This window comes from Astatotilapia calliptera, chromosome 18 (genome assembly GCF_900246225.1).
Source record: "Astatotilapia calliptera chromosome 18, fAstCal1.2, whole genome shotgun sequence".
Classification (NCBI taxonomy): domain Eukaryota; kingdom Metazoa; phylum Chordata; class Actinopteri; order Cichliformes; family Cichlidae; genus Astatotilapia; species Astatotilapia calliptera.
The window spans coordinates 6397960-6470048 of NC_039319.1; the positions used below are offsets into that span (position 1 = coordinate 6397960).

At 39.3% G+C, this 72089-nt stretch overlaps 2 protein-coding genes, 1 long non-coding RNA gene and 3 other non-coding genes across 7 annotated transcripts in view; 3 read left to right on the forward strand and 3 right to left on the reverse strand.

The window, feature by feature from the left end:
* Positions 1-13762: 13762 nt before the first annotated feature.
* On the reverse strand, positions 13763-13849 carry trnay-gua (transfer RNA tyrosine (anticodon GUA)). The gene is given in 2 exon segments: positions 13763-13798; positions 13813-13849. It is a non-coding gene; the product is annotated as a tRNA-Tyr (tRNA).
* An 11039-nt stretch (positions 13850-24888) lies between these two features.
* Positions 24889-24976, reverse strand: trnay-gua (transfer RNA tyrosine (anticodon GUA)). The gene is given in 2 exon segments: positions 24889-24924; positions 24940-24976. It is a non-coding gene; the product is annotated as a tRNA-Tyr (tRNA).
* A 5777-nt stretch (positions 24977-30753) lies between these two features.
* trnar-ucu (transfer RNA arginine (anticodon UCU)) lies at positions 30754-30846 on the forward strand. Its single transcript has 2 exons — positions 30754-30790; positions 30811-30846. It is a non-coding gene; the product is annotated as a tRNA-Arg (tRNA).
* Positions 30847-43268: 12422 nt separating this feature from the next.
* LOC113011399 (uncharacterized) lies at positions 43269-47266 on the forward strand. 2 transcript variants are annotated; one of them, XR_003270536.1, is made up of 4 exons: positions 43269-43414; positions 43786-43948; positions 44055-44178; positions 46880-47266. It is a non-coding gene; the product is annotated as an uncharacterized LOC113011399 (long non-coding RNA). The 2 variants fall into 2 exon arrangements; XR_003270535.1 differs by having other exon boundaries at positions 43272-43414; positions 44072-44178.
* Positions 47267-50309: 3043 nt separating this feature from the next.
* LOC113011338 (frizzled-8-like) lies at positions 50310-53251 on the forward strand. The gene has a single exon (XM_026150825.1). The coding sequence runs from the start codon at positions 50675-50677 to the stop codon at positions 52418-52420; it is 1746 nt and encodes a 581-aa protein (XP_026006610.1). The 5' UTR covers positions 50310-50674; the 3' UTR covers positions 52421-53251.
* Positions 53252-62441: 9190 nt separating this feature from the next.
* The window catches only part of LOC113010775 (cyclin-Y-like), a 25518-nt gene continuing 15870 nt past the window's right edge, over positions 62442-72089 (reverse strand). Inside the window, exons 2-11 of the mRNA XM_026149980.1 lie at positions 71259-71333; positions 68010-68027; positions 67693-67727; positions 67456-67550; positions 67331-67366; positions 66417-66474; positions 65949-66068; positions 65356-65522; positions 64806-64968; positions 62442-64053 (exon numbers count right to left, since the gene is read on the reverse strand). Coding sequence (XP_026005765.1) covers positions 63937-64053; positions 64806-64968; positions 65356-65522; positions 65949-66068; positions 66417-66474; positions 67331-67366; positions 67456-67550; positions 67693-67727; positions 68010-68027; positions 71259-71333 — 884 coding nt within the window. The 3' untranslated portion in view covers positions 62442-63936. The remainder of the gene's footprint in view (positions 64054-64805; positions 64969-65355; positions 65523-65948; positions 66069-66416; positions 66475-67330; positions 67367-67455; positions 67551-67692; positions 67728-68009; positions 68028-71258; positions 71334-72089) is intronic.

Sequence of the window (72089 nt, forward strand, 5' to 3'; positions counted from 1 at the left end):
AAAAAAAATTTAATTATCAGAACTAATATCAGAACTCCAACTTCCTATGATGACCAGCTTTTCACCTGTCACCAGCAATTTGGCTGCCGACACTGCAGGAGTTTGGGGTTTTAGATACTGCTGGCCTGTCAACTAACTAGCTACTGTTACAAAAGCTAGTTTAAAAGCACACTTGCGAAAATTCTAAAATATGACAGAACACAATAAATATTCTCGTTTGGCCTTTTGAATGTCTTCAAAATCCAACTTTCTGAGATGTTACCTAGATGAAAAAAATGATCATATATTTAATTTTTACTTATGCTTTTGCGATGTGACACTGTAAATCAAAAAGGCAGTGTTCATGTACAATCTTGGTGAGATTAACTAATTTATACTGACTGATTTTTATTTCAGTATTTTATTTAACTAATCCAACTGTTCGCGGCAGATAGGCGCCCCTTCCTGGTCCTGCTGGAGGTTTCTTCCTGTTAACAGGGAGTTTTTCCTTCCTACTGTCGCCAAAGCACTTGCTCCAAAGGTGTCATGATTGCTGGGGTTTTCTCTGTTTTCTTTGTATAATTGTAGGGTCTTTACCATACAGTATAAAGCATCTTCAGGCAACTGCTGTTTTGATTTGGTGCTGTATAAATCAAATTGAATTAAAAAATTGAAAATTTAATTTAACTAAATATCAGTCTAAAAAGGTTCAGTCTGAATTTCTCAAAGATACCAACAGTGCTGGCTTTGTCTCCAGCTAACACAACTTCACACAACGCTATTGCAGACAGGCAGGCAGGCAGGCACACACTTCCCTCACTAGGATTCAAACACATGAACAGTTACTGACGTTGAACACTGCCATTTTATGGGGAATTTCAAGAGATCAATAAAGATCCTGTTTCAACAACACTGATCTGTTAAACAGTTATGATACATGTTCAGCTGGCCAGTGCAGATATAACTTTAGCTGTTTAGCTATTAGCAATTACCCAATGGTCACATTAGCCACTTGTTAAATTATCATTATTGTAGCAGGCAGCGGCTGTGGCTAATAATAAAACAATGCACTGATATTGGAACCAAGACAGCAAGCGTTATCAGTCCTGCCGGCATTAATAGACAGTGTTAATTTAATAGCATAACACAATGAGCAAAGTCTATCAGCAACTAGACAGACACCTACCTGAACAACTCTATTTGATCAGCAATGAAAATATGGTACAACAGACGCACAGCACACCGCAGACAACCTAGAAAAAAATTGTCTTTTATGTACTACTTAGGGTAATGTTTCACATATATTTTGCATGTTATGTAAATTTGTTGGGTTTTTTTCTTTTTGTCACTGCATCTGACAACTTAAAAATAGTGAAACATTAACACAGCCATCACGACCAGTCAGGACTACTGACACTCTGATATCACGGGTCAAAACGTCTATTTCCAGGTTGCAAAAACATTTTCCAAAAGCTATGTGTGCAGTGACCTAACATTGCCTTCTTGTGCACAAAAGGCAAAAATGCCAAATGTACAGGAAAAAGTTTTATTTTAAAAACATTTCCATGTGCATGTCTATGAGCCTTCTGTAAATACGGTATTGCATGTGATAACAGAACAAAGGTGTGTGTAGGAGTACATCATGAAGAGCTGTGCTGTAGCAATGCTGTCGCTTCTTCTATCGCTCACAGACACACACATACACAGTCACATTTGTGCGATGAGCCCTTTGGTGGACTTTCCTCTCAGCGGGGTTTCGCTCTCCCTCAGCACTGAGCCGACACACGCTGCAGAGCGCTGACAGCAACACACTGATGTCTGTGTCACGGCTTCCCTCTCGCCTTTTGCTTCATTTTGACTGCTGCAGCAGACTTCCTGCACACTCCAGGTCTTTATCAGCATGCATTCTTGTGATTGTATTTTACATTTTTCATTTGGTATATGTTTCAGTGTACGATTCTGCAAGGCTGACAATGGATGGACAACCTACCCTTCAGGTAGGGTGCAGAAAATGAAGAATATATTAGGACATTGTCTAGTTATCACTTACTGAATACACCATTTTAAAACAGTACAATATGTTCAATATGCAGATGAACTTGACCAACTAATGAAAACACTGATTTTATTAATGCAGTTCCAAAAACTGTACTGTTTTGCAAGATCTCTAACAAGCAGCTTGTTGTTTTCAGTCCATCAAAATGAACTGAATATAACCAAATCCACAATACAGGTCACTTCTTGTAAGGTCTGTTTATCTTATGAACACTGCATCCCTCAGTAGTGACTAAAAGTAATGGAAGCTACAATCGACCGGCTTCAGACAGACTGAAAGGAAATTAATCGGTCAGGATAAAAATCACAAGTTTTGCTTCTGTTAAGGCAATAAATGAGATTAGATCAGTTTATTTAAAGGGTATGGTTATCTGTGGGTATGTAGTATTCTTGAACTGCTGGGTTTTGATTTCACTTGAATAAAAAAAGCAAGGCAAAGGGATTTGTTGCCAAGATTTTTTTTTAAATCAATCTCCTTGAAATAAGTGTTTGAAATTTCTTTCTCTTCTAATTGATTTTTGAAGAGTTGTTTTCATCTTAAAAAGTGCAGGGGTTTGTGTGAGAGTACAAGAGACCTGAGGTTATATTTATTTTGGAAATCTTTAGGAAATATGACATGGCACTGATACACATGGCATACATTTAGGAATCCATGGAAAGACGCATTGTGTGTCTCTTTAGGCTACATATGACTTTTCAGTCAGAGTAAGCAAACATAAGCAGACAGAAAGATAGGCCCTCAGGTGTTCATACATCCAGACTTCCAGGTGGATGTGATTTTAACATCTGTTTAAATAAGGATATCCACCACTAGAGACTGGGATTTCACGCTCAGCTGCTTTAAATCCTTTTAAAGATGCTGCAGCTCCTGCTAGCCTCCCCACAGAGATAGCATGGCTTTAGCGGCAGCAGCGAGGTCGTTTCTCTGTTCTGACAGGACAAACGCAAAGCAGTCAGTGGCTCATTAGAGAGCAGTGCCCCGAGGGCTCAGCTCCACTTCTCCAACATGATGAGGAAAAAAGAGGGACACTTAACCACATGTGGACTCGCTCGCTGAAGTGTGTATGAGAGAGAGAAATTATGGTACAGTGAAGAAGACAGTGAGAGGCTGACAGAAACAGATGTGGTTTAGCAGGGATGAAAAACATCAGCTCTCTCTGAGGAGAATGTGTCCCCAACCAAACCCTCCTAATAATCTTCTTGAACAGGCCAGAACAAGACTGTGTACCTTACTAATAAAATGTGAATATTGCCTGTGAATGATATCAGTGATGCAAAAGCTATCAGTGATAGAATGTGAACGCATTATGTTTATGTTTCTACTCTACATGAGTGAATGTAAGGCATACAGGTCTCTACATTATGTATGTTATGTTACTGTATTTCTTTTTTCTATTGGTTTTACATATTTATTCCAAACATGCTTATATGTAACTTAACGGTGGTCAACAGCAGGTATTCTGGGGTGTGTGGGCAAGTGCTATTACACCTTCCAAAAGGATTATAGATTTTTTTTACGATTATTTTTTGTCATTGTTGCCTTTGATAGTGGAGATTTGACAGGAAAGCAGGGAAAGATGCACAGCCAAAAGGTACAGGTCAGACTTGAACCCAGGCAATGACATTTCAACCACATGAGCTAAACTAGCATGCAGCAGAATACGGATTTAAATAAAAGCTTAGCAAAAGCTGTAAAATTGACAAACCTATGATACAGGCACAATCACAATATTAGTCTTGCACACTGAAAAAATGGTTACCCAGTGTAAATGTGATCTTTAAGTCTTTGCAACCATCCATATGTAAAAATGGCAGCTTGTGTATCTGTGAGACATGAGCAGCTTTTACACAACAGAGGTACAAACTGAGGTTAAAATGTGTTCACTTGGAAATATTTATTGATGTGGTGATGAGGCTGGTCACATCTGACAAGTGCTGATTGCTCCAGCTTCACCACATGAAATCACCTTATCTGTCTTCTTTAAAATGTACTTTTCTGCCCTAATCAACAGTGGACTAATAATCCCTCTAAGCTGCATTTGTTGCAGCTGTTTTCAGCACAAAGAGCACAATTAGTCAGGCAGCACAATATATACACACACACACACACACACACACACACACACACACACACACACACACACACACACACAGAGTCTGTGTGAGGTAAAGGTTGTCACAAACATATACTTGTGTTTCTGAGACTCATTAGATTATGTATGTTTGAGGTGGTAGAAAACTGATTACTTCATGAAATTTGTAACAAAAAGCTGTAAAAACATTTTTTTTATGTTGTGCTTGCTCCAATTCTGAGGCAGTCTGAATTATTCATATTCAGACAAAGACATTGAATTAACCACGCCAGAGCCAGCGTAGCCTTAAGATGGAAAACTTCACAATTCAATTTAGCATCCGTCTCATGAAAGAAGCTATTCAGCCCTGGGCCAAACATATTTACAAGTTCACAAAAGAAGCAAGGAAACGTGAAGTTGTAAAACCTGTTTTGCTGATGCACATTTTAAACTTGCATTTGTTTAGTTTAGTAAACTATTTAATGTGTATGGTGACCAAAGGGTATGTGCAGAAGAAATAGATGGCATACGGTTAGGAAAAGGGTGTCCAGAAATATTATGTAAGATGCTTTTTTTTAAGAATTTATTATGTGAATGTAAATTCAGATTATATATTTAGGAATATTTATGAGTTTAAATGTGCACAGGTTGCACCATTGCAAAAACACAAAAAGAGTTTGCTGAATCAACAACAATCAGCTGCTTGGAGCAGACACATCCATCCATACTGTCCGGTAGTTAAGTCAGACGTCATTAGCTGTGTCTGGGTCCAAACTGTGCTGCAGGTCCCTAAGTCACTGCGGCATCACTGAGAGTTTAAAACACTGTCTAAATTCTTTCATCTGTAATAAAATGATCCGTGTGGCTGCTCTACCAGGTGTAACTATTAAGTTTAACATCCAGGCATCCATGAAAACCGAATTTTTGAAATTTAACGGAGTTAGAAGTTAGCAGGGAGTTAGCTTGCTAGCTTCCATCTAAATATGATATACCATGTTCTGACTGAGAGATTTATGAAACAAATTAAGACATACAGCTAGACATTAATATACTGCTGCATGGGCTGGGCTGTAGTTACATCTAAGGTTTAAAATGATTGGCGACAATAAAAGCCGAGAGAGGCCGACAGTGATCACTGACTGTTTTTAGGGGCAAAGCATTAAAACGTGTTTAAAAAAAAACAAAAACCTTTATTAAACGCAGAGTAGTTTAGCAGGATTCATCATGTCATCATTTAAAGACCAGGTGACAGCTGACAGGTCTGGCCCGGATCTGGTGTCAAGCCGGCACTCCTGGCTGACTTCTGGCATGGTAAGTGGTATGTCATCCAGATATGGGCCAGGCCTGGCGTAGATGGCACTGTTTATGTGATGGTATGCCACATCTGGCCCATTTGTAGTTTGGTTTATGTGGCCCAGGCTCATATAAAACAGGTCTGGCCCGGATCCAGCAACAAACTGGCACTTCTGACTGACTGGTGTCATGGCAGAGTGTACGTCAACCAGATGTGGGCCAGGTCTGGCAATGATGGCACTATTTATGTTCATATTTTCCTATTTTAGTTGGAAGACCCAATGAACCAAAATATAAACAGCACTTGGTGACAACTTTGCTTTTAGCCTTTAACCCTCTGGTGTCCAGGGTATAATTGACTGTTTTTGACTACTTTTGATTTGGCCTCTATATTTCACCTTTAAAAACTGTTTATCTTGCCAATCTGTTATTTTCTCATTTTGACATACTGTATCAGCACCATTTATCTAAATTCAGACAAAATTTAATATGGTACTATTTACCTAAAAATGCAGCCAAGGCTCAGATGCTTTTTATATAACCATTTAAAACTATTTACAGAACAATCAAGTGTTCTGCATCAAATAAGAAGGCACACAAATTATTTATGCAACTCCAAAAATAGTTTGTGTCCACTATAAGACAGAGGAGAACAGCACAGGGATAAATCCTGCAGGTCTGACAGCAGGTGTGTCACTCCTGTTTTCCATGTGGAGACAGCATTTACATCTGCCTTTGGTGGCTTTTTTACAGCAACTGTGACATTCACTAGTGGAACTGACACACAAAACAAAATGATGACTACACTACACACTAACTACACTAGACAACACACTAACTTGAGACTCCAAACACGGTAAACATCACAAATCTCTCACGTATCAAAACTCTCTCTCTCTCTCTTTCTCTCTCTTTCGCTGTTCACTCCTAAAACTTCCCCCTCATCCCAAACAACCAAATGCCACATGTTGCCATATCATTTTTTGATTGGTCGACATGGTACATTTTTCCAGCAATAGGGAAGGAGTGTTTTTTCTTTTTTGAAATGGAGACTCTGGGTCTGTCGACCCCAGAGGGTTAATCAGAAAGCCTTAAGATGGCTAGTTATGTATCAGGCTAATGTTTAAAGCTTTCACTTGAGTAAATTAACTCATATTACTGCTAAGGAATGTTAGCTAAGTTCACAGCATATTCCATAATAGCGCTGCCATACTGCATCACACTCAGTGCATTTCAATCATTTCTCCAGCGAGTTTGATAGCTAGCAAAAAAAAACCTTGAAAAGACAACATTAAAATTCAAGCATTTTCAAGGTTTTCAAGCACCCGTATGAACCCTGCCAGCAATGTGTCTATAGCTGGCCCATGGCTGCACACAACTTACACATGGCCCACGTACCGCAAAGAATAACGGCCCTTTGGTGGCCCAAAGGGCCGTTATTCTTTGCCGTATGTGGGCCATGTGAAAGCGCATTGTGTGGGCCAGATCTGGGCCATACCAATTTTGCAATGTGGGTTTTAACACTTTGTCTTTGTCAGTCATATCGCTGTGCAACCCTGTTCTCCCTTAGGTCGTGTGAGTAAAACTAAACAGTGAACAACTCATTAATTTATTCATCATAAATAAATCCGAAATTTTTCCATGGGACTCGATAAATTATGTAATGTGAGTGCATGTTTTCCAACCATGCTCAGAAGTTACCATTATTAGTGCTGATTATTCAAACACATTTTGCCACATAAATTACTAAATATCAAGAAATGACTAGAACTGAGAATATTTTTTTAGTGTTTTTATTTGCAACTTAATGCGTTGATCTTTCTCATGCGTGATTCTGAAATATCAGCTTTTAATGCTGTAAAGAAAAAATAATATAATGAATTATGATGGTAGATTTGAATCTTTTATAGTGGCATCAAAATGATTCTCTTTTAGTAACATTTTAGTGCATTTTGTAAGGAATGAATTAAATTAAATTTGAATTAATTTGACTTGATATATTCATGTTAGTCAGTCGTTCATCGTATCAGATCCCACACAAACACACACTCCTTGCATACTTGGCCACTGTCACTGGGGTCACATGAGCAAGAGTCTTCAGTGATTAGCACTGTCGCCTCACAGCAAGAGGGCACTGAGTTTTACTCTAATGGCTGGAGTTGGAGTTTTCCCTGTACCCTGGCCAGATATTCCACCTTCCTCACATGGTTCATGTGAGCGTGAATGGTTCTGTGTGTTGACATCTCTGATGGACTCGGGGTGCACCTCACCTAGTGCCCTCTGACAGCTGGGAGAGGCTCCAAACACCCACCCACTCTCTCTCCCTCGTGATGAGCAATTGCCTGTCATTTGGTGGGCTTGTTTTTTTTGTTTTTTTTCGTCATGCAACCCTTTCTGACTGTTGCTTCTTTGTAGGCTGAGAAAACATTAAGAAATAAATGTTTATTGGCTTAAAGTGTGAGTTAATTTTTCCTTTACTTTTTTTCCCTCCAGGTATGAGAAACCACAGTTTCCTGAAATTATATTAAATTGTGCTGTAACTACTGTGGTGGACGTGCAACAAAAACCATAACTGAATTTTCAGGTGTTGACTTTGCAAAGTATTATTTTCACCTTACAAAAACAACTACAAGCTGAAGACAGCTTCAGGATCTTTTTATTGTTCTCTGCATCTTGATATCTGCGCTGAGGTTAGCTTGAATTATACACTATATTACATTAATTATACAGAAGTCATATTTCCATGACAAGTGCATTAATTCAATTTTAATGCACTTTAAATTTTATTTATTTAGCGCCAAACCACAACAGCAGTCGCCTCAAGGCACTTTGTATTGTAAGGTAGAGCCTACAATAATACATACAGAGAAAAAAACCCAACAATCATATGACCCCCTATGAGCAAGCACTTTGGCGACAGTGGGGGAAAAAAACTCCCTTTTAACAGGAAGAAACCTCCAGCAGAACCAGGCTCAGGGAGGGGCGGGGCAATCTGCCGTGACCAGTTGGTGTGGGAAAAGGAAGACAGTGTAAAAGACATGCTGTGGAAGAGAGCCAGAGATTAATGACCAATGTGATTCAATGCAGAGAGGTCTAGTAACACATAGTGAGTGAGAAAAGGAAATACTCAATGCATGATGGGAATCCACCAGCAGTCTACACCTATTGCAGCATAACTAAGGGAGGATTCAAGGTCACCTGGTCCAGCCCTAACTGTAAGATTTAGCAAAAAGGAAAGTTTTAAGCCTAATCTTAAAAGCAGAAAAAGTGTCTGTCTCCCGAATGCAAACTGGAAGCTGGTTCCACAGAAGAGGGGCCTGGAAACTGTAGGCTCTGCCTCACATTCTACTTTTAAATACTCTAGGAACAACAAGTAAGCCTGCAGTGCTCATGAAGTGCTCGCACATTAACAATATATGTATGTCCCATAACATGCATTGTGTTGAATATCTTTGGATTAAGTTCACTTCTGTCTTCATCTGATCCCCTTCCTTCTCCTACTTCACCCATTTCTACATTATCTCCCTCTTCTTGTTGTTTCACTGTCAGCAAATTTGATATAATCAGTTTTTATTCTGTTTTTTTTATTAACGCTATCAAAGTTATGATTCATGACTTTTCCATCTTACCTTCACCAATCCCTATCTATACTTTTTTGTCTCATATTATTCCTCTCCCCTGGTAGTTCAAGGTCAGTAGCTTATCAGTGGGATTTCCCATCAACCCCATGGAGCAAGGCTCAAAGCAGGGGGCTAGCTGTCCTGATTAGCTCTCCCTGACCTTTGGTTTTACCTTTTCAGCAGCGTATTACCCCTTCTCTTCAATTCAATTCAATTTTATTTATATAGCGCCAAATCACAACAGCAGTCGCCTGAAGGTGCTTTATATTGTACAGTAGATCGTACAATAATAGATACAGAGGAAAAACCCAACAATCATATGACCCCCTATGAGCAAGCACTTTTGACTTTCTCCACTTTCTTGTTTCCAGTTTTCATAATTTTTCTTTTTCCTCTTCAGTTGTTCTTCTTTCTTCACCCCACTGTCACTTTTCTATTATTGATGCCTCCCTTCTTGCTATTCATCCATTTGATTGCAGGGGGTAGAACCAATTCCAGCTAACACAGGGCAATTGGCGAGGTACCCCGTGGACAGTCCATCGCAGAGTAACACAGAGGGACAAATATAGAAGCTCAAATCTACAATTGGCTGCGTCTCTCTTTTTTTATCTCTTTCTCTCTTTGCCATTGCAGCCCAGATTTCATCCCTTCTTCTTATTTTCATTTTCACATCCCATTCTGTTTTTCTTTGCCATCTACTCTCTTTGTGTTTCCATCTTTTCTTGCCAGAGCCGTTTACTGTAATTGAATTTGATTTACACACACACACTCACACAGTACCTTTCTCAAAACGATTTATTAATGCTGCTTCAGTAAAAGATGCGGTTGGTTTTTGACATGTAAATGGCATTCTGTGACTGGCGTGGTTTTGTAATGTGGTGGATTTTGTTTCTGTAGCTGGGTGGTCATGAAGTGAGTTTTGGCTGGAAGCATGTTTAAGGTTTTCCAGAGTTACGTCTGGTTTTAGAATAATTTATAAATTAAAATATTTTTTTTAAAAATGAGACACTATAAGTGCACTCAGAATTGTCTGGTATGAGACAAAATGGTTTTCTTCCATTACAAATGTGCTTGAGATAGCACATCTCTCCTAGGAATATATGAGACACGAAACTGTCTTTACACCCACAAGTCAAGTTTTATTCTGCCTCAGGTGCTTTAACTCACCAGGTGACCCCAAAGGAAGACCACACAACATCACAGCTGAGAAGGGAAAAAATCTCTTCCATGGGCATAGTTTGTCTCAGGATCCACAGGAAATTATGATTCGATCAACCTTGAACTATTTAAATGCTCATCATTGTTACATTGTCACATATGCACCATAGGTCCAGCTTCAAAGAGATTTAGATTCCGATTTTTAAAATCTTAAAAATAAAATTCATAGCTAAATAAAACATATTACAAGAATTACAGCAGAAGACAGGCTGCACAGTCAGTTCTGAACCATAATTTGCACAAATAGAACCTGTTCAGGTAGGGAAATTACATCACTGTTTATCTTTAAAGTGTTGGCAAAAAGACATGTAATTATTCAGACCTGCCACACACATAGAAGTTGTTATTCTGAACTGTAGTAATTTGGCAAATAGGTTTGAGTTCAAGCACGTGATTTTCTTTAAGCAAAACATAAGGCAGCAAATGTAACAGCAGTGAAAGATTTCAGTGTTTAAAAACCTCCAAAACTGACATTTCACTGACTTTTATTTGAATAAAGTGCAAAGGATTGCATAACCTTTCAAAGAAAAAACTCTTGCTGACAGAAGGTGGAGGTTGCCATGAGAGATTTATAAACATGGGAAAATTGAAGTGTTTGAAACCTCTCTTCCCATGTCACACAGACAGCTACAACAAAATTTTCCTGTGTTGCTTTGAAAAATTTGTTAACTGTATATCTAACTAGCAGACTCATAATTAAGATACAGATTTTATATTGTAGTCTCTTGTGTTTACTAAGATGAGAATTACCAACTTCCACGAAAGTCAAACCACATCTATGTGTCTGATATTTTTAGAGCTTGCGTCTGTGTGCGTCTGTTGGGATCTGTCAGTCCCTTTCATACCCTTAAATTTATCCAAATTCCCTTAAATCTCTGGTGCCTGTACGCAGTCTGTCTCCAGCTGTGCAGAGTGACTTTTCATCACATATGATTAATAGGTTCCACGGGCAATTTAATCGTTTACCAACAACTTATAATATTTGAAATTATATGGTGTTTTCAGTATTCTTATTTATATAGGACAAAACTTCATGAGAAGACAGGAATTTCCGTTTTTGATAACCGTCTGGTTCTGTGCATCTACATTTGTTTGAGTTACGGAATTTGCATTATGTGCATATGTGGGTTCTTGCAATAAATTGTTAGCAAGATTAATATTATCTGTGAATTTGGTTGATGACTGGGGATACTGTTGAATATTTGTTATTGGCTACTTTAATTTTAAATGATCGCCAGGTTTTTTAACTGAGGCTATAAATGTATAAAAAGATGCATTTTGAATAAACGTTCTGCAGATTTTTAAACCAGATGCCCTTTCAGACACAACCCAAAGAGATTTGTGCCTCCTCCTGCTCTCAAACCAGGGATTTTGTGAGGTGAATGTGCAAACCAGCACATTTTGTTAGGCCAAAATGAGTCTTTAAAATTGTAAAATGGTTAAAAAGAATGCTACATTTGTTGCTCTAATAACCAGGGGGCGTATCCAGTGAGGGCATTGATTGACAGCTTGCATATCAGTCCACGTGGGCTGCACTAATTAGACTGGAGACCAAACATCTACTGAGGATTTAGATTAGTTTGCTGTGGAAGAGAACTCTTTTTCAAAAACTATTTGACATTACGCACACATGGCAACTTCTGCCCTTTAATGGACATGTGCAAAAACAAAACAGCATGTTGGCAGGACAGAAGGATGAAGGCATGGGAGGAAGGTAATTGGTTTAAACCCACTTACCACAAAAGGTGGCTCTGTCAGCAGACTGAAACAGTCGAGGCAGTGTAGTCATCATAAGCTTTGGTGACAGTGTATCACTGCACACAAAAATCCGGATATGTAATGATGACAATTTATGTTTGGGATCAGTAACAAATGTCTGTATTTCCTTTTGCACAGACTAATTCTTGAATCAGACAGTTCATCACCAAGCTGACACTGTAATGGAAAAGTGAGTCATTTGGTGTTTATTCTGCATTTTCAGAACAGCGTTCACATAGCATGTTAGCATGTGGACTCTGTGTGGAGTGTTTTGAGACAGATTTTTTCTTGCCAGGTTGCTAGATGCCAGGGCTAGAGAGTCATATTTTTGGCAGCATGATAGCAGCAGACAGCTGGCTGACACTGGCGCTCAGAGATGTTAACCTGCCCAGACACTCCTTTTTACCTCAGGCTTAATGCAACCACTGAGCCTCCCCATGGGCGAAGGCCCACTCATACACATGCAGTATAATGAACATGTAATGAACAGCTAAACGCTGTAACAAAAAGCAGATTAGAAATTGTGCCGTTTCTTTTCTCTCAGATGTAGAGCACATGTGTTGAACTGAATGCCTGTTTAAACATTTGATGACTGGCTCTTTGTGACATTGCTGTAAATACATGCATTTTAGACCTATTTAATCATCTTTCTATCGTCACAGAAATGAAAATGCCTCGATGTGTTTTACTATTTGTATTTATTCTACAAACAGGGGTGGATTTTACTCACTGTATCATATATTATCACACACTCGTATCCAGCAAACATCACTCAGCATAAGTGTCAGCTAACTAGCTTTAAATGTAATGTAAAACATTTCCAACACTGACAGGTATCTATTGTGAAAGTTTAAGCCTTCAATTCCAGACTTGAAAACATTTATTTCTCATTAATTATGACAACATAACTGACAGACAGGCATGCTGACAGATACAAGTAGGCAGGCAGTCATCCAGGTAGGCAAGCAGAAACTCAGACAGACATGTACCTTCTCTTCTGCACTGTGAAACACCTCACAAGAATTTAGTGGATACAACTAATATTTAGCATAAAATTCATAATAATAAAGGCAGGGCTAACAGGAAAGTTTAGTAAAACGTTTAGCTGAAGGAATCCTGAATGCAACACTTACTCAACATTTACAAAATCAAAGGAACAACAGAAAGTAAGAAACAACTCAACTACTCTGTTATAACACATGTATTACCCCTCAAGGCCTCAGTGGCAAAAATGAATATGAATATTATCACCCAAACAAAATAACATATGCCTATCAGATGAAATTGAACCAGCAACCTAACAAATTCTGCTACAGTCTTCTGCTCAAAGGGTTGTGTTGTGTAGCCAATGCGGACAGATTATACACTTGCTCATTGTTTACCTCTTTTTGCTCTACGATGCAAATAACTTACTGGATTGTATTCACATGCTGTAGCTTTGTCTCACTTAAAATAATAATAAATTTGGAAAATGTTTGTATTTAATAAATTAAAGGAGTTTTTTCAAAAGGTCTATTTTCAGTGATCTAAAACAAAACCTATGTGTGTTCAAAAGGCCAAAACACACAAATTAAAGTAAAAATAATTAAATGACACAAAAAGCCTACTATTTAGCAAAGTATCTGTTTAAGTGTGGAAAGGCACAGAGTGTCACAGCAATCCTGTGTTAAGGAAGTATACATCACCTGGACCCAAGAAAGTTCACACATGTATCTATTACTACTAATGCTGCACATTTAGTACATTCACCCAAACAACATAATACACTCCTTCGAGCCGGAATTGAACCAGCGACCTAAGGATTTCTGTTCATGTCACTACAGTCCTCCGCTCTACCAACTGAGCTATCGAAGGGTTGTGTCTGCATGGCTCACTGTGCTTTATAGTCAATGTGCTGACAGAACATGCCCTCACTTATCGGTTGTGGGTGTACCTGCTAAAACATTGTGTTGATCCAGAGGCATTATTTCAACTGACCACTCACATTGTGATCACATGGAATAGCTGCGTCTCATTTAAAAAAAACAAATTAAAAAAATAAGAAATACTGACATAAAGGGAGCAGAAACATTGTTAGCATTACTGTGTACCACGCACCAACTACACACTCAGTACTGTGTAAAGTTGGAGAACTTCAGCACTAGACATTTACCGCCAAAGTGATTGAATGGACAAAAGCACCAGACACTAATAGAAAGACATCAAAGGTTTTGAAAAGTTTGGTTAGTGTCAATGAGTACCCTACAGCTACTACAAGAAGTACCCTGTGCTGGTACATTTTGATTCTCGTAAGTTCTTAACTATGACTTAAAGAATGTACGATTTCTCACTTATTGCCAAAGTTAAATTGTTTCTAAGCCAAAATGTTAGACACAGTGCTTCCCTAATAAACATGACAATGCTTTAAGGCTTTCAAAGGACAAAACATCTCATCTTCATGTCACTTTTCTTAATCTTACTGTGTACCATACGCCACCTGCACGCTACCCTGTACAGGCTAAAGTTGGACGGTTTCAGCACTGGACATTTTGAACTCTGGTAACTTCTAAACTTTGGATGAAAGAAAACTTTGAGTTCTTACTCACACAGTGTTTTTACTAAGATTCTGGAAATGCTAACATCTACACAAGGGTATTCTGAGGATTTTTCCACAATGATTTTGAAAAATATCTACATCCACATGAAAATGCAAAAAACAACAACAAGCACTTGCACACACAGCCAGCCTTACATCAAAAAAGAAGACAAAGGCAAACACCTCTGAAGGCGTGAGACAAAATCTGTTTTCTTTGTCTCCATAAATGCAGAAATTGAGTTTCTGAAAATCTTGACCTTGAGGTTTTTCAAAAGCTCTACTTTCATTGATCTAAAACAACATTTATGTGTGCTCAAAAGGCCAAAACACACAACAAAACAAGCTTATTTTGCAAAGTATCTGTATGCAGACAGGGGCTGAGTCTCAGAGTGATCCTGTGATAATTTGTGAGCACCGTTCTGCCAATGTTGACCATGAAGTTCACATTCTTGTGACCAACTTTACATGACTTAGACCCAAGCACAATCACAGATGTTGAAACTATAACGTGCATATAAGACCCAAGAATAAGCATCATGTTAAGCTTTTCATCCAAGCATAAGAAAATCCTCCTTTGAACCAGCAACCTAAGGATTTCAGCATCACCCACTAGAGTCCTCAACTCTACCAAGTGAGCTGTCAAATGGGCTTTTCTCTCTGTCTTTCTGTATTATATGTAAGGGACCAGTTACACTGTGATTAGAAGTCATCGTTTTGTCTCATTAACAAAGCCCCAAACACTGATAAGAAGATTACAAATCAAATGGACCTTCTGGTAAAGCAATGTCTATATTTTGCATTTCAAACATCATCTGTGTGCAAAACTAAAGGAAAAATGTCAGAATTTGGATATTTTATCTATCTTACGTAAAGCAGACTGTGACCAGTCCTGCTACCATAACAAAACAATGATCAGTTCCCTGTGCCCCTTAGACAATGTTTCCATTAGCAACAGTCTGTCATGTATCCTTCAGCAAAAATAACAAATCTGTACCTGCTGTTCTCATTAAGTTACATCTGACAGTATCAGCTAAACGTGTAAAATTTTCTCTCTAATGTTCATGACCCTGAGGTTATGGTACGTCACCTTCTTTGTAGTGCAATGCTGGCTCATACTACAGATTATATTGGCTTCCTTAGGTTACGTACCCAAAACATAAATACTCTGTAGAATAAAAAAGTTCTTGAACACAAGCATTTTCACTCTAAAATTAAGAAAAAATGGACTGTTAGCAGTGATGGGTGTAATCTCATTACAGAACCCAGAATGAGGTTAAAGCTAAGTGCATGCCGACCCTGGACAAGCAGCCACAACATGTGCTTCAACAGGTAACTGTGCCGGTCTGCCTGTTGAACAATCAATCACTTCGAAGTCTCTTTGTCATGGTTTGCATCTGATTTGTTTTACTGGTTTACTGGTTTGCTTTGTCTTTACACCTTTACGTTAGTGTGTAGAATTGCAGCCAACAGGATTATATTGTTAACTGGTAGTTATGTGACAATGCATTTCAGGTCATTTTACATAGTATCAAGAAAGTAATGTACTGAGCTGTGCAACAAATGACTTTCTCCAGTGAGCAATTAAGTAACATATTGCATTACTTTTAAGAAAATGATAAGTTACGTGTAATACATTACTTTTTTGAGTAGAAATCCCAACACCGACTGTGTCATTTCTGCATAGTCAGTTTTGATGCACTGCAACTGGAGGTTGTTCTCGACTATTTATAGGATAGAAAATGTGAGACAACTGCTACTTTAAGATTATGTAGTTAAAAGGTACATGTGTAGTGGTGAAACTACTTATTACTCATAAAAACAGTAAAATTGCACACATTTATTATTGCATCCACCTGTAAAATGCAAATTAAACCAGAGCGTCTGAAGAAAAACAACAAAACACTGATGCCTAGCTTATCCATGCACTAAAGCTGTGATTTGAGTGAAGGAGTCAAATGTCTACTTTAGGCTTCAAGTCCAGAACCTTAAACTCTTGTTGATCACAGCTACAGATACAGAGTTCATGTCTCCATCCTGTCTCCAAACAATAAGCAGGGAGGATTTGTTTGTGCGGGAGTCAAGAACACTTTGTGAGGTCAGATGGCTGATAATGCTTCATCTCAGAGCCTTCAGTTCCAGAAATGCTAGATTAATGTAGCATTTCCCAAATTCTTGAGAATGTTTCAAAGATATAGTTTTGTAGAGTGAATGGCAGCAGTTCAGTTATATGTTTATGTTCTCAAACACTTGCATTCCAGATCACACAGTTTTACATCTCCCTCGAAAGCTGATACATGATTGGAAACTTGCTTAATGCCGCAAAAAAAAAAATTTAACATCTGTTTTACAGCTGATCTCACCATTTGACAGCCTCTGAGCTCCGTCTTTAATAGTTAGTCACTGGAAAATTCATAAATTTATATTTTTGCAGCAGAGATCAAGTTTGTTCTGTTTTGCAGCAGACGGAAGTGTAACGTCTCTTGAAATATGGTCCACGTCAAACCTGAGCCTTGGAATTCTGGGAAATACATTTAGCACTCCTCTCAGTGTAACAGAATGAGTTTCACTGTATTAGAAACCATCCCTGCAGTCAGTCACCAGCTCCGGTCTGTGCATGGGAGACTGTCATTTCCCCTGTAATTACATTAAGCATAGAATCTCCCAGAATATTAGTTTGAATCAGGAGGAATGCACAGCATTCTCACCCGGCCACCCTAGCATTGTCTATACTTCTGAATGCCATGTTTGTTTTTGATTGTTTTTCGTAAACACTAAAGTTTCTCAGGGAAAGAGAAGATCGGCCGCATCGGGCTGTGGGATCTCTGCTGCTGCAGATACAGATGTTTATCCGATCAAGCAAACACAGATATAAGATTTCATGAAAGGAAGGAAGACACGTCACCAGCAGTGAAGTGAACTGCAAGGTTGTTGTTGTTTTTTCTAAGCTCCCTCTAGAAATGGATTTCTTAAAATGCAAAAGAACACATGAGCATAAAACCACCTGCACCTACAATGATTTAGCAGTCAATAAAGAAGTGGCCTCTGCACTGGGGAAATGTAGCCTTCACCAAAAATGCTTAAAAATATTGAAGTATATAGAAATGTCAAATTAACATGACAAAGTTGAACATGTTTAAATTTCAAATCTAAAGATTAACATTATTTAATGAAAGTCTCCTACACTATCTATCTCACTGAAACACAGGTCCACAATGAGAAAAATCATATTTTGCTTGATTTATGATTGATTGATGACTCAAGCACGCAAACAGATATAGATGTCCAAGTGCTCTTTATACTCTGTTTATTTATTAGACTCTCTTTTTTCTTTTTTTGTAGTTAGATCGCTTTCTTTGCACCGAATGGGACAGCATATAATTTCATTCCGCTTTTTGCCAAATGACAGTAAAAAGATTTGGATTCTGAATACAAACATTTTCCGAATTACCATATAATTGCACACCTTCTGTTAGCATGAAAATTAGAAAAGCATTTTACAGAATGACTCTCATGTTTATATGTCAGTGAATACAGAAGTAGTATCTTTTAAAGTTTTATTTCTGAGGTGTGAATCTAACAAAACCTGAAAATTAAATGTGATTTGTTGGAGAGAAATGCACGTGATTAAGTAGAAGAGGATGCGAGACTGAGAAAGGTATTCACTGGAATACCATAAACTACTAAGCTTATATAATGATAGTGATTTAATGCTACTTTAATATTGTTGTCCATTCTTTTGCAAAGTGGCATTCCTAAAGAAGAACCAGCAACTTAGTTCCAAGTAGACTGCAACACTTTATCCTCTATACTTTATGTAACTTCAGGTGATGATTAAAGGAAAGTAAGACGTGGTGTTTTGGAAGTGCTTGCTGTCTGGGATTTAATCCATATTTGCACAGAGAGTGTTTTTCACATCACTCCCATTTAATTGCACTGCTAAGTGTTTCAGAAGGAGACATGGGAGGAGATCTGGGTGGTCTCCCAACTTCCTCTCTCCCTCATGCACATCAAGCGGAGACGTGTGATTCACCATCATTAGCATTCCACTACACTAAACTACCAATGAAAAGCAGCCACAGTGTCTCCATGGCTGACCCCCAAAATTTACTTTGGGATTATAGCAATGTCATAATTTTTCCTTTTTTGTTGTTATTTTCTTGAGATTGGATTAATTACATGTTACCCATCTATGTTATTTAGGAAAAAATTTGGATTAAAGATGGATACATTAAGGCACAATTCACAATTTTATTCTCTAATCCTTTCATAGTTGTCACCAGTAATCATACTGTTAATATATCCAATTTCTACTCATGTGTTGCAGTAAATTAGTGATCTAAATTGGTAACAATGTAAATAGATGTGTTCTGGGTTGAAATTCACAACATGTTTTAGTCCTTGCGTAATACATTCAATTTGCTATTTTAAAAGCCTAACACCTTTCAAATTTTTCATAAATGTTTCCATGTTTATCTAACAAGGTTGGTCACAGTCATGGTGGAAATACAGTATCAGGCTCTCCTTGATCTGATCAGAGAACTGACACACTGTTTCTGACCTCCTCATGGCGTTCATCAGCAGACGTTCACTGTTAAATAATAATATGCCAGAATATTGTTAGCTTTCTCAAAAAGAATATATGTAAAATTAATATTCGTTGCACAGTCGCTGTGCATGCCAGGCCACTGACAGAACAATCATTCCCTTGGTGATTTTGTGAAGTATGTGAGGCCAGGTGCAGTCATACAAAATTAATGCTGGCTTCATGCAAATCTCTCCACCTCAGCCCTTGTTTCCCGTTGTACCATTTGTCTGTCATGTATGCTCACTTATGGCTTGGTGTTTGGATTGTGTTCTTGGGATGTTTTTGCTGAAAATCCGGTGAACGATCTGGGGGTTTAAACTCGGTGCCACTCATTACCAAGTTGCTGGAAAAGAGCATCCTCCTCATTCTTAACATGTAATGCAGAATGTAGACTTGGCTACCTAGAAAGCTGTCTGCCCAGATGCTTTAGCCTGAAGCCACATTGACTCCTGCCTGACTACCGGTCAGCATTGCCAGAGGCACTATCCACACTGGCTCATGCCTGGGCCTGCACAGAGACATCAGTTAACAAAGTCAGTCTCACTTCTGATTCTATGAGTCCAGGGCCAAAAACTCAGATATGACCCCCAGGGACCCACAACACTGTGTTGTGCTAGCTTGCTGATGATCTCAATAACCCTATCTGCTGCCTCTTTTGAGCACTGATTGATTATTTCGCATCCACAGCTGCAGCCCAAGATGACAGACAGTTTGGTTTAGTTCTGTTTTAAAACCAAGTAGACATGTTTTAAGGAAATATATGATGACATATTTGGTGTCTTAGCATTTAAAATGTTAAATGAAAAAAGGCTTTCATTAAAACAGCTTAGGAGAACGACGCCTTGTGTCTCTCTCAGTTATCAAAGTGTTAACATAATAACATTATATCAAACATATCACAATATTGACAGTGTACCTGGAGTCCTCTAACCTACTGGCTAGTTTTGACAGATTACTTAGGCACTGCGGCTGTGTGTACAAGCAAGCCCATTGCTGAGAGAAAAAAACTGCAAAGACAGTAAAGATTTTCTTTAGCAAACTGTTTGCTGTTCCGGCACGTTATAGTCCATGTCTGTGTGGTGTGAGCTTTTGTCCACATGCCTGCAAGTGTTTTTGTGACACCATGGAGTCATCTGCAGAGCTTTACATTATCATGTGCCAACTATGCTTGCAACCTACGCAAGGACACTTCAAAGAAGTATGACAGGAATGACTATTCAGCCATGGTGTCTTCAGCTGTACATGCCCCCAACAGAGTACATTCATAGGGGTTATTATGCACTTTTTCATCACTACTTGTTAAAGTGATGCATACCAGTGCAAGACCAATGCTTACAAGAATACACGTTTATTGTCACCCACGTACAGACACCTACTCCTTAACTGAACTGAACCACAGACTCAAGGATTTCAACAAAGCTCTCATGCAGCTCTTTATGCCACCAACTGAGCTATCTAACGAGGTCACACTTAGCTTGTGTTAGTTTTAGTCTCTATACACAGTGCACTGTAAAGTGAGGCAGCTGTTGCCCTGAGGATTGTAAATATTCAAAACTTTATCCACCCAACGATCCATTTTCTTACTTATGCAACTCAGGGTCACAGCTCTCATAGGGCAAGAGATGGGTTTCATCCTGGACAGGTCACCATGAGTCATAGGACTAACAGAGAGACCACAACCACACACTTTTATATCCACATCTACCCATTGAATCTCCACACTGAAAGACCTCTCTGTGCTGCGAAGCATAATTTTTGCCTTGTCCAGTTAACTTCAGGGTTAACCCAGGGATTCTCCTGCTAAGGTAGTTCACTTCTCCCATGGTTATATCACCATGGTAACTTGTGTTCCTGATTAGAGATCAACAAATATCAAATCACTACCTACTGACTAGTCAGTTGTCCAAAAAACCGCATCACCTCGAAGATACCTCACACATGCATGTGGTAAGGATTTTTTAATAACATCCCATGTTTTTTGCATTTTACTGGTGAGCAGTAAGAAATATAAATTCTTAGAGGGTTGTCACACCTGCAGTGTTTAGTTCATTTAAACTGAACTCTGGTTCCCTCTTGGTGCCGTTCATTTGTGCAGAACAGTAATCACACTTAGTTGCAGACCAAAAAAACTGAGGCAAGACATTTGGAGGATGTGGTATCACTGCAGCTCTGAATAACTACAGAGTGGTTAGTTTATGCTGTGAATATGATTTGACCTCAATCCAAGCCAACCGTTAGGTGTATGTTGCAAGTTTGAGCTAAAGAAATCTCCCATAGTGATGCTTAGTATTCAGGGATGAAGGAATGGGGTATAGATGTGCAAATGTCTGTACGGCCATAAATTTTCCATGTTCTTCAGTAGTACAGAACACAGCACCTTCATCCTGTATTTACCATTGTTGCTCCCTCCCAAGGCCATTAAGTGTTCTAAAGATTCTTGAGAGGTTGCAAATGACACATTTTGGTTTTCTTGAAGTTCACTTGGATTTTTCCCTTTTTATGAAAAGAAAGTGTCCATGTATTCATGCAATGCTTTTAATAGTAAACTAATGTACAGAATGTTTTCTCTCATACCACTGCTCTGTCTGTAGTAGCTGTGTCATAATAAGTGTTTAACCACTTCATTTGTCCCATAGTACAGTTAAGCCCCTTTTCCATTAGTACTTACTCAGATTGACTTGGTACAGTTCGCCACAGTTTTCAGGGTTTTTCATTAGGTCATAGTACCTGGTACCAGGTACTTTTTAAGTACCTGCTCGCTCGGGGTTCCAAGCAATCCGAGCAGGTACAAAATGTGATGTCATCAGACTGAGGACTCCACCAACTGGCTCGTCAGTAGTGTCAGTGAAAATTAAAACCGCCATTTTTGAAACCTGGCAACAAGGAAAATGGCTACAAGAAACAACGCTGTGGTCCCAGAGTCCAGCAGAAAGCCACAGACCGAGCAGCAGGTATATTCTTGCTTTGAAGTCCACTTTTTCTATGCGTGTTTCTATGACGACAACCACGCATGTTAAGTAGTACTGGATTGCAGTGGAAAACCAGTCAATCCGCGTCGGGTCATGGCATCTGTGGCGAGTCAATCCAAGTAGGTACCAATGGAAAAGGGGTTTTATATCTTTCTTTGTAAAATTAGCCGCTCTGCTGCCAGTACATTTATCCATAATTGTGCATGGTCAGTTGCTGGCAACGCCCTTTCATGTAAACCTGGGGAAATCCTTGGTGTGATAACAAAAAGACACAGGTGTGTTGAACTTTCCATATAAAACTGTGCGTATGGACCAAAAAGGTTTTATTTTAGAAACAGTCATATCACATTAGGACTCCCATATATAGAATATTTATTATACAAAAAAGTTTCAACCACAAAAATGTGGATTCTTGTGATTTTGTTGTTTTCACATTTTTTGAGATGCACAGCCCTGTAACTGTAGATATGACAAGATTTTTCAAACAATTTAACAGGTAAGAGATAAAACTTGATTTTAAAGGCTAAAATTACCTGTAAAAACTTTGCATTATACGACACATAAAAAATGCTGCTGCTGCTTGTTCACATTAGAAGTGCTGCACTTACTTCTCTGGCTAAAAAAAAAAGTTTACATTTTTAGGATAAAATATCTCAGCATGGCTTTTGTGTTCATAAACGGCCATGCTGTTGCAGTTTACTCGAACAAAGCTATCTGGTCTTGACTTGACTTTCTAGGCCAAATGAATTGCGCCCAGCTGTTGACTAATGGTGCACATTCACCACTAAAGAAACATCATGTCACCACTACTTGTGTCCAGAGTGTGGGTGGTGGGGGAAGGGAGGGGGTGGTTGAGTAAATAGGATGGGGGTTGGGGGCAAAGTGGGAGTAGCACCACTGCATTGTTTGACTGACAGTGGGACAGCAAGGGGGAACGGGTGGTCCAGGCCCAGAGACAATGCCTGAGAACATGCTGCCTCTCTGCTAAGCCCCTTTTGTGTGGAAGGGAGGGAAACCCCTTACAAATAGCCATCACCAGCGCAATTCATGCCTTTATCATGTTTTGGAAATGTGCTCAGTGGAAACATGGCCTGGTCTGAGATCTCATATTGTTGTACACTTTCAGGGCTACTAATAGGGTATTATGAGATTAGCTCAGGGGGATGTTGAAGCATCTGGCAGTGTTGCAGAGAAAACTGGGGTTTGTGTTACAGATGTAAAACAATATACTGAAAAAAAATCCCCCTTCGAGAAGTCTAAATACCAAAAATTTACCCAAACGGATGTTTAAAAAATCTTTCATTTCTTTTTCTTTTTTTTTTTAGATTAGCATTTTTTCCCATTTCCACATTTTGAAATGTGTATTCATGTCTTGCAACTGACAGTTTTTTATGTATAGAATGCTATGTAAAAAATGAGATTAAAAACTTTAACTCTAAAGAATATCACTGCAATTCTCTGAGATTTCCACATGCAGTGAAGCTCAGCGTTTCAGCCAACATTTAAATGTTCTTGGTTGTTTCACAATTTATTTATCCATTAACAATTAAGCTGTACAAAAACTCAACATTGGATTGTTGGCTTTGCCGCAAAGGCTCCAATAAACGAACTTTTCAGCTATAATGTGTTCACTTAACTGCGCTAATAATGTGAAACTCTATATTGAGGCTTTAAGAAGAACACCTCCTAAAGTTGAGGCTGTTTATTCTAGAGCTTAAGACTGTATGCAGCAAGGACCTGTTTGGGGGGTGGAAAACATGTCAGAGTCTCCACTTACATTCAACCCAATTAACAATACAATGGTGCAGGGATTTGCAAAGAATCAAGTCAGCCAGTTTGTCAGTATACATTTGTTAATTATTTGTTTAAATTTGGCCACAAACAATAATTATCACCTGCAATTAGGTCAGGGAAAAGGAGAAGGAATTTTCATTAATTGTGTTTAAAATCCTGACAACCCCAATTAGCCAACAGGTCCATCCCGGCTGACACCCGAAGACTGCTTTGCCTGTTGTTGAGATAAAACTCATTATGCTTTCTCCGGTACACTGAATGCCCCACAATACTGGTTAAGCCGGTCAACCCTTCAACTTTAAGATGTAATTTGGATGTAAAGTAATCTGGTGTGAGGTCATGAAATTTGTGGGCAGATCGCACTCATTGTGGAAAATGATCCAGTGAGACTGGTGCTGATAGTGAGCGTGTGAGAAAGGACATGACCAGTGAGAGTGCAAATAAAATAGCTTTTGGAATGTCAGTATGTTTTGATGTAGCCAAATATCCTACTGAAGTGTCCTTGACAGCAAACATTTTGCTGCTTAGTCAGACTTTTTAGTCTGTTTTTAGTCAGACCAAAACAAAACACATACAGCACATACAAAACTTAAATAAGAGCCGTAACTATAATGCCAACAACTATAACACATTTTATGATAGGTTGTCTTCAAGAGATCTGATTAGATTAGATTAGATTAGATAAAACTTTATTAATCCCTCGGGTGGGTTCCTCTGGGAAATTCAGTAATGAGAGTTTAATAGTTCAATAAGAGTAAATAGTATACATTACACAGAAATAAATTAACTCTTGCTTAGTTTATTACTATGAGACGTTCTACCACATTGATTTGATTCAGGAGTTTGTAGTGGTTGAGAAGTTGGCACACTTATCAGGGAGTTTACAGTTTACAAGTAACATATGTGACATTCCCAACTGCCAACACTGACGATGTCTGTTCGCCACTCTTACCAAAACACAAAAGCCTGCTCCTTCGAGCCGGAATCGAACCAGCGACCTAAGGATTTCAGCACAACTCTCCTACAGTGCTCCGCTCTACCAGCTGAGCTATCGAAGGGGTGAACTCTGTGTTTGTTAGGTTGTATATTCTACACACAGCTGTGTTGTGTATATATGCACAGTACTGTAGGTGTACTGATTACTGCTGTTTACTGCTGTAGACTTTTATCAGTTGCAGGTTGCTGGAAGCACTTGACTGCTTACAAAAACAAAGTTGGTAAACCAAAAGAGTAAGACTGTTGGTCAAAACATCAAATAAAAGATAAAAGAGCTGAAACCAAACACGGGTCTCATATTAGCTGGTGTGTTCAGTGTCATGGATTAAAATTCTTGTAGAGGAGAATTTTTGTTAATTGACCAAAATTGACTTTTTTTTTGTTTGTTTGTGAACTCACTGTAAAAATCATACATTTCTGTAGTAGAGAGTTAAAAAAAAAAAAAACAGGAACATACTGTGATTTAATTATTTATCTACTACTTATTTACATTAGTGTTGTATGATTGCGAATGGAAGACGTCTTTTTCAATAGAAAGTCTGTAAAATGTATGAAAATACAGATAAAAGTTTAAAATTTATGTCCTCCTTCACATTTTCCAAGTGGGCTGATTCTAGCCCCCGGGCCTCATGTTTGACATTATTACCTTTTCTTACAAACATAGCAGCTTTTGGCTCAAAAATGGACGGTGTCAGTAACACTAAAAGGGATGTTTCCAAAGGCAGTTCACATGCCATTGGTTCTTGATAGTCCATCTTTTATATGCATTCATAATATAAAAACAATATAACAGCATTTTATATACAGTATGGCTGAAACTACACAGCGACAGGAGAAACTCCAGATTCTTTCTCTCATTATAGCAACAGAGTAACACTAAATATCCATACTGTCATTTGATCTATTTTTAAAACAGGAATATCGTTTCAATTGCTTCCTGCTTCTATGCAAAGTTAGTCAGCTTCAGCGTTTTGCTTGGTTCACAACCGAACGGCTCAGCGAAGGTCATTGTAGCACGTGAAGGCTGAATGTTTCCTGCTGACTTTCCGCACCCAGATGTTCCCATCCCGTGAGCAGGTTTGAACTTGTGCCTTTATCCAGTCACATTTATCTCCAGGGATGTCAGATCTGTTATGAACTGATTTGCTACCCAAACATAGATAACCTAATGTGAAATGTAACTACTGAGTATCCTGTAAAGTCTACAGAGGTATACTGAAACTGTTTTACCTCTGCCCCTTAGATCCAGAAACATTTTTCTTAAACTTCACCTATTGGTGACTTTAAGGACACGACCAGATGAATCATAAATTCAACAACTGCTCATGAATCTGTTATTGCATCATTTCAGATGAGTCAGTTGGCTAAGCAGGATGTTAATATTTCCCAGTCGTCCATAAGCGTTGTATTTCCTTCTCAATAGAAAACAGAATGCTTCCTTTATGACCTTGACTTTTTTTAAGCTGACAAGGAGCTTCCTCCACTGCTTATTAGTCTTCAGACCGTCCATGTTTTGCATTTAGAACAAACAAAACACCAATGAAAACTCTTCAAAACCAAGAGAGTCATCCATTTGTAACATGATCCCAGCAGTTTTTGTGACTCCAGAAAAAATAAACTGCAAATTACTCAACATTTGGATCAAAGTCCAACAATGACCGTCTATTCTACAGAGGATCAATAGAGCTGATAATTGCAACAATGGGCTAAATTGAATTGAATATTGCTTTATTTTAAAGTTGCTACTAATTCCACAAATTGAAAACGAGGCAAAGCACATTACAATAATTATAACAGTCATTTGAGTTCATTTCCATTAAATTATAGCACATTCCAGCCATTTTTAAAATATGTGCGTATTCATAAATTCCGGGCACAGGCACATGAACCTCAACCTTTGTTAATATGAATATATTGTGAGACATTTGCATAATCCACTTCATAATCCACTGCAGCACTCGGCAGTAACAAAGATAAGGAGGGGTAGCCACTGTTTCTCCTGGGAACGCTACACAGATAAACGGAGGAAAAGAGACCCACTTTCTGCTCCTATTATGAGATAAAAACAAGGGAAGGCTTTGCAAAGTTTTCACTTTCCAATGCATTTCCCTTTTAGAGACAGATGGTGGTGGAATATCATTATTTGTATGTTTTTTTTTCTTTTTTTCTTTCACAGACACTGAAATTTACTGAATTTCCACAGAGATGAGGTGCATGGGTTATTTATGTATCCACCGCAGACGCAGCATGCTGATTGTATTACCCCGCTTCTGCTTCACGGAGACACTAAAATATGTTTCTTGCAGGAAGTGTTTTTCACACAAAAATTGAAAAACCTCCTGTGTGCAGTGAGAGGAATCACAGGGTGACAAATGAGCAAACAGAAAGCAAACTCCCAGCTCGTCCTCAACATCACTAATGAGACCCGTTTTTAGCTTCAGTATGGATGGAAAAGTGTATGTGTGCCTGCACCTGTGTGTGTGTGTGTGTGTGTGTGTGTGTACTCGACTTTCTGAGTGCATGAATGTGTATTTCGTGACTGAGGCAGTGAAAAGCTCTCTTAAGTCTCCCAATCGTTCCAAATTGGCCTGTGGGACGATGCCACCACACAACTACATCCATCCCCACTGTTCTGCATGCATTCCTGGTGTGTGTGTGTGCGTCTGCATGTGTGTGTGTTTGGACAATGGCAACACTTCCTTTTTGCCCTAATAGGCAGGGAGCCTCGGCCATTGTGGTCTGATTAGGGTTCCCATTCAAGCTCTCTGGGATTTCTAATTGCGAGGCCTTGTGCAGCAAACTCCCCCTCACTTCCCACCCCACTACACTCCCCTCACGACTACTGTAAGACTTAATGAGACACAATTACTGCCCCCTAGGAGTCCTAGAGCAAGCCAATCACAAAGAGACATAGACCCCCAGTGAATGGCCACTCAGCAGAGAAAGAGACAGAAAGAGGGAGCAGGAGGGAAGGGAGAATCATAAGCCCTCATTGTCCAGAGAAAGCACAGAGAGAAGCCTTTTTTTGGAGAAATATAAATGTTTTTATTTAATGCCGGCTCATAATTAGGCCCCTGAGAGGAAAAAGGAGAGCCAGAGGAGTGGAGAGGGCGGGGAGTTCAATAGGAAAAAAGGCCTGTAGGTACAAAAGAAGGAGAATGACATGTTAGACTTGCAGAGGAGGGTGGGGGGAGGAGGTGGAGGGGGGAGGGAAAAGGAGAAAAGAAAAGGGGACAAATAGATACTGAGGTGAAAAAACACAGAGGCAGAAAAAGAGAACAAAACCAAGTGGAAAAACTTGACAGGACTTTCTTCTTTTCTTCTCGTCTTTTTAGCATTTTAAGCCTATTTGGCGTGGGAAATGGCCTGACATTGAATGATTTGTGCCAGGCAAAGTGAAAAGCCGAGGCAGTCGCTATGTTTTGCAGGTTTGGCACTTCACGTTTGGCTTAAGAGGTGAAATATTCCCTGTTTTGAGGAGCCTTTCTGCCAAAACTGTGGGAAGCAATATAACGGGGACTTACACAAGTTTGGATTTTGAAAGAGCTGCAATAAAAGACACAATTTGCAGACACCTCTTGATTGTATGGGAACATTTACTGTATTATTCTTCCAGATTAGTACAGATATTGTTTCAGGATGTCACGTCTGGGAATTTTGAAGTGTTTTTTCTTGGAAAGGAGAGTGTAGTGCAAAAGCTGAGCCCTTTTATGATGGTAACACACAGGAATCAGACACAACGGATATCACTGACCAAATAAAAGACTTGTTCTCTTGTGAAATGCTGCATTCTTGGTTTAATTCACAGTGCAGTATAATACCCAGCCACCTGGAGGAATGGCAGGTGTGACCTTCCACAAAAAATATGAACAAACAGTACAAATAAAAAGCTTTTAAAGATGTCTGAGTTGGGTTTTTTCCCTTCAAGATACACTTGTACCCAGAACGCACTGTTGAACATTCTCAGAGTGCTTAGAAAACCTCACGGGGCAGTCATAGTCTTTTGGCAAGAACCTAATCTGAAAATCTCACTCACTTTTCTTGCTCTTGACTAAACAAGCAGACGTCGTTAGTGCATCTTTGCCCTGTAAACCCATACACACACACAAGGGACATAAACAGCAACACATATAAACACATACACACTGGTTTTCAGTGTTGTAACAGTTTAGAGGTTTCCTGCAAGGTTTCTGAGCTCACATAGCTCCATGTAACTGTATTTTTTTTAAGTCACATCCTGTTTTGTTTGTCACTTGCAGACTTTGTTCACTGATTCACAGATACCCCAAAGCCAGGGCAATGTAACAGTAAAACACTGATGAAGCAAGAAAGTATGCAGAGTTGTAAAAGGTTATTGTAAAATTTTTACAAACAATTTATGAGGATCAAAGAGTTTAACAGGTTTGTTCACCCGTAAAGACAAGAAAACTACACAGGACACCTTCACACTGCTGGCATATATGAGCTTAAAAATGCCTTCAAATATTTAGTAAGTGGTGATCTGGCTGCAATGCAGATGCATCACCATAACACTTTTGTCAACTTCTAGTGTGTATTAAGAAAGAGAAACAATTCTCAGGGTCCTGTTTGAGGATATGAAAGCAGTAAGCCTACAACAAACTGCTCACTTTGTCATTATTTTGGGAGTATTTAATTAATCATCCGTGCCGTGCAGCCAGCAAAAGACAGAGCAGCTAAACTGATCCAGCGGCGCAGCCATTATTAACTCATGTCGCCTCTGATGCCACTCTAGAGGCAAAGACGGCTCATTTCACTAAGTGCGTATTTCCTGGATTCCTCTGTTCTCACTTCTCCTCTTAATTTCTTCAGATGAGACATGTAAGATGTGAGGGAAAGATTTAAATGAAGAAAGCAAGGCGTCTGAGATAAGATACACTAATTTCTCTCTTTAAAATTATTTTAAGCTCAAACGTGCTCACGCTCGCTTTCCCTCTGTGTCACACACACACAAACGGGCACACGCACACACCGCCTTGGCCCCATGTTCCTTTCAGTGTGTGCAGCCTCTCAGCAAGTGACTGAACCCCCTTTGTTCAGCAGTGACCCTCTTAAGCGCAGGTTGAAGCCTGCAGCCATTCCACTTTGGATTTGGACCCTATCGCGTGTCACACAGCTAAGTCGACCAGGACCGGGCCTCTTCACTCAGACACATGGCAACAAGTACCCATTCACATCAGCAGGGTTTAAGCTAAAATAACACATTTATGAGCAACTGTAGAGCCCTTAGTCTGTTTGCTTCCTTTGAATACAACAAAGGAAAAACATCTATTGTTCTCTATTATGCCAAAATACTTTATTCTTAATTATATTAGTCTGGCTTTTCAATAAGCTGTTTAAAACAAATGGGTTTAAGTGAACAAATCTAAGTTGCTAATTACTTATTTATCTTTATAGTGACCATGCCCCTTTTGCATGTAACCCCAAGCTGAAAACTCGGTCTGTATTCAAACATTCAAGTCAAGTTTCATCGAGGTCAGCTATCTTTAGATTTCATAATCTACATGTGTTTCAAACAAAAAAGAAAAATAGATTCAGATGGATTCAATATTCAAGCATCAAAAACTCCACAAATGCACTAATTTTTATTTATATTTTCCCTTATTACTGACATTGTAGAGAGGACATTACAGTGTATGCTGTTCTCTTTTGCTATTGGTCTTGAGTAAAATCACTAAAAGCAAAAGAGACACTCAATTTTATCTGTTACCTGTCCCAATCCAGAGGAATTAATGCACAGTATGAATTAGTGGTAATTCCCAAGAAGATTCAGTCATATTTTCAGACGAAACGAGAAAGGGACAGCAGGATGCATGCATGTGGCCCTGTGGCGCAATGGATAGCGCATTGGACTTCTAGTTAAAGACATTGAGATGCAATTCAAAGGTTGTGGGTTCGAGTCCCACCAGGGTCGCTGTTTTCTATCTGAACAAAAGATTATGGGCTGTTTCACTTAGATGATAAAACACAAAGAAGGTTTTAGATGGGGGTGTAAATTGTCGATGAAAATATTTAAATTAATTAATTTAAATGAATTATATTCATATCATGCATTAGAAAGAATAAAATAAAATGTTAGAAAAAAGTAGTTTTCCCAACTGTATCCATTGCCATAAATGTGCAGATTGTGCGCAGGTATCAAGATGACGCCACATAATGCAACTGATTAAAGCTCATTTGCACTGAAAACAAGCGAGCTTAACTCACCTATTTGGCAGATTTTATAAAGCCTTAGTATCAAAGAAGTGTTACGATGGTTTATTTTTGGAGCTGCTTTTAACATTTTTTCATATAAGTCTGTTGCTCCTGGAACAACAGCATCTTATGCATACAAAGTGGAATGTGTCTTTGTCAGTTTCACGTGGCTCTCTGTTGGTTTCATCAGCTTAATCAGGTCCAACTGTGACTTAGATTGACAGGTCATATGTCAAAAGTGGATGTTTCACAAAGCTCTGCATAATTCGAAGAGCTGCTTTTCAACCCTTTTGTATTTATCCAGGAAAAGTTAGCAAATCCCCAAAGCTTTTTTCATTGCTCTGATTTCAATTATTCAGCACCAGACCTTTAGATCTGGTAGCAGCTCAGTGTCAAATACAAATCTGAAACTAAAAAACTGTATTAACATACATTATAACAAGGGAATTATTTTACCTTGAGTTAACCTTAGAACTGAACTTTGCATCTATACATGCACCGTGGCCTTCTGCATAGACGTTGCTTAATCTATAAACTGTGTTATTTAAGAATTTGTTGTCCTAAAGTCTTCATCAGGTGCTTTTTCAGCAAATGTAAGTTCCCAAGGCCTAGCATGTACAAACCTCACATGGATAAAAGTTAAACCAGAGCATTTTCAACATCTCCGTTGGTCAAATTAATGAATAAACAAAGCCCAAATAAAATCTGCAGGTCAGCAGCATCATTGTCAGTACTCAAGACAATCCGCCTTTATTTTTAGATGGAATTTTTATGATTGTGGTTGTACCTTTGCCACTCTTCACTATCTGATATGCAATTCTGAGTTATTTTCTCCTGTTTTCATGCAGTACATGCTGTTAAATTGCTCACATTAACCTTGAGCACCTTAGAATAAAAACAAAAGTTAAAAACACAGATATAGAGCACTTCTTTTGACCCCCTTTTTACCTTCATGTCCTGTATCTGCAAGGCCCCATTACTGAAAAAGCTTGCTCTAACTGGTCGTGTGAACCAGCAGCCCTGTGAGCGAGGCACATCTACGTAAGAACTATCTGCTAAAACCTGCAGCTGTAGATGTTTGAAGATACACAGTGCACAATACTTTGGTGCCATGCTCTTTTTACCATTTGCAAAGTGTGAAGTGAAACCTAAGCAGAGCCAAAGCTGCGCTCAAGCTTTTGCACTTATTAGCCAAGCTGTTAGCTATCCAACATGCTAACACTAAGAATTTCTGGCAGAGCATTGCTACAATCAGTACAATGAGGACTGCTCACTTTTTGAAATTTTGGGTTTCATGCAGGTTTAATGCAGAGTTCTCCCAGAGTGCAGGGTGTTGGATTGATCCAGCAGGAGTTGTACATTTTGAGTTGTCTTAGGAAGGGTATCAGTTATAAAACTCTGCCAGATCAAAGTATTTACCGTGTTTACAAGGAGAAGCCTTAACACCTGTTTTCCGAGGGCATTCTCTCACAGGGAACATTTCTATACTTTAAATTGTGTCATTCAACTTTCTGAACTTCACATGGCTGTAGATGCAACTCAACATAATAGAAAGATGCCACCAACAGGTCACCTGTGTAATCCAATCATCATTTTATAAAGCAGAATGATGCCTTTTAAAAGTAAGACGAGCAAACAAGGAAAAAAACTGGCAACTTCTCGCTCTTAGGTTGAGGGTGTGTCAAACCAGCTGTTTGTGGGACTTTATTTGGTTGGTTGGTTGGTTGTTGCTCCAACCCTGAAAACCATATATGGATCACTGTTTTTCAGTCAAGTGTCAAAGGAAGTGATGCATCTGAACGATTGTACGCTTATCTGTGCTCACACACCTGAATGTCTGAAAATCCTCTCTTCAGACAAAACATTCGCTTTTGTTGTATGTTACTTTCTCAGGTGATTAAATAAAAGTTAAACAAAAAGTACTTCAAGAATGTCAGACGATCACGATCATTGCTTTCTTTGTTTAATACTGGCAGAACAATGAAAAATGCTCTCCCGTTTTTATTGTTGCCATGTTACTACAGCGACTACTGTGTTAACAAAACATTAACCGTCTGCACAGTAAACAGGTCGGTAATTATTGTCCAGAAGAACACTACTGTTGAGTAAATTCATTTGGCAGGAAGGATATCAAGTCATGTGATACAGGTTATTGAATGAATCACATGGCATGTTTAATTTCAAATTGTTATATTGTTAAATTGTTAAGTATTTTTATGTGTCTACTTACTTGACTGGTGTTGTTCAGATAAACCATAAACCCCATGCAGTCTCTGTGATATGTATATAGAAAGAAGACTGTCAATTTGAAAATAAAAACTTTCATGAGATCTCCTTTTTCAGCATCAAGGAGACTTAAAGGTTTTGATGTGACAGAAGCAAGAAAGGCCTGAAGTCAGTCTGAGGATCAATCTTTCCTTTCACATGAGAGTGACGTCCTTTGACTTCAAAACAGATGCAGTAGGCCTGCACATGACAAAATGTTACAGTCACATGTCACTCTCAGTGACTTTGGCTTTAAAAGTGGGGCTGATGCCTTCTCTTAGACAGAAAATTCAAAGGAAAATAAATACTTTAAATGTAATAGTGCATTTTATACACAAGTTGTAATGCCTCATATTAGATTATGTTAATGTTGGAAATCTTTAAGGCTCAAAAAGCTTCTTGAAGTGCTAATTTAAAGCAACAGTCATGTTATTGCTTGAAGTCATTCAGGGCACATTACTCTTTGTTTTATTATTGCACAACTTTTTAAATCTCTGGATTCCAGGCTGCAGGCCAGCTATGGGCTTCACTGAGAGTGCTGCCTATATAAAACATGTAAAACATTTACTAGTCTAACTAGTGTTTTCTGCAATCCCAACAGTGCTTCCAATTTATCACTTTATGTTGTCACTTTTGTCCTCTTGCAGCTCAATCAGAGAGATAAGAAGGATAACTTTTAGAGCTTGTGGAATTTTTATTAGGCTGTTTTCCCAGTCCTTTTGATGAGGTGCTATTTTATTGACTTTATAATGAGACTTTTTAAGAATTGAGCTCATATAAGAAAATTATGTTATCAATTTTGCATAAATGTCTTGAAATGTCTAATTTTTAAAAGGAAAAGTGGGAACATTTTCTTAACTATAGCAATGTTGATTGTAATATATTTGAAATGTCACATTTTCTGTTTCTGTTGCTTAATTTAAAAAACAAAAACAAACATAGGCTCATAAATGTGGTTTTGTTGTAGTTTTCACCCTGCAGGTTTACTTTGACATGTCAGTGTGATTCAAACATGTAAACAGTTAGTGCGTGTTAACATTTAGCATTTTCAAACCTATATATTTTGTTAAAATTACAAACCTAGTTCCTCATTCAACTTGATTCTCCAACTGATTTCTAAACTGTTTTTACTGTTTTGATTCAAACTGTACTTTCAGTCAAGTGGTTCAATGATTAAATCTTATCATGCAAAGGTCATAAAAATGCTTTACTAGTCTTGCTCTAGTCCCTGATTCAAAGGTCCTCTCATTACTCTCTTTGCTACGCTGCTTTGATGATACAGTGAAAACTGCACCATATACTACTGTGCGATGCAGTGAAGATGTTGTTGTGTAATGGCAACGCAGAGGAAGAGTGTGGATCTAAAAGTTGACCATTTAATTTTGGTAACATTTGATATAATTGAGGCCTTTATCTAGATTACTAAATCGATTTCTGCTGCAAAACATATTGAAACCATATTCAGGTTTCTCTTCCTCGGTGCTCAATTTGTGCACAAATGAAAGTATTTCTGATCATTTATGTGTCCCTAAAGAACTTTCATCTTGTCATTTCAGTTCTGTAACTTAAAAAACCTTGTATTAAATTTAAAAATGTATGTGTCCTGTATTGAGGTTGTTTGGGCCTCTGCTTAGGATGCTTCTGGGTACTTCAAGTTTGGAGGTGTTCTGGGTTTGCCCAACTAGAAAGAGACCCTGGGGTAAACCCAGAACCCACTGGAGAGATTATATTTCTCGTATGATCTCAGGAGACCCAGGAGGAAATGGAAAGTGTGGGGGTAAGGATCCTGGATAAAAGGATCCAGCTTATAGCCTACTGCCACCAGAACTGAACTTCAGATAAGTGGGAGATGATGGATGGATGGATGGATGGATGGATGGATGGATGTGTCCTGTCTGTAAATTATATATCGTCACTTTTCTGATGCGGTGAATTCTACTCCACTCGTGGCCCCCTCTGGTTAACATAGAATATGTTCAGAAGCAAAGTGAGCCTGGTCTGATGCTTGCACCCCCACAGTGGAATACAGGATGAATGACATGCAGGCTTTATACACAGTTGGAGACACAGAAGAAGGTACCACAAGATTTTCATGTGAATATAAAATGTGCATAAAACTAATGTGTAAAGAAAAGTACCTACACTCCCATTTCTGCAGTCTCTCTTTCTTGTTCCCCATCTACCCTTCATAATGTATTTCCTCATTGCCTTTTACTTCATTTTCCTTTGTTCTACAGGACATTTTACTTCCCTTGTCTTCATCATTATCTGACCACCTCTTCATCCTCTCCCTTATGTCCTCAGCTGTCATTCCCCTTCCTTCTATCGCCCTCTTTTTTGACCCTCCTCTTCCTTACCACTTTCTCTCCCCCTTCTTCATTTGGCTGAAGCTAAATGTCTTGTGTGAGATAACATCACAGTAGGAAATTCCGCCTGTGTTGCCAGACTGCTCAGTTTTCTCCCCAGGGCTGGCAACAATGTGTGCCCTTCATAAGTGCCTCTACAGCACTCAGGATCTCCACTCATCCTCTGTGAGTCCGGTCAAAAGACCCGCCGGCGAAACCCAACGCTTACAGCTCCACGCCAAAACCACAGCAGGTAGCTAGTAGGATTACTGCAAATACTCTAAAATGTCCCTGTACAATCTTACATTTACTTACATTTACTTACATTTACTACATTTGTATAGAATCTCAGAAATGATAAACTGCATTTTCAATGCAGCGTATTAAAATGCTGAAAGAACTTATAACAATTGTAACAAAATCCAGAAAATGTTTTTGTCATTTTAGCGGTAAAAATGTCATCATATTTCTTCATATTATTTTATGTTTAATAAAAATGGATGACAGGGTTTCTTTTTGTCAGCTTAACCTCTCTGGTTCAGTTTAACAACTGTGTTTCCTCAAAAACTAGACGCTTAAAGTCATTCACTTAATCGTCATCACTGAGGGATCTTATCTTCTGGGGTGTCACTCATTCAGAAGACAAAGAAATAAAGAGTAAAAAGTAGAAAAATGTTTTTAAACGCTTCACTGCAGAAGTAAAATCCCTAGAGACAAATGTTTGTTTTGGAAGAAACTCCTGAGAATCGAGCACACAGCAGTTCTGGCAAATGCACAGAAGCTGCAGATATTCAACGATTTGGAAGAGCTAATTGTAAAACTTTAATATTGTTTTTAAAAGCAGAGGTTATAGATGCACAGTATGCACACTTAGTTAAATGTTGGACCAAAACAACATACATAGTAATGGCCTCCAAGGATTCTGTCATCAGTGAAGGGCCAACATAGCTCTGAGCCTGTATTATTTTAACAGGCCGTATCTCATAGTATTGATCTCGTTCTTGTACTGTAAATACTCATTTAAGTCAGTGACCCTTTATATAGCTCTTACTGCGAAGTACCACAACACAGCGTTACCACAGAAACTAAATAGTTAGCTTCAGCTTGCTGAGATTAGTAGGTTGTTGTCTGGACAGGTCGAGATGTTCGCGGGCCATGTGGTATAAAAGGTTGTATGTATTTAGGACTATGTCTCTAAGTTTGGAATGTCCATGCTATAAGCACTCGAGGTTCTTTGACAGAGAGGAAAGGAGTGTCTCACTCTGTCAACGTCTGTGACCTTTGGAGCTGAGTTCAGGGAGCCAAGTCTGGGGGAAACAAAACAACAAATTTCTTTAGTTTGACATGTGTAAAATACACCAAAACATTTTTATAAAATCTAATTTCTCCCCCGTCTGTATCATATAATCAAGTTAATCTCAGAATATCAAGTTGTGTTACTGAAAATGAGGACCAATTAAAAAGCTGTGGCATAAAACATGGCAGATTTGGGCTACTATCAGATGAAAACACCAACCTAATTTGCAAGCAAAATACCATTAGACCAGCGTACAGACTGGCGTTTTTATAGGCGTCTGAACAGTCAGAGCCATTTCTCCTTGAATGGGTTACCCTTTGACTGCGCTATCTCACAAATGAAGGCTCATGCAGCTGCAATCCTTGACAACTGCAGCTCTGAATGCACCTGTTGTCAGACACGTTTGAGGTGAGATAAGCTTAATTACACTCTGGTGCATGCTTTATCATTGCTGAGTGACACTGCTAGAGTTTGTACTGGGTCTGCACTTCCAAGGCTTTAGGAATGCCATTCAGTAGATGTAGTATTTTGTGAATGATAAATGAATTGCAAGAAAAATACTTCATAATCACCTGCAAGGATAATAAAGTCGACCCATGGCTTGCTTCCTTAACTTATACAATGCATGATTAAAAACAGCTCATTCGTTATATACTGAGAATCCATATAAAAATACTATCGCTGGAAATCACAGCTACCTGTCACTCGTTTCACCTCTCTGTACTATTTTGTCCTCACGGCTCTATTTTCCTCCCTCCTCATTCCCACAGTGGCCCCCATTTACTTCAGTACCTCATTCCTGCCTGTTTTGTGGTGGAGGGGGGAGGGGAACCATTGCTTCACAGCAAGAAGATCATTGGTTCTTGCTGTGTCTATGTAGGTTTTCTCCAGAATAAAGACATGGGGTTAATTGGTAGTCCTCAGATGACCACAAGTGTTAAATGTTGGTCTCTATGGAGTCACTTTCTGGGTTATCAAAGTGGTAAGACTTGTGACCCATGGCAAGGCATTTGTTGTTTTTCCATTAGTTATCCAATTTTATTTATATCACACAGGTTCACAACAACAGTCATCTCGAGGTATGTTTTAACGTAAAAACTCTTCAAAGTATTCACCAATGGCAAAGGGTGAATAATATGCTAAATAATTTTCTACAAATCATAAAAATGTGCATCTAGATTGGATTAATAAATGCCAGTAGAAACTGTGATATGACTTAGACACATTGCATAGAGCTTTCTTACGTTTATGTCACTCAGCAAAGAGAAATAACATCAGTTTATATTTTCAGTAATCCTAAAAACAAACTAAATAAACCCAGAAAAGATGGAGACACATATTGTTTTCGGTTATTTTGACAATAGCAAGAAGGGAGGCCAAACTGCATCACATGACGGTTGTTAAGATGAGCCCAAATAAAATTTAAATACAATTACTTTCAGTTTAAAAGCATATAATGGGTATTAATACAATTAATTATGAAATGTGTTTCTGTTTATCACTGTGAAGCAGCTCTGTGAAAGGTTCCCCTCAAGGCACCTGTTCCCAAAATGTTTGAGAACCCCTGACATTAGTTATTAAATGTGTAGCCAGGTTAGGGTAACATTAGGTTTAGTTAGGCAAGTTTGGGATTTATCTTTAATGATCACTGTGTGTCTGGACTGAACAATCTGAACATTGTCATGGGTGGGTTGGTCAAGTCATGCATGGCGGTTTCTGCCAAGTTTCATCTGGGACAAAGTTGACTCATCACCTTCCTGCGGAATGTGTTGCTCCTCCTGATACAAATAAATGTATGTGCACTGTCTTCAGAGAGCGGCCAACACCCTGTGTTTTATCTAGATTTTAAAGCTGGGTGAATAGGAGACATTTCTGAAATTCATATTTCCTGCACTGTTGCAGACACTTCAAGTAATTTAATCAACATCCTAAATGGAAATGAGGTAAGTTATCATACATTTGGATATGCAATCTGAACACACGCTTGTTGAAGGGTATGAGCTCTTAGTCCTCAGTTTAGATGATTACATACTGCTTCGATAACATTAAGATTCAGGATCTATGGAGTCCAATCCATAACTGACTGCATTGGCAGTGTTTTTGGATTGTCATACTGAGAAATGGAGCTGTTGACAATCACGCACTTTCTAGCTGGTGGATCAACATTTGATCTTTGCCCAACACCACTGGCTGAAATACAAATCCCCAAACAAGGCAGAGCCTCCAAAGTGTTTTATAAATGGCTGTAGACACTCACTGTTGTACTTCACATCTGACCTCCTCCATTCATACTGTTGATGACTTGAGTCATCATTTTCCAAATTTGGGTTCATCACTCCATAAAATCTGTTGCCACTGATTGTCAGTCCAGTTCTTGGGTAATTTGGCATTCCTCAGTCTTTCTCCCTGTTCCCCTCATTAAGAATGGCTTCATGACAAGCATCCTTTTCAATGAGAACATTTCTGATGAGGCTTCAGTGAGCAGTAGATGGATAAACTGAAGGTCAAAATGCATCTCTCAGGTGATATGTCAGTTCTGGATTTTTCCCTTTTTCTTGAGGACATGACTTTCAGATAATATTCAACTGGTCTAGATTCTTTTCTTTCTTTCTTTTTTGTCCATCGGTTGTCCAGTTTCCTCAAATTCCTCAAATTGTAACACCATGCCAATATATATCAAGTTTTTTGGCGAATAGCTCTTTGGGAATAAGCTTGTTGGTGAAAAAAACACAATTTTTACCCCTGTCAAACTGTGTTATTGTTTTTTATAGGTTCAGCTAAAGAAATCTGTAGCAAATTATGTGTTTTTGTAACAGGCTGTGTAATAATAACAAGTGTAATAATAAAGTTTCTATAAATACAATTTAAAATTGGTTAATTACTAAACTGTCTGTTATCTGTAGATGGAACATTGGTTCATCCTTTGAGTTACGTGCCTTTTTTAGTCCCTGAATTAGTCGCAGGTCAGTGTTAAGTGGCTTAACAAACAAGAAAAAGCATTCCTGTGAAATGGGCCGGACTGAAAAAGAGTGAAAAAGAAAAACTTTGAAAGACCTTCAGAAAGTCTGGAAGCAAAATATAAAGAAATGAGGCGTGGCTCAAGACTTTTGCACAGCTGTTACAGCAGGGGCAAACAGGGGTAAATATTATTCGGGATCACTTGTACATGGTGCGTGTGTGTGTGAGAAAGAGAAAGAGTGAGCTTGGCTGACTGTTTAGACTCTGTGCAGATGTGTGTATGTGTGTGGGTCGTCTTCCTGAGTGTGTTTGTGTGTGTGCCTGAGTGTTTATTAACCTGTCTGTACAATGTGTATGTTAGTCAGATTTTTACCAAATGAGTAAAATGAGGCCACTTAAACGCTCCAGGAAATAAGCTGAGCCGTCAGACTTACTCTTTGCCTACATGTTATTTTAAGCCCAAATTACACATCATCTGATATCCATCCTAAATGGCTTTTCCAGCTTCACTGCTCCAGGTATTTTGAGCTAGAAGGACAGCAGTAAAAAAGGGGGCAGCAGGTTTAGCAGCAGTATAAAGAAAAGAGAAAGAAAAACAGGCCCAGCTCCACTAAGATGATGGAAATCTGCCAAATCCAATTCCCTGAGAAGGAGAGGGCAAGGCCCAAGAACTATGGAGATCCCACTTATCTCTTTTTCAAACATTTACACTCACAGCTTCAGTATTTCAGGAAGTTGATCTTCCCAGATGTTAAAGACTCATGTTGATAAAGGGCATCTAGTATAAATTTAAGCAAGAACGGGTTGAATAAATGTCCCTTGAGCGTCTCTTTAGTTTTATATAAAATGAGGAATACGTTATCTGTACTTTTTGTAGCTAGCAGCAACTATTTCTTTTAAGTAAGCTGATCTATATGAAAGGAAATCTGCAATAAGCCTGTGATCAACAATCATAATTTAATGTTACCAAGAGCGCAAGTTACACTGCAATAATCAAACAGGTCTGAGCAGACTTTGGTTGCATGCAAGTGAACAGTTTTTGCAACATGCAAATGCAATCTTGAAATCATCAACTTGTGTCTAGCAACAATTTAATTATCAGAATCAGGATATCTTTATTGTCATTTTTAACAAGTGCAACAAAATAAGTGCAGTCCCTGCGGTGTCAAGAGAAAAAATATAAATATAAGAGAGGTAGAACACAGTCATTCAGTATAATAATTAGAACCTTACTGCACACAGACACTATTGCACAGGATGTCATCCACTGCACAGTATTTGGCAGGTTGAATTGTAGGTGATTACTTGTAATTCAATGCCCTAACAGCTACAGGGTAGAAACTGCTATTTAGTCTATTTGTCTTTGTTCTGATGTTCCTGTATCTTTTGCCTGATGGCAGCAGTTGGAACAGATTATGAGCGGGCTGTGAGGAGTCTTTTATGATATTTCCTGCTTTCCTTAGACAGCGAGAGCGGCGCAGTTCGTCCAGAGAGGGTAAAGAACAGCCGACAATCCCCTGGGCAATCAGGAGCAATCATTAGCTTTATTAATTTATCTGCACTCTAAATAATAAAAGCAAACATAACAGTAAGTCATTAGGACATCTGGTTGCTACACCAGAAACCTTTGCCCCCAGAGGCTGTCGACAGGCTAACTCCCAGATTATACATAAGCCAGCTATTGTCTTTCTACTAGATGAAAAGGTTTGAATATTTCTGGTCTTTAGTTTACAAGAACTGAAAATGTATCTGCCTTTTTTGACTAGAATGAAAAAGATAAGATACTGGCTTACCAGACTCATTACTACAGGAGATAATGAACTTTACCTATTATAATTGTATTAATTATTAAATATTATTGCTGCTGAACAATTTTACTGCAAAGAATACAGTGAGTTGCAGTTTATTTAAGTGTAAACATAACATCAATATGAAAATGACATGTGCGTTTTGTTAATTCAGTGAGTATTTAATTAGTCCTAAAACAGCTTCTTTTTGTTTATTAACACACTGCTTAATCAAGAAAGGATAATTTGTCTTAAATGGCCCTTGACACACATGCCACAGGTTTTAGATATGAAAGGCGTACTGTGTCACCTCTCGTTGCTTGAGCCTACTCCTGAAGGCCAGACTCTAATGGAACACTAATGGCTTTCAACATGGTTACATTTCTCACCTCGTCACTGCTTCTGCCCTCAGAACAGCCTCACTGAAAAGGTCCCTCTGAGGTTGAAAGCCTCTCATAAAACACAGCCAACGTCTCGAAGTTAAGTGAGCTCTGAGGCTGTCGTCAAGGCTCTTAATGAATCCTCGTGCCTGTTCGGGACCAGAGCCGGCCGAGTGTTGGTGTTTACCGCAGGGAAGACGTCATCGCTGCTGAAGAAAGATCGTAATTATAAACATGCCACTGCTGTTTCCAGTCGTAGCAATTTAAGAACAGACCCCTGTCGCCCTAGGGTCTTAATGACGCCAGGAGAACAAGTGGCAATTTAGAAGGGTTCATGGTAACACCCTCAATGCAGGGCTGGCAGCCTCCAAATTTAAACTACAGTATGGAGGGATTATGAAGGGAGACACGGGCAAGTGGTCAGACTCTGGCAGCTGATTTTACCTCCTGTGAAAGGGAAACACATGACTGTCTTCTGTTGCATTCACTTCTGTATGTGTTTAAAGTGCTGAAATAATTGTTCATGGGTTTTTAATCGCTAAGTGATGTTGCAGTTAAGGTACAATAGCGTCAGTTTAAACAGCAACACTCGTCGATTACAACCCAGGAAGTTATTTTAATAGCTCTGTTCAAGCTGATTCATGAGGTGTATGAACACAGCAATATGTCTACAACCGTAGTGCCAAGATATGCAATCAGTCAGAGTGTCAGACAAGCAATTATTCTGAATTAAATGCAAGACATGACACAAACATGTTGCCCATAATCTCTAAGAGTGTGGGAAACTGTACTTGTAAAGCCTCTGATTTATTTGTTTACTTGTACCTGTTACATTGACCTGGGTATTTGTTCAAAGCAGTCTCATTAGCAGTCTGACTGCTCGGGTTTACTGTCATGTTTGGTGTCTTTTTGCTGCCAAATGTGAGCAATTAACTGGGTGAGGATGTTGCCAGTTTTTGGAAACGATAATTCAAATTATTATTGGATGACCCACAGCAAAACTCCACTCCCTTTTAAGTTGGATTTCACTTGTATTCCCTGAGGTTGTGACCTGTTCAATCAATGCAAATTATCAGCTCATTCTGTTGTAGTGAAACCAGGTGTGCATTATTGGCTTCAGGCAGTAACTGAATGGGCACAGTTTAGCTGTGTGAGTGAAAGTAAAATTGCTTTGCAGCAGATCGCACATTATTGAAGTTTGTGTGTGTGTGTGTCTGTATCCCCTAAGCTAAATTCAGGTGTCAGCAGTTAAAAGGTATTGAGTTAAAGCAATATTACTGCTTTCTTTGTTGTTGTGTGTCTTTGAATTCATACACCTGTACAACCCTGTGCGTATCTGGTCATGTGGTAGCTTGTAGTTTAAAGAGACAATGCCAGCCACTGCTCCATAGTCATTGTATGTACATGTTTTTGTTTATGGGCCTATATATTTTTTTATTATTATTATTTGAAGCACCTGGTGATATCAAGCCTTGCAGTTAGCTTTGGTTTGGGATTTTTTGAGGAATTTTGTTTTTTCAGCACTCAAGGCATTTGGAAAAATGGAATTTGGAATTTGGAAGACTTATCTGTAACTTCACCTTCCATCTTTATGATATATTAATTGCTCTATTTTCAAATTCCAAGCTTCTGAGGAGTTTTTTGGTTGTAAAATCCTAAAACTCAGCTACCAAAATAGTGACAAAGAAAGCTAGGCTGGAGCCAAGACTTTTGGGAATCACCCTATCCATGGAGAAACACTGGAGCCACACAGGAAAGTCAGCAGATAATTTTCCAGCAACCCCTCAGGGTGAGTTTTTAGGCTGCATTAGGAAAAGTTTAAATAAGTTAAAAAGTCATCTTATAATAAAAAACAATATTTCAGCATATTTTACACCTTTTGGCTCCCATATCAGTGTGTGTGTGGTTTCAGGAGGTTGGTTAACACAGACATGGCTGTCATGGTCCTGCCCAGCAGTAGACTGATTGGATGGGAGGTATTCGTGTCAATGTTTGCTCTGGTTAATGAGCGGAAGGAAGGTGAGTCCATACAATACACACTCATACACACTCTATCAGTAGTGCAACACTGTCAGGATTTGTGTGTGCGCGAGTGCGTGTTTGTGTTAAGGGTGACTGCCCTAAGCCTCCCAACCCACCCCGGGCTGATTAGTAGTTTGTCTTTAAGTAAACATGGAAGAGAACCGCAGAGGAATCTAACCTGTGGAAGGAAGGAAGGGAGGAATCCTCTATCCATCACTGACCAGGAGATGCAGAATGGGCGCACACTGCAAGATATTCCGATTTCCCCTGGGAAGTGACCGCCTTCCACTCAATAATGATCGCTCAGCCGTTAAAGGAAAAACACATTGTCAAAAAGAAACCTGCTTAAACAAAGTAAGGCTGATTTTTCTGACAGAAAATCGCGTTTATCTGAAATATCAGCAGATTCAAATTTGTCAAAAGTATTTGGCAAGGATGAGCATTTAAGTGAGTATTTATTGCTGAGTGGTGAATTTCCAGGCTGTTGAGTAATTAGCTCAGAGCAATTGACACTTCCAAAATCAGATATCATAGTTATTTATACTCTGATTATTTATCCAGCCAGTGAGAACTTGGTGACAGCAGCATTCCCTCTGAGATCAAGGGTGGCGTCTGAAAGACTGCATCCAAACTTAAAGAAAGTAAACATCTTCAGAAGTCAGGAGGGCCTTCACGTCTTATCTTGAAGACATACATCACATCTAATTAAACTCAGGCCTCTTCTCCCATGCGCACATGAAGTTTTAAATCAACCAAATTACCCTGGGGACCAAGGCGACACTCATTTAAATATTCATTTAATTGCCAGCTTCAGAAAGAAATTATACGCAGAGTTGCAGGTTTCAATGAAATTGGGTCAGGTCGGTTATTGGTGCCTACAGAATGAAGTGGATGATGGTGGCAAAGACAAACATTGCTAACAAAGCATACACATACATACTTGTAACCTGGAATTTAAGGGCATTAACGCATGCACAGTGGCTCAGACATGTTGCTCTCAGGGGGAATCTAATGTAAATGTTGTAGACATTGGGAAATATGACAGCAATTTCACATGCGCCAACTCTGCCCAAGTGCCATGAGTGGGTGGAGTGTGCTGCCCTTAAAATCTCTTGGCTAACTATTATCTACTGAATATCCAGAGAGGTGGTTAAGAATTGCACAAGGGCTTGTATTTATTAATTTGTTCATAATGCGGAGAACCCGGTAATAAAGCTATAGCAAAAGGAAATTTCCCCTCATTTGTTTTTCTATTGAGTATTCCTGCTATTTATTCTGTTTGGCAGTAAAATTCCCTTTTATTCCATCACCGTAATCTGAGTCTGAATCAACTTTATTGACCAAGTAAAAGGATTTGGACTTTTTCTTCTCTTTCAGTGTAAGTAACAGGATAGACAACACACAATACTAACAATCAAAACATGTGTAACATGTGTGAGATGTTTATATTCATGGCACATGGTAGAGAGTTCGAAGATGTTGGAATAAATAAGATATGGATAACTAATTAATATATATATATATATATATATATATATTACTGTTTATAATATGTATAGAACATTATCCAGATAGCGATGCTTGTTTGGCACAAATTTAGCCCAAAGCAGAGGTTCTCTTGCGTGCCAGATTTGACCATGACTCATTGCACTGACTCTGAGGTAAGACTGGTTGCTTGACCAGGTTCAGTTTATATAGGCCAGATGTGAGGTGTGTACTGACATCTGGGTCACATCTCTCCCACAAAAAGCTTCCCCTAGTCTATGTCAAGTGCAGCTAATGACATTTGGGCCAAATCTGACACAAATGTCAGGTGCTCTGAGCTGTATGTGTGCAAAGACTCCCAGATTATGCACAAATGTGTCTTCTGAGTAATTATTCTTGTTCCTCACCCCAATCAGACTTCATAAACTTCCCTTTAATATAATTGCAGTTGTGACATTCTGTCTTTCAAGGCTAAAACAAAATGCCACTTTATCATCATTGCAGTGATGATCATCTACGCTCTGTGAGACCTTATGAACATGAGTTGATTTGTGAGGAAGCATCACATTAACTGAGACTTTATTATCTTGTCTGTTGTTAACCCTAATTCCCTTTTTGCTTATCAATCTAACCACATTTTTCAGAGAAACTACTCAAGACTGACAGGGTTGTGGCTCCACAGTGCGAATCAACTTAATTTTACCACATTAAATTATAGAAAGGAGAGTAGTGTTTGAGAGTATCACAAGCCCAAACTTCCCATGAGGAGGTTACAAAGACACAGACATTTCAGAGTTTCACAGCACGCCTCAGTAACTCTGTGAGAAGCCGCCCTCCTTTGCTACCCACCCACCTTTTTCTTTGGCGTCGTGAACTTTGAGAGCCCTGGGAGAATCGGGGGGGAAACCTACCGAGAGTCAAGAAGGGAGGTTAGATAGAGGAGTGGCAGAGTGGGCAGCCCAGAGAATGCAGAAGTTGACTTCTAAACAGATGCAGTAATTCCATTTCCACCCTTTTAAATTTGGTATGCAGGGGGCCAGGGCGTAACCCTAAACCCACTATCGCTGTTGCACACAGAAGGGGGAGGTGCAGTCGACAGTTGGTGGCTGGGGCCACCGAGTCTATCGGCCTTGTTAATCAATACAGGTTCCACTCTGATAGACAGCGATTGGTGTAACCGATGCCCACCCTGCTATTTTGTTCCCTCTGGCAGGAGGAGCAGGCACCTGTTTCTTAAGACTTTCACCTGCAGTTCACAGCTCAGCTGGAGACGGCTGGCCCAGCGTGAGGCATCTGGATCAGCCCCAAAAAGTTCCTGCACATACATAAGAATGTCTGAGGAGTCTCATTTCTTCATGAGAAAATTGTCCCCCCCCGTTCAGACAAAGTGAATGTTGTTTTTGAAAGTAAAACCAGCTGCAAAAAGTATCATTTTTATATGGAAGTGAACCAAAATGAGACACTATTATGTGAAATTAATAGTAAAACAAATTCATTCAGGTTGTTTTTCTTGCTGTGTAAACAAATGTACTGTTTATGACCCTAACATTGGTGGCTTTAAAGTAATAATCAATAAAATAATCAAAAGAATGAACAAAAACTGCATTACTTTTGCATTATACACACACACACACAATATCCTTCTATTGGACAGTTATGTATCGGAGTTTCAGGAGCGGGACCACGCCTCCAAACACGCTCCTTCCGGTTCTCATCTATATAGGTTCCCCCAGTTCTGCAAGCTGATCGTTCTTGTTTACGTGCCTCACCCTCCTTCCCCCTTTCAATTCTTTAACTTCTTGACTTCTATTTAGTACACAGGGATCTGCCAGGCCCGGGAGCCATCGCCAGTCCCCCTCGAGGCCTTCCCCAAACCGCAGCTCAATTCATGTCCAAGCATTCACCTTTACCTACTAAAACGCTGTCAAACCTAAAATGAGGACGTGGGCCCAGCTAGTGAATTAGCTTTTATTTGTTAACATACAGCATTCATCTAAGTTAGTGAAAAAAGAAAAATGAAAATGCTTCAAAGAAAAGCAATCAGGCCATTTCTGCCCACACCTGTTGGAGCAAGGACAGGTAAACATCCCACAAACTGGCGGTTGTGACTGTAGGCCTGAACGCTCCTCATTCTCTAACCTCTGAAAAAATCACAGCTCAGCATACACTTTGGTTTAAGATTATTCTCTTTGTCATTAGCTCTGATATGTTATTTATGCAGACGTGTGGAAAGAGTTGATGTGTTGCTATCAGCAGTTGATAGTTGCTTCTGGCCACATCGCAGTATGCACTTTGTCATTGTTTTCATATTTATGCATGCAATTGAACTGGAAGTAATATTCTTCTTGCTACTCCTCGGCAGTCTCAGACCATTCTGCTATTTTTCAACTCCTTCCACACAAAGTGAAGTCAGCTGATTACAGTGAGCAGGAAAAGGACTATTTGTTTTTGTTTCCTTTTTTCTGTCTGTCCATATTGCAGGTAAATGAAGTGCATGTAACTCAAGTCATGACTTGGGTTTTGAAAAGTTTTCTTAATGTGCAAATGTGCTGACACATTTGTAACTGGAAACACTTTAATATGCTGAAATATACTTTAAATTATTATCTGAAGAGAGTTGAAGGTTAACTGGGAATTCAGGATGGATCCAGGGGAATTTGGCAAGAATATATTTTTATTTTGAAAAACCGCAATTATACCACTGACAGAATCCGATTAGTTCTGTGCATTCTTCCTTTAGAATAGAAGAACCTCTGTTTTTACGTGTTAGATAATCTGAGGGCTAGTTTTAAGTTCTTCTGTATGTTGCGAGGTTAACCTATACGTTTGGGATTAGATTGACTTAAAAGAAAAAAAATATGTATCTTATAAATAAAGCTGTGATAGAACAACAGCTATCCATATTTAGAAAGACATGTTTGTCTGATAATGGTAAATAAAAGCAGTTTTGCTCTTTTATTGATTTGATTAGAGGTTTTCTTATTGAGAGTTTAGCCAGAAACCACACAACCCCACACATTGGAGAATCCAAACCCAGCTGAAACAAGCAGCCTTTTGCAAATACTGGAGTTTGGGGCTAATTAGTTCTGATAAAACCTGTGGATTGGAAACACACTGCCTGTCTGCCAAACTGTCTCAGCTCCATTTGAAGCTGCTGAATCCAATAAGAAGTGTGAATGACTTTAATTAGTGCTATCACAATGCTGTATTTGCCCATGTTAGCTTATTCTCTTAGAGCTGAGCTCTGAAACTGTTTGCAAACACACACACACACACACACACTATCCTGTCTATTAGGCCTGTGGTGTGTTGCAGTAATCGCTGGCCCAGCATGATCTTACTGAAACATTGGCACCAGCATTAAGACAAACAGCCCCCTCCCTTTCAAACAAGACGACCCCCTGCTGTGCGCTAACAAGACTATAGCAACCACCCTTACCACACACACATTTTCCCCGTAGTAGTTATCCTACATGCAAGAAGACACATGCAAATGTGCATGTACAAACATTTTCATGTAGGCCACAGAAACATATTTACATTGTAAGATATAAGGGCAGGAGTTTTTTCATTGCACTGGATTGTGTCTAAATGACAGACGGCATCAAAAAGGAGTGTTTCCTTGTGGCCTTCACAACCATTTGTTTACAGAAGATTAGTGAAATTAATTTTATCAAGCTCATCTTCAATGTGAACCAGGAGTTTTGCATGCAAAACTGAGTTTATACTGGTTTCCAATTAAAAACCAGAGAAACTAGTTTGTCCATGTGGCTTTAAACAGCGAATGAGCAAAACTGTTTTCTCTTTAGATTTAGACAAGTTAAAATTTGAATGGATCAGGCACTGATGATTGGGAATATGCTGTATCAGCAGCAGCAATGACAGCTCTTTTTTCCTACTTGTATAGGTTGGGACTGGAAGATGTTTGATCCACTGATTAACTTGAAAGATTGTCAATGAAAACCAGCTAAAGTACAGAGCAGGCTTCACTGGGGGAAGACAGCCATATTTTTTTGTTTAATTCATTAATTTGACAACATTAATGAACCGAGAAATCCTGTGAAATTAGTCAAAAAGCTAATTTTCAGAAACTGCCCAGATATTAAAGTAGCATTCTTAAATTCTAACTTAAGAGCTGTGACAGAATAAAGTGATCTGGTGTTGTGTAGGTACAAGATGTAATATTTCCATCCTCTGCAGATGAATCCTGTGAGTCTGCTGAGAATCTGATTTGCTTACTATTTTGGTAATGGCAATCACTACAGCACTTGATGCTCCTTATCATTTGAAGGTAGACGTTATAAATTCAGTAGAAAAAACAGCTAACATTTTAGTTTTCTCCTTCATTTCATGTTGCATTTTTGAGAAAATGAATGATTGAGTCAAGTGTTTTGACCTACAACCCACCACCAAGAGAACAGGCACTAATGTATTAAGTCCACACCCTAATTAGTTCATTTGTATCCTATTAGTTGGCTGTCTGCATTCCTATTTACATTCCTGCATAATGTATTTATTTTTTGATAACTTTTCCTTGTTTGTAAAGGGCGCTGTGACTCTGCGTCTGTGTGTGTCTCTTGGGGGAGTGCAAACAAGGGCAAAGTGATTATAACCCTTCCACCAGGGTGAACATTTTAAACAAACACCTATAGAAGGAAGTCTTGATTGACTTGACTTACTCTTCCTCTCCGCCCAGGCTGAGGGAGTGTCCTCTTCCAGCTCGTATAAAGCCAAATGCTCCCGTGTGTTACAGAGCATGCAGGCAGAGACGCGGTGCTGCACCGACACAAAGGAGTGAGAGAGAGAGGGAGGGTAGACTGGAAGTATCCACAGATTTTCAGAAAGTAAAACGCCTGTGTTGGATATCACACGTACTAAACATACTCGCAAACTGCGTGCGCATTAGCATGAGTTTGGCACTTCTCCTGGATTAACTGGACTTGCAGCCTGCTTGCAAAAAGCAAGTTCGCTCTGACTTTGGAGGACAAAACGCGCACAGAAAACAACGATGGATAGGAGCATCCCGGGATGGTGCGTGCTGTTAACCCTGGTTCTGCACGGAACGCGCTGCTTGGCTGCCAAAGAGCTCCAGTGCCAGGAGATCTCCGTACCTCTGTGCAAAGGCATCGGCTACAACTACACCTACATGCCCAACCAGTTCAAACACGACACGCAGGACGAAGCCGGCCTGGAAGTGCACCAGTTCTGGCCGCTGGTGGAAATAAAGTGTTCCCCCGACTTGCGCTTCTTCCTCTGCAGTATGTACACACCGATCTGCCTTGAAGACTACAAGAAACCGCTGCCACCGTGCAGGAGTGTGTGTGAGCGGGCCAAAGCTGGATGTGCGCCGCTCATGAGACAGTACGGCTTCCCGTGGCCAGACCGGATGAGATGCGACCTGCTGCCCGAACAAGGCAACCAGGACACGCTGTGCATGGACTACAACCGCAGCCAGACCACCACTGTCTCTCCTGTGGTGGCGAAGCCAACCAACCGACCCTTAAAGCCGTACAACACCAAGAAGAAGAGCGGCTATGGTCGTGGGATCCCCGGTAAGCACAAACCAGCAGCGTCTACGTGTGAAACGGGATGCTTCTGCCGTGCGCCCATGGTGCCCGTTACCAGCGACAGCCACCCTCTGCACAACCGCGTTAAAACTGGACAGATCTTGAACTGTGCCATTCCGTGCCACAACCCTTACTTTACACCAGAAGAGAGGACTTTTACTGCCTTTTGGATCGGCCTGTGGTCGGTTCTGTGTTTCATCTCCACTTTTGCAACTGTGGCGACCTTTTTAATTGATATGGAGAGGTTTAAGTACCCGGAGCGCCCCATCATATTCCTCTCCGCCTGCTACATGTTCGTGTCAGTTGGATATATTGTCAGACTGATCGCTGGACACGAAGAAGTTGCCTGCAATAGAGAAAACGGCGGAGAATACATTCACTATGAAACCACTGGTCCTGCTCTTTGTACCATCGTTTTTCTGCTGATCTACTTCTTTGGCATGGCCAGCTCGATCTGGTGGGTGATTCTGTCCCTCACTTGGTTTCTCGCTGCAGGTATGAAGTGGGGTAACGAGGCAATAGCCAGTTACTCACAGTACTTTCATTTAGCCGCCTGGCTCATTCCCAGCATGAAGTCCATCGCGGTTCTGGCTCTGAGCTCAGTGGACGGGGACTCCGTAGCCGGGATTTGCTATGTAGGCAACCAGAATTTGGACAACTTGCGGGGCTTTGTGTTGGCACCGCTGGTTATCTACCTGTTCATCGGTACCATGTTTCTGCTGGCCGGCTTCGTCTCGCTGTTCAGGATCAGGAGTGTTATCAAACAAGGAGGCACAAAAACTGATAAACTGGAGAGGCTGATGATCAGGATAGGAGTTTTCACTGTTTTATATACAGTCCCGGCCACTGTCATAGTGGCGTGTTACTTTTACGAGCAGCATAACAGGCAGACGTGGGAAATTACGCACAACTGTACGTGCATGACGGACCCGAACAGGCAGAGGCCAGACTATGCTGTGTTTATGCTGAAATACTTCATGTGCCTCCTGGTGGGTATCACGTCGGGAGCTTGGATCTGGTCCGGGAAGACCTTGGACTCCTGGAGGACTTTTTGCACGCGGTGCTGCTGGGGTAGTAAAGCCTCAGCGGGCTCCATGTACAGTGACGTGAGCACTGGACTGACCTGGAGGTCTGGGACGGCCAGTTCCGTCTCCTGCCCCAAACAGATGCCACTTTCCCGGGTTTGATCAGGTGGATTGGACGCCCAGTTGCCCAATCTCATGTCATTTGACACTAAAGACTTAAAACCAGCTTTCTGGGGGCAATGTGTCATAGAGAATGATTTTTGTTTTGTTTTTAATGGGTAAATTATTAAACGTCAGTCCCCAAACTGCTAGTTAAAGTCAAGCTTTGTTCCTGAGCACTCCCCTAATGTGAAAGTTTAATGGATTTATGCTCCGGTTTGCTTATAAAACTTAGATCAGTTTGACTTATGGAAAGTGCTCTTCCCTTGCCTTCTTCCAGTGACGTCCAGGGGTTTTGAATAGAGGGTTTGAGAGGGGGAGGGGTGACTAATTGTGTTGGGATTGTCCATCAGCGTGTTGTAATTAGCACATTAATGAGCGCCTAATGGCTTCTCTTTAAATAATGAGACTGCCAGCAGCAGAACAATGTACCTGGCACGAAGAATGCAGAGTCTTATCTGGGCTTAATTGAATGCACACAGCTGACAAGATCCCCCTTGTCGATAGGTTATATGGTATATCTGAGTATCTCCTTATTCTCACTGCAAAGAGCCGCTGTGTCTTAAACACAATATTCACAATGAGACTGTTCTGCTAGAAATGAGGCCATTGCTGGGCTGTTTTGTCTACAAGATGGATTTATGCGTACATTAATCAATGCCTTAATACTGCCTCGTACGGGTTGCATTTGCGCATAAAGTGTATTTATATAATTATTGGTGTACATACATTGTACATTTGTACATTGAATTTTACGAGACTGTAAATATATATAATTTCCATTTTGATAGAAGATTTTATTTTGAGAATAAAACAACTTTTATTGAACGTTTACTCATGTTTCCTGGTTATTCTCAATACTTGTTTCTCCTGGAATCTGACACTGTCAAACTGTGTATTTCTAAGTTTTTGTTTTTAAGTTGTTGATGCAATTCATGCCTTGAAGCAGCATCTCAGTATTCAGACTAATGAGCAGAGTGCGCAAGGTGCTAAAGTCTCAGCATCTCTGTGCGCAATGGCTGAACTATGACAGCTGTAGTTTTCATTTATATTTAACTAAAACATGTAAATTGCTTTTGTAGTCACGTGGGATAAGCTCTATTAAGCGTCCCTGGTGCTGCAGATTTACATGCTGTGAGACGAGGAGAACAATATCGGCACGGCAATGGTGAAACTACAGGTGGTCTTCTTAGTTTAAAGCCCCCTGCGCTTAAGATTTGTTATTAACTGTTGACTTCTGTTCTCTGTCGAGCTTAATGTCTCACATTTTACTTTATCCCACATAGATCGCCCAGTCTTCAGTTATTCGTTTTTGGAACAGCGGTAGTGGAAGAGGGACATTTGTTATTCCCGGTGTTATTTTTGGTTTGGCCATCAGAAGTTAAAGAAGAAACCGTCTGTTAAGCCAGGACAAAAAATGCTTATTATAAGAGGTTTAAGCTGAAGGCTCCCATAACTCTTAATAAGATGGATCATTTACAAATGTGATGACCGAGGCTTCTAATTAAGACGTCAGAGAGGAGAGACAGATTTGAAACTCTCTCCATCGTGATCACGTCTCTGCAGTGTGTGGTCCGCTTATCCTGTTGAACATCATCACCCCATTGTGGTTCTATTTGTGTCCATAATTTGGAAAAGGAAAAAAATGATTCCTGTTCTCCAGCATGATAAATCCACACGCTATTCATAAACTCAAATGTTACAGCAAAACCTTATGTGTTCAAAATTGGGGGGGAAATTGTACTTCGCTAAGAACGAGGGAAACGATAATAAAATGCCGCCATCTTCTGGTCAAATTATTAAAAGCTGTCAGCCATCAGTGACTCACAAAGCACAAAACTAACAGTAGCAGCTACAAATTAGTTTAATTTAACATAAAGCCTGAAAAACCTTCGTTTAATCTGAGAGTATGAAGATAAGGCTCAACTCTTATGTAAGATAATGCCTCTAAAAACAATCTGTCATCTTAATGAAGATCCTTTCAAAAATTTCCATTTCCTTTTTCCCCAAACACTCCCAGTTAAAGCTGTAAAGTTTCCATACATCACAAATCATATGGAAAATTAAATTAAATACATATTTTACGAATTTTCAAATCAAAAATAAGGAGAACAGTTGTCTTCACCTATTAAGTGGTCAGTGATTTATTTATTATTTTTTTGTGAATAGGTGTTTATTCTGTTTATGGGGTTTGTTTTATTACTATTTTTAGGTAAACATATGGACATTTCTGACTCCAACATTAAATGGCTTTTAAGTGACCTGATTCTGTCTGCACACAGGGCATCAGTTCGAATCACTTATTTCCTACAGAGGCCATTTTGACATGTTTCAATTTGTCTCAGAACAAATTGCTCTGCCACTACTTGTTAGGCATGAGACAAGTTTGCTTCCTCTTCCCGTGGTGTGTGTATATTTGTGTTGTGGCAGGGGGGTTGGGCATGCTCCCTTAAGCCCACAAGCAAAAAATCAACAGAGGAAATGGGTCGAGAGGTCGTGCCCGATCCATCTCCTTCTAACATAAACAAGACGCTGACTTGCCAGTTCAGCTCATCACAGCCAGATCCTATTGGTAAAACCCAGAGAGCCCAACTCGTCTTAGTTTCCTCCAATTAGGATCTTCGTGAATGCAGTCTTTGTATAATGACCTAATTCGATGTCAAACTGACTGGTTGGGAATAAATCATGTTAAGATGTCTGAATGGCTTATATGGGCTGTTAAAGGTCACATAGCAATAGGAACCTTTAATTTCATAGAGTATACAGAGCTGGGGGGAGAGCATTTAGCTTTCATTATCAACCATTGTCATGTCAGGGCTGATTTACAATGCAGTCTTAAGCAAACAGTGCTAACTGACAGGTCTGTGATGGACGGAGGACCTCACTGCTTTCTGTCTCGGAGCATGCTAGAACAAATGCCACATTACTCTGAAAAGAAGTGTTTAAGGAAAATGAATGACTTAAAAATAATAATAAATAGCTGCATGAGAAGTTTGACAAGCCAATGTGGCCAAATGAAAACCTGCTTTCTAAGCTCTACAGTGTCATAAAATTAGCCCACTGATATTCTAATAAGCTTATAAGAAATAATTTTTAATACCACTAGGTAAAAGTGAATGTTTTTTTATTTATCTGTGTAGTTTTTGACAGGATTACATAAATGCTATTAAGACCCATCAAGTTTACTCTACCTGCATTTTTAAAATCGCAAATGCCTACATGTCAAGTTATGCGAGGTGAAGGGTGCAGAGGTCACAGGTCAGAGGTCATATTTGTCTGGCATGCAGGGGCAAAAAGATCAGCCCACTAAATAATTATTAGCTGTAACTTGATCGCTTTGGACATATCTGATTGTGCAGAATGGATTCCTCCAGTAAATGTCTTAATGATTAAAACATCCACTTTGTTTTAGATGTTTTTAATTTTTCATTTTATTTTCATTTTTCTTACAAGCAGGGACAGAGTGAGCAAAGATTATCTTTCACTTGAAAATCAGAGTTATGACCAGGGTTAATAGAATATGATTGATGTGGGCATTTGCCGTAAAGTTTATGGTTCATTTAAAAAGTGTAGGTGCTAGCACTTTTGGATCTCTAATACAAACATGAATCCAAAACAGAGTCCAAGATGCAGAGTAACAAACAATGCAAATGGCAAGATAACACAGAGGGAAAGAGGCAGGCAGGAAATCAGTACGATGCAACAAGGGAACACAGGTAAGAGAAGGTTACTTATACACATAAGGGGATGAGAGAGGTGGAGAAAACCAGAACATGGGAACACCAGACACCAGGAATCTGAAAATGCAGGATTACAAGTGTAAAAAATAAAATAAAATAAAAAAAAAACTCAACCTACAACAGAGATAAAACAAAAGGGTTGAAATAATAAATAAAACGCAAACTTGGGAAACAAACTGAAGATTTTTAATAATAAACAGGATTCAAAATGACATGACAAATAACGCTTCAGTAAGACACTAGAAAAGGGGCTTCTAAGTGTTTATGCTTTAGAAGAAATGATAATTGCATCAAGGTCCTTTTTAATGATGTACATAAAGCATAAGCTTTGCTCACAGCACAAGCCAGGGAAATGCTGGCTGAAACATTTTCTCCTTTTCAAAAAGATTTTCATGTGTTTGCTGAAATTAATTCGTGAGCTTTTTTGTCTTCTGCTTCGGCTCTTTAATAAGCTAATCTGCAGACAAGAAGCCACAGCTACTGTAAGAAAACACCTGAAAGCTATTCAACATTTCTTCACATAGGCTCGTTGTCTCTCTCTCTCTCTCTCTCTCTCTTATTTATTTATTTATTTATTTACGCTCCAATCCCTGTATCAAGAACATCAAAGGGGGCATGATAGATTTTCTCTTTCTCTGTATAGTCATCAGGGACAACCTTATCCTCCCATTCATCTCAGCTACATCCTCATAGGTGAGAAGGGTGCTGAGGGATCAATATTTTTGATGCCTCTGACATCTTCTCTGATGTGCTGCTGTGGTCAATGTTGAGTTTTCCCTCTTACTTCTCAATCTCCTCCGTCTGTCACCCATGAGATCCGACCGCGTTATAACACCGGAGGCGCTCGCAGGTTGATGCGTCAACTCCAGCTGAGGATCGATGAGAAGTCTAAGTGTCAACTCTTAATTCTCTGCTTTGTACTGATATACAACACAGACTCCACAAAAGAAGAACTTGGTTTCACAATTAAACATTTAACAATGAATGAAATATGCATTTATTTTTTTATTAAAAAATGGAAACTGACCAGAGCTTTAATCAAAGAAATAATGGATCACACTTACATGGAAATGTAAGCATTAGTTATGTTTTATCAATCATTACAGTCTTGTATATGATTTACTTTTATAGGTGTTGAACTAAATTGAACTGAGTTGAGTTAAAAAATTGAATTGACGCTCACTCCTTTCTGTCCTGTTGGCTGTGTTTCTCCTTTCTTGACCAGAAGGTGGCAGTAAAAGCAGTAATCAGCAAACTATTAAAGAAAATCATTGAGCTGTAATTATTAAATAATCACCCATGACATTGAACCCAAAACCAGAAGTATATAAAGACATTAATGGGTTTCCAGTGATAAAGTTCTGTGCATGGCTTCCCTGATTTGGTTGAGAAGAAATTCATTGACTGCAAAGTTCATAATGACAGTGTCCATGCTGTTGGGCCTGAGTGAGAATAATTGTGTGCAGCGAGGTTCCTAAATCTGGAGAAATGCCTACAGTAAGGAAATAAGAGATGTCCAGCTATCACATATCAGCATAATGCATAGATGTCCACATACTTTTGCTTTAATCACATTTTTATGGAGTTTTAGACACTTCTGTAAAAGGTTCTGTGTGTAAACATCTTTTAATTAGCTGGTCTGACCTGTGAAGCAACACCAGTGACAGTGCAGTCCTTTGTCAGAGCACCCAGCTGATGACGTGCCAGCCTCCTAATACTGCTTTGTGTTTTAGCTGCCCCAAATAGCACAGCAGGACAATGAGAAGAGCACGAGGCATGTGTTAAGGAGTCATGCAACACTGTAGGTGCTCTATTGTTTTGTTCACAGTCACTGATTTAAACAGACTGAGCTCAGTAATTACATAGAACTACTGCATGACAATGGACAGTAAATGTTTCTTTGAATTTAAAATAGTGGTTCGCACTGTTGCTTCACAGCAAGAAGGTCCTGGGTTCAAATCCACAGAAAGGATGAGGCCTTTGCGTGTGGGTACTCCAGCTTCTAGGAGTTTAGGATAACTGGTGACTCTAAATTGCCCATAGGCGTGAATGTGAGTGCCCCTCTGTGTTGGCGCTGTGGCAGACTGGCAACGTGTCCAGGGTGTACCCTGCTTCTTGTCCTATGGGGCTGGGATAGGCTGCCAATCTGAATTAGATGAGCAAATAAAGATGGATGGAAAGTCATCAAAGTATTGTTTTTCTGCACAAGTTTAGATATTTATATGGCGGAAATGTCACATAACTGTGTTTAAAAATGACTTCACACAGAAATTGTCTAAGTGCACAAAGAAACCAACAGTTCTTACTGTGAGACAAATAATAAAAGACGCACAACAAATAATCAGTTACTCACGGGAGAGAGTAGATTACTCAAATGATGAAACAACAGCAATGTAAAGCCTGACATTCACAGAAAATATTCATCAATTGCCCATCAACTACTCCTGTACTCTGTTGATGTTCTCCTTCATTAGAAACAAACTGTGCGCCTTTACTGTCAGAAAAAAGCAAAGAATAGATCTAATGTGTCATGATGGCATTATTTCATCTTTTTAGCAGCAGCACTCCCTGACCTGCACGTTAAAATGTAAAAGTTTGCTTTGCATGTTGAGCTGATCTTGTTTGATGGAGGTGACTAGGCTGAAGTCTGATGTAACCTGAGCAGGGTTAGCTTAAGTCAGGTCACGGCTAGGTCATCAGCTGGTCATATGAGAGGTCAGAAGTCAGGTTGGTGTGCATTGGTTGTGGCTGCTAGACGCACTGCGAGACACAGTAATCCAGACAACAGCTGAGCACTGTTACCGCTACTTTATTAAGGTCAGCCTCGATGAAGCAGTCGGGGATTTTTTCCTTACTTATTTTGAACGCCTCCTTTTCTCATAATGAAACAAAAATAGCTCAGGGTGTAAAATTAAACATGCTCAGACCTGCCATGACTGTTTCATAGTGTTAACAGTGAATTTTGTCGTATCAAGATGGCTTTGATTCTTAGAATTTAGCTTTTTTTTTCGTCATGAAAAAAATGTATTTATTTCTAATATGTAGCTGCTCAACATGTAACATTTGACATGCTGAAATACAAAATCTGCACTGTGTGTTTTAAAGCAGCATTAAATGATTTTGAGCCACTTGGAGGAAATTGAAGAAAATGTAAAGCAAAACTCTGACACATTATGTTCTTTTAATGTTGGCATGATGTACATGTTAGTTAGCATTTGTGTTTACATGTATAGAGAAGCACTACAGCATGGTTAGGACCGTTTTCCTTCTCCTTTTAGCTCTGGTGTTAATCTCCAACAATATCTGTATTCATTAGTAGAAAAACAACTTTAGGTTTCTAACTTTATTTTTCTGCAAAATTAAAAGGATAAACACATTTTATGAGAGTGGAGTGGTCATCAAATCAAAACAACATGCTAAAAGATAATAAAGTTCTGTAGAGCTGGAGGAAGCTGCAGGGCTCTCGCTATGAGGTCCCTATTTCAGAATTTACAGTATTTTATCAACTGTAAATTTTATTAGTCCATAATTCCCAGAACTTCCTGGTAAAGAAGAATTTATTTATTCACATCTAACAAAATATTTGGTTTTGTTAATGAGGTAAATGTGTGTGCAGGGCCAATAATGAACAGCCACGGTCAGCCAATTAGACCCATGCTCTCTTGTCTTGAGAGCCGTCGTTACGGCACTGCCGGATTGGTGTTGTTGCTCTGGGGTTCGTTGGTGATTCCTTGTCTGTTTGAGAGAACAGTGGAGGTTTTAAGTGGTGCTGAGGGGCAAAGTGAGATGACACTGATGTGCTTGTGGGTGACCGAGGCTTCACTTCTTTGCCATCTGTATTTTCTGGCCTCTTGTCATTAGCTGCACTAGTTCTAACCGTGGTCCCAACACTCGCCTTCATTTGAAAAAGTCCACTATTTGCCACAACTCCATCAGCAGGTTTTTCATCTCTGAGGCCATTCACCTTTGAGCTTCCACTTGGGCTGGATCGTCTGGTTAAAAGAATATCAGTGTCTTCTGTCACAGTTGCCACTCTAAACATGCTGTTTTGCTCTCTATTACTTATCTCCTCCATCAGCATCTCCCTCTTCCTCCTCCACCTCAGCATTGCTTTCACAGAGTTCACCAAATCAACCAAACTTAACAGGACTGATAAAAACGCAACGCAGAGCATGAAGTTGAGCATTAAGTTCTTTTCTGTTGGTCTGGATATGTAGCATTCAACTCCAGATGTGCAGGGAGCCTCATAACAGAGGAAACTCTTAGGAATCGACAAACCAAAGAGAAAGAACTGGGCTGCGCTAAAAATAGCTTCTAGAAGAATTCGTAGAATTATAACTATGAAGTAAGCGCCGTAGAAGCGTGGCGCTCCCACGCATGACCTCCCAAGTGGGAGGTCATGAAGCAGGGCTTTATGCGAGGACGACTCTCTCGAGGATTCTGAATTCTCGCTGCAAGGCGAGCCTCCTCGACTCCTGCCCCAGTAGAAACCTCCAAAATAGGGACATGACAAAACTTTGTGCATGATGTAGGTGGCAAACATCAAATGGGGAAGACCGAGAAGAGTAAGGTGGAAGAGCCAGAGACGGAGGACAGAGACGGGAGCAAATAGATCAAAGCACACGTTAGAGCAGCCTGGCTGCATGGTGTTACAGTTAAATCTGTCCTGTTCGTCACTAAAGAGCGTGAAGCCGGCCAGGAGGAGGACAAGCAGACGGAAAACCAACATCAGTACCCACCAGGTTTTGCCTGTAATGAAGATGGTGAATATGTCTGAATATGTGCTACCAAATCTTTTCAATGCCTAATAAGAAGCTGTATTTTTTAAGTAAAGTTAAATACAGCTAAATAAGCATATAATGTATTAATGTTAGTAATTTAAAAATAATAGCAACAGTAAATTGTCACAGGAAATCCTTTTGTCGTGTTAGAGTGATAAATCATTATAAAGCACCCGCTTATACACAAATAATTCATGAAAACGTTTTAATGATTTCACTCGTTAATTTGAATATTCTGCCACACCGACTTACCAATAAAGGACACATTTTGATTTATAGTGATGAAGAATATCTCTTTTGCCCCCATCATCCTCATTCAACGCCTCTTTTAAACTGGCAAGTCCGACTTCTGATGATGTTTCGAGGTGATGTCCCCCGAGTTGCTCTCTCCTTTAACTTGCTTCTAAAATCACAATGCTGATCGTCAGCGCTTCCCACTAAACACACTGACCTCTAACGCGCTGATAGTGCCTCTTACCCTGTCTGCAGAGCACAGGACCTGCGGAGAGAGCTATTCTTACCGTGCTGCCATCAAAGCATTGTTGGGATGTCTAGGTACAAGTCAACTTTACTGGAAACTGGCCGTCACACTCACACATGGCCAGGTTTGTTATCTGTTAATCATCCGCTAAAGTGAAACAGGCAGTCACACCACAAAATAATTAATTTGATACTAATTAGATAACACCAGAAGCATAATTATAACATGACCATAAAAACATAAAAAATAATTAAAGGACAACGACTTATCAAACGAGAATATTTTGTTTTAATTAAAAACACAAATCAGTCACATCCATAAATAACTTAAATTTAACCTGTTTCAGTTTTTGAACTCTTTACACACTGTACAAAGTTAATTTCCAAAATAACTACACTATATTTCTATATTTTACTGCTTTAGCGTTGAGACACTGAGGTGAAAAGAAACATGGAAAAATTCATATCTTGCCCAAATGAGAAAAACCAAATTACAAAACAAAGTTTTTAAAGGTGAGTGGAAATTTAAAGATTAAGCAGTAGTACTAGCTTGTCATGATTAAACACAGGGATTCAAGACACCCTTTATCAAGGACACGTTGTTGATGATCAAAGACTACCAATCATACATAACTAGTAGATAAGACCTGTGTTTACTTTGCTTCTAATAAAAAAAAATATTTTGGGGTATGAGAGAAGAACTTTGTGGGATTTGAGGCATTAGATATTTGTGAAGTTGCAGTCATACAATTAATACACTTTTCTTTGGTTCATATTGTTATTTAGTTGCGTGCTATCTTACTAACATGTCCTGTGAAAACTTGTATAACTACAAAAATGACCTCATCAAACACAAGGAAAACGGCTCTCTTTTTTTGGCTTACCCCTATATTTGAGGAACTTTGGGTTTCACAGGGTTTGAGAAGTTGCAAAACAGAAACCCTTTAACCCAGACATGTCAGCAAGTCCTTCAAGCATCCATCCAAGAACATGTTAATACTGTAATAAAGACAGTAGCCAGGGTAGGATACACTGAGCATGAAGCTCATGAGACCGGGGCTTTTTACCAGATTTTCCAGATGAACAGTAAATGTGATATATACAGTCAGTAATGCTATAATACTGAACATATATAAACAAAGGAATGTTGGGTAGCCTCCTCACATCTGCAATAGATCAGCATCCAGTGGTCAGTGCACTTATCAGACCAGTTATGTCATTCTCTTTGTTTGAAGTTAGACATTAAATTTTACTTGACTATAAAACATTTTGTTAAGTAGCAACAGCACATTTGAGTTTGACAGTAAATGGATATTGTTTTGTTAAATAAATGTTCAGTACAAAACAACTTTCCATCTTTTCACCTATCTTTTCTCTTTTTTTTCCCATTCAGCCAGTAACAAAAATTACTGTGTATAATTTGACTACAACGTCTATAAAGACGGTTCACTGCAAGAAATGTGGATTATTTGGGATAATAGGAAACATTTTCTCTGAAACATGTGTTGCAGATACTTTTTCGAAGTAATGTTAACACGTAAGGTAACACGTAACTTCGTCCAGTCCTACCCTGGACTGGCAGCCTTTTTCTGCAACACCTCAAATAACCACTAGATGTCAGCAGAGGGTCGTGCTGTCTCCTGCTTTTGAATTGGTGGAGTCATGTTACTGAAGGAAAACCTGGTGATTTTTGCTATACTGATACATCTATAGGGATACTTTAAATGTATTCTAGCCCTTTCTTTCTATGGTGTTTATTTCATTATCTAATCTCATTTATCCTCCCAATAACTGAAATGAGGAGCATTACAGTCAATCGACATATCAACCAGACTACCTGAGCATAAAGAGGTACACTAGAACTGTAAACCTTGAATATTTCCAGAGAAGAAATCTTTATTATTCTTACTCCCATCAAAGAAATAAATAACCAGTAGAAAGTCCTGTGCTACACTACTAATTGCCAAACACAGTTGAAAATGTTGAAAAGTACTTAGAAAATAAATAAATAATACGCAGGGTTATCTGAAAGACAGGTTATTTAGAATCTCTGAAGCTAGTTAAAACCGAGAGATTTGTCTGGACAAAACCAGAAAGCCGAACTGAGACTTTTTACATTGAGACAGGTTGACAATGCCATGTCCTCAAAAGTTTCAGACCTTTGTCTTGTCCTGGATTTCCTTTATACTCCAAAACTAGAGTTGTCTCCGAATGTCTTTGAATGGTTGACGTGGCAACCAGTAACTCCCTTCCCTCTTACAGTACAAAAATATCGAGGCACTATGAAGGCATTAAGTTAAAGTAGAAACACGTCTTGTTCGCTTAAACTGTAGTTTGCGATTCTTGACTCCAGGTCCATTGGATGGTGCCAGGTTACACTCGCTGTTCCAGAATGTAGCTTTGCATCCTGGGTCCATTCACACTGACACACTTCCACTGAGCACAAACACACGTTTTCTCCTTCAGGCAGCGTCTGTAGCACGATGTCACTCTTCACTATATGACAGCATATTAGTGGTTAAGAGAGGATTGCAGGAACCCATCGGATCCCGCATAGATTGTCCATGCTCGCCGAGCGCTTCCTGGCAGCTTTCCGCACGTCTTTGTACTTGTCATCACATAGCCTGGAGATGGCCTGCAAAAAGGGCATAAAGGAATTTTAAGATATCGTTGTCATTTGGCTGCGTGCAGGGCTTTAATGTGATTGAAGCATTAACGTTTTAGTTTCTAGAAAACTTTTCAAATCTTGTTTAAAAGTAAATAGTGCAATTTGACGCCCCTTTACACATTTTCAATACACCGGAAGATCTGTAAAGGTAATTGTCCTATCCTGCTAAACTTGTTTTTTTTCTTCCTTTCGGCCTCTTAAAAGGGAGTTTTTGCTTCCTGCTGTTGCCCAGTACTTTGCTCGTAGACGGTCGTCTGATTATTGGGATTTTCTCTGTATTATTGTGGAGTCTTTACCTTACAAAATAAAGCACCTTGGCGCTATACAAACAAAATTGAAAGCCCAATCAGCAATTAGTTGCCCTGATCAGTCAGTGACACCTCCGACATGTACAGTCTCTTACAGCCAGCAGGCTCTACAGGAGCAAAGTCTCTCCACGCTACATAATTGGTTCTTTTTAGTTAACTAGTTTTAATAAATGCAGTACTTGACTTATCCCTTTAGTTCCCTTCTCTATGTTGCTAACCCTGAGAAATAATGGTGGCAATCGGGCAAAGCTGAATTGTTACAATCTGGAACAATTTATAACTCCTATATTTATTGGCTTTGAGTTTCTTTATTTTCATCGATTACTAATCAAGGGGAAAAAATGTAGTAATTTGATGGATAGAAAAGAAAGAAAAAAAATTCGGATGGAAACCTTAACGGTGACGTCTCACCTCCAGTTTTTGAGCTTTCTCCCTGCTGAGCGGCTCCAGGGGGAAGCTGAGGTTGTTCGACTCTGAGAGAGATCGCAGGTCAAAGTAGTACTTGGCGTAGACGCTGGACGGCACGTTGATGTTGAACTGCAGCAGCTCCAGAAACTGTCGCTCCAATTCGTTCCTGGTCGCATGATCATACAATTTCTGTGTCAGTGCACTCCCCCAGTGACTTTTTAAAGATGTTTTCTTTGTGATATCAAGAAGAAAAAACGGCTCCTTGAAATCACAAATCATCTTTCAAAGTTCAAAGTTAGGTGTTGTTGAGTCTTTCATTCTCTTTATGTATTTGTTTGAAACCTTGAGGATTTAAATCCATGACTTGATGAAGAAGCTTATCACACCAAATCTCATGAGCATCGTTTCGGTTTTTCTTGCTGCTTGTCGTTTTTCTTTTCTGTCTTTTTTAAAATTTTGACCCAGTCCCCAACCGACTCCCAAATCAAACCTTAAACCTCGAATAAAATCCTAAATTTCAAGACCATTCCCATCCTTAATGCTAATCACTCACATGTCCTCTACTGTGATGTCCTTGAGAATCTGACAGTAGTCGACATTCCAGACAGCTTGATCATCCCAGACTTTGGAAGCCAGCAGGATAGCACCCAGAACGATCCTCTTCCAGTTTCCTGGACAGATGTCAATCTCTGCATAGGTCAGGAGCCTCTCCAGATAAACCTGCACAATCACATGGATAAAGACTGAAAACTAGATAGAAAATTAAAGCAGCAGATAATCATTAACATGGAAAAAACAGTTTACTAACAGAACCTGATTTGATCTAACTAATAGTGTTGGGAGGTAAACAATTGGGGGTTTTTTTCCCCCTGTATGACAAACTACATTCATCACTGATCTCTCAGAGCCCACAATAGTCACATGCATCACAGTAGTTATGATGCATAGTCTCATCAACAATTTGCACACATGCCTGGGCTGTCGGAACATATCAGGCTGCAATTTCCCGGGGGCCTAAACACAAACTGTGTGCGCACAACTGAAAGGTCCATCTTATCTCACCTTAGGGGGGCAAAGTGTCATGAAGATACCTTTTTTTTTTTTTATGCATTATTTAATGGCAATACACAAATAAATAAGCCTCACCAGTGTGACAATTGCACACTCAGCAGTGAGCTGAGCAGCACTGAACAGTGTCCTGACAAAACGGTAAATCTGCTTCTGCTCCGGATCGTGTTGATTGTAGTCCGGTGGAACCTCTGATTTCTGGATAAATGAAGGGAGGCAGAGATTGGATAAAAGAAGAACAACCATCAGGCAAAGTGAGAAAAGTGGATGATGGTGGATGACAATTTTGCGAGGAGGAAGAAAAGCCAAAACAGAGAGTAGGGTGAGAAAGACAACAAGACATAAAGAAAAGTGCGCAAGTGAAAATGAAGCAACAGACGGTGAGAGCAAAAATAAAGGGTTTAAAATGGGAGACAAAAAAATCTTAACACACAGAACCAGAGTCTACCAAGGTGCATTAAAAATACAACAGAACATCTGACACAGGTTTGTCAAAACGAGCAGCAGGATAGTCAACAGATTTAAAAATGAAATCGCTTATCTTACCGAGAGAGGGTGAAGCCTCTCATCAAAGATATCTAATAGCGTCCCACCGTCTGCATCTCTGAAAAGGAATAAAACATTTATTTTTCCCGTCTTCTATCCATCCACTTTCTCAAACACTCATCCAATCCAGGGTCAAAGAGCCTGGAGCCTATTCTAGTTATCACAGAGCGAAAGGCAGGGTACGCTTCAGTGTGCTAGCCACAGTGAGCTACTACCGTAGCAAAAACAGAGATGTTCACAAACTGTAAATGCCATGGAGTTTTGGGTAAAGAGATACATATTAACTATTTTAAAGTAGACTATTATGGCTACGTTATGGATAAAGATCACTGCAACTGAAACAGTTTCAAGAAGAGTCTGAACAGTTTGAAGCTTCCTTAAATCCAAAAACACAGATCACTGTCACAGAAGTATACACTCGTCAAGGTCCTGCCGTTTGTCATTACGTGGGGTTTGGAATTCTTTACATGTTATTCTGGGACTTGAAGTTTAGATTTCTGTTTTGGTTTCCAGATTTTGTTTAGCAACGTCCTTATTTTTTCCCTCCTGAATTAGTTTGTTCTTAGTTATTCTTTAGTGCATTCTTGTTTCAGTTCTAGAAGTTCTTCATCCTGTTTTATTCTGATAACTCTTATGTCTTGCATCCCTCACATTGAATCCTTCAACAGTCCAGACACCCTTGACACTTTGAGAAGATTAAACATAAGTACAGACTTCAAACTGTGCTGAATTTTAGATGTAATTTTGTGCATTCATCATAAAAAGCTTAAAAAAGACAAAGAGAAGCACAAATAAACCATTCAGAATAGGCAGCAGTTCTGCCTTTAGATTTTGGGATAAACTGAATATATTGTCCTTGATATCAGATGCCCAGATATTAACTGGCAGTCTTTAGGTAACATGAGAATCCTTACCTGTTTTTTATATGGTAGTATATTGCCAATGCTACACTGTAGACAGAAAGAAATGTTTATAATAATATCAGAAAAGCATGTAGGTTAAAAAAAAAATACAAATGTTTCCTTCCTGGTGTTACAACCATTTGATGGTGTATTTGAGGTTGGGCTGGCTGACTGTGTTGTCATCCAGGAAGATGGTGGAGCAGGAGCTGTATTTGCGCCTCAAAGTTCCGTGCTACAAATACACAAACACACACACAAACAAAAGACTGTTATTAGAATTCACATGTTTTGGTGTCATCTATAGCATGCAAGGGTAATGTGCACAAAAAGAATAAAGAAGAAGAAAAAAATAGCAGAAAAATCTGTGCACTCACATTATTGATGAAGAGACTCTTTCTTTTCTCCCGCACTGTAAAAATAAATAGAAGACATTCAACATCTGTAATTTTTCCTAAAATGCCAGAAGGAAAAAAAAAGCCAAACACAAAGCCCACCAAATGTAAAACACTGTAAAACACACTAAACACTATTAGCAAAGTGTTAATAGCAGCTAGCAAAAAAGGTTGCAATAAATTGCTGAGAAAAGACAGTTAAAGGAAGTGTTAAAGGGTAAAAGTAAAGAGTGAGCTGCGACACAGAGGCGGAAATGTGCAGTTTTGCCACTAGATGGAGACAAAGTTACACTACTCACCAGTCCTGTATGCTACCTCTGAAAAAAAGAGGAAGCAACAGCCTTATTTCTTTGCATGAGAGTCACTGATTCATTTAAAGAAACAAATGGCATACATTGTAGGGCAAAGCAAAACGTCCTCATAAATGATCATCAAACAAACATTTCTAATGTCACCATGTTAATGCCTAAATATTCTAATATGGTTTGGGTTCTGATAACAGTGAGGGCATCCCTGAGGGTCGTGAGATACATCTAAGGGGTCAAAATAAATCCTTACAAAAGAGGAAATCTCTGATAAAGTCATTTATTGTTGCTTTTTGTCTCACTTGTGTCACACATTTTGGCTTTTCTCTGGGAACAGTGTCAGCACTTTTAGTACTAAAATAAGTACCTGAGACAAAAAGATCACTCTTTAAGTAAGCTTCTACTGCAAAAGTAATCTGTCATAAGCAGCTGAAGAACTTGTCCAACATTTTTATGCTCATAAGCCAAGTACTATGAATTTTAAACAAAATACAGAGCTGTGCAGTCATGAGCCATCACTCATTTCTTAATATTTTGCTTTCAAGGAGACAGATGTGTAATTCTTTTAAAGTGGCCTCAGGCAATAGTTTTCCAGTCCTTCTAAAGGTCTTTTTTCTTGTCTTTAGACACTGGCTGCTGTGTTGTCGCTCATTTTTAGTTCAGCCTTTGTATAATGATGATTTTCCTGTATAAACCAGTTTTAAATTGTATCTGTAGGCACATTGTTAGTAGCAGTCTGTTACAAAAACGCATAATTTGTTCTCATTTTAGGTGAAACTGAGAAACACGCAGTAATAAAACTGTAGTGTTGCACCAACAAGCAGGGGCGTAATTTTCAGCGGGGTTAGGGGGGTTATGACCCCCCCAATAATCAGACCCAACCAATGTAACCCCCTCAATAAAATTATGAACTATCTTGCATAAATAGGCTGTTGATTTTCTTTACTCATTTCAGGTATTACCAGCAAAATAGTTGCATGTTTAATCATCTGGGAATTTACCCAGATTTATTTATTTATTTAGACAGAGATCTTGACACCCCCCCCCCCCCCCCCCCCTAATGTTCAGCACAAAGTTATGCCCATGCCAACAAGGTCATTCCCAAAAAGAGGAAAAGGGGCAATGACAAATGGACAACAAACATAACAAAAGGCAGCCAATATCCAAAGATGCCTTTTGTAATATCCTTCAGGGAACTTGGGTTCCACTTAACACCACTTAAAGCGAGTTTAGGCTGTGCTGAAGAATAAAGGTGGTCAAATATTCAAACATTGGCTTTCAAGCACACTGAATAGCACAAACTCTGTTTTTGTCTTACATCCTGTATTTCAATGTGAATTTGCACCTTTCAGTAAAATGCTGCATGTTGTTTGCATTTTTCTAACTAAATATTAAGAAATGAGGTGTTGGTTGAGACTTGGTTGAGGCTCATTCCTGTATTAAAGGATAGAGCTAGTGTTGCATTGTATTTTTAGTACAAGAGATAATATGAAAAGACCAAAAGCAGACAGAGTTAAAAACAAATTGCAAACACTGCTTTTATATTTGGAGCATTTCTGGATAATAAAACAGCTCAGAGGCACAAAGGCTTACATCACTCTGTGACTACATGAGCAATATCAGCAAGTATAATTTATTTAACACTGATGTCTTTAGGGGATTCTTTGACTTCAGAAAAGAAAGCTATAAAAGCACCATTTTTTTTTTTTGTTTAAAGCCACAAAAAAGATGGAGTTTGTTTCTAAATGTTGCAGATATTAAGCAATGATTATATTTTAAAAGAAACTCACATCTCACATCATTTTATTCCTTCTTTGTTTGGAGGAGGAACATTAATCAAATGTCACTTGGATGTTCTCTACATGAACAAGTTCATACGCTTCGTACAAAAAGAAATTCAATTCAATATAAAATATTAAAAAGCAATAAAAAGCAAGCATCCTTAGTTGTTTCTGAAATTCCAGCAACAACAACAATCTCATGCTGGGACGTTAATGGATCTTAGTAACACTTTCTCTCTATATGTGCAAGCTTTCCCCAACAGGAAGCTAAAAGTCTTAATGCAACAGCACAAATTCAGCTGGCTGCAAACATTTACGTGTCCAGACTTTTCCCCACACCCTCTTTATTGTGACTGCATTTGAGCAACTTGCAGTGCTGATAACAGGAAGTGCAGCGTGTCAGGCTAACGTCAATAAAGCCAAAACTGTGTTCTGAAATATACAACACTATCTGTATGTTTTTTGCAAACTGTGCTTTCTAAATGTTGGGTTTTTGTCTTTTTGTATATAATTACATCAAAAATAAACACTGGAAACCTGTTACGTGTCTTTCAGCTCCTCCCTTTATGGATCATCACAGCAGATCTTCTGTCTCTGTCTCACATTGTCCTAACATTGCTCCTTGTCACACAAACCCTCTACATGTCCTTCTTCAGTACATCTATGAATGTTCTCTGTGGCCTTCCTCGTCTCTTTTTTGTCTGGCATCTCCACATTCATCGTCCTTGGAAATCATAATATGTTCAGCTCCACCTCCTGTCTTCTTGCCGTCGTCTCCAAACCATACATTGTAGGTCTCACTTCCATCTTGTATTTCTTTCCTTTCACTTTTGTTGCTGTCTTTCTGTCATAAATCACCTCTGAAATTCATCTCCACCGGCTCCACCCTCCCTGCAGACTCTTCTTTACCTCTCTTGTGCACTTTCTGTTGCTTTGGATGTTTGACCCCAGGTATTTGAACACATCTACCTTCAATAACAACTGACTTTCAAACCTCTTCTCTCCACTGCATACCTCCACCTCTCCAGGCTCTCTTCCACTTGATCCTGACTCTCACTAAAGATCACAATGTTGTCTGTGAACATCATAGTCCACGGAGACTCCCGACTAACCCTCATCTGTCAACCTGTCCATAACAATTGAGACAAAAAGGGACTCGCAGCCAATTCCTAATTGAATCCCACGCCCACCTTGAACCCATCTGTCATTGCTATCATACACCTCACCACTGTCTTGCTGCCTGACTTCTTCATGCAGTACCACAGATTGTCTCTTGGCATCCTATCATATGCTTCCTCTAGATCTATAAAAAGACACAATGCAACTCTTTCTGACCTTCTCTATATTTCTTTCTCAAGTGAGTATCAAATGTGATTAAATTATTTAATTACCAGAACCGAAAAACCCTAATAAACAGACAAATTTCCTGTTATGTGAAATTCTATAAAACCAAGCCACTCACCGTCATTCTGTGATTTGCTGAGGAATATTGTGCTCGCCCGTGGATGGTCTGATGGATTGTACTCCATATTCAACTCTGTCAAAAACAAAGAGCAAAGAATATGTACGCCTTCCTGAAATATCAAAGATGATCAAAAAAACCCAAAAAACACGACAGTAGAAAAAACACAATGTTTTTCAGTGCAGCATTCACACATGCTCCAGACATATGTTGTGTTTAATTTGCACAAATGCTAAACCAAGGCTACTACTTTTAGCGGATTCACAATGGGGTCCCACAGCAGGTAGCCCTGCATGTTTCACGTTGTAGATTTCTATGCAGGACGCCCTTCATGAGGCAAACCCCAAAAGGATGTGTGTCTCCTCCCAGGAGGGATCTTTTGCTTGTTAGTCAAATGTGTGATCTACTACATTACCAAGTTTAACCAACTTTGGTGTATAAACTGATATTATTATCAATATATTAGCATGCAAATACTTACATGTTATAGGACTATAGATTCCTACAGATGCCTAATACTGCAAATGAAATTAAACTAAAAGGCTGCTCAGAGAGCACTCGCTCCTCCAAGCTCATATTTTGCATTTTTAAATGAATTGTAATATTTTCTCCCTCTATCCACGTTTCACCTCCTTGCCAAAATTCTGGCAATCAGCCGTGCACCATTGGCCGACAAGCAGTCATCAATATAACACACCTCTGGTCGGGCTCCTTTTTTATAGTGGCAGAGAAACCAGCAAATAAGAAGACTCGCTCATAAAGGATGACTAGTTTAGTCTGATTTAAATCACAGGCGTTACTCTTGTAAGTCTGTGTGCGGTTTTTGTTTTG

What these genes read in the sequence shown, in the direction of transcription:
- LOC113011338 (XM_026150825.1), top strand. Translation starts at nt 50,675, where the DNA reads ATGGATAGGAGCATCCCGGGATGGTGCGTGCTGTTAACCCTGGTTCTG.